General features: G+C 42.3%; 3 protein-coding genes across 6 annotated transcripts in view; 2 read left to right on the forward strand and 1 right to left on the reverse strand.

Moving 5' to 3' along the window:
• Positions 1-1882: 1882 nt before the first annotated feature.
• On the reverse strand, positions 1883-9623 carry PFN4 (profilin family member 4). 3 transcript variants are annotated; one of them, XM_025353805.1, is made up of 6 exons: positions 9263-9606; positions 8900-8981; positions 8569-8697; positions 7294-7431; positions 5766-5871; positions 1883-2413 (listed from the first exon to the last, which is right to left on the reverse strand). In XM_025353805.1, exons 3-6 carry the CDS (start codon positions 8683-8685, stop codon positions 2385-2387), a joined length of 390 nt encoding a protein of 129 aa, XP_025209590.1. In that variant the 5' UTR covers positions 8686-8697; positions 8900-8981; positions 9263-9606; the 3' UTR covers positions 1883-2384. The 3 variants fall into 3 exon arrangements, with proteins under 3 accessions (XP_025209590.1, XP_025209588.1, XP_025209589.1); XM_025353803.1 differs by lacking the exon at positions 8900-8981 and having other exon boundaries at positions 9263-9623; XM_025353804.1 differs by lacking the exon at positions 8900-8981 and having other exon boundaries at positions 9217-9449.
• A 244-nt stretch (positions 9624-9867) lies between these two features.
• Positions 9868-57419, forward strand: FAM228B (family with sequence similarity 228 member B). Its single transcript, XM_025353799.1, is given in 12 exon segments — positions 9868-10060; positions 10476-10607; positions 25931-25999; positions 28739-28930; positions 30244-30324; positions 36719-36806; positions 36901-37057; positions 49357-49464; positions 52002-52116; positions 52118-52149; positions 55411-55467; positions 57140-57419. Coding segments are annotated over 11 exon segments (1035 nt in total). The 5' UTR covers positions 9868-10060; positions 10476-10508; the 3' UTR covers positions 57177-57419.
• A 5354-nt stretch (positions 57420-62773) lies between these two features.
• The window catches only part of FAM228A (family with sequence similarity 228 member A), a 21632-nt gene continuing 13375 nt past the window's right edge, over positions 62774-71030 (forward strand). Inside the window, exons 1-4 of one of the 2 annotated variants that reach the window (XM_025354398.1) lie at positions 62802-62905; positions 63195-63298; positions 65835-65903; positions 67153-67344. In XM_025354398.1, coding sequence (XP_025210183.1) covers positions 63206-63298; positions 65835-65903; positions 67153-67344 — 354 coding nt within the window. In that variant the 5' untranslated portion in view covers positions 62802-62905; positions 63195-63205. Of the gene's footprint in view, positions 62906-63194; positions 63299-65834; positions 65904-67152; positions 67345-71030 lie in introns of both variants that reach the window. The other variant, XM_025354399.1, reaches the window with a different exon arrangement.

Raw genomic sequence — 71030 nt, forward strand, 5'->3', positions numbered from 1 at the left:
ACACTTATTTAACATTCTTATTACAAAGAGTGCTAAATAAGTTAATTTAAACTTTACTGTTACCTCTTATTCAAAAAGAATCAAAGGCCAGATGCACTGTCACACTCTTGTAATCTCAGTACTTTGGGAGGCCAAGGCAGAAGGATTGCTTCAGCCCAGGAGTTCTAGACTAGCCTGTGCAACATGGTGAGACCCCATCTTTACAAAAAATTTAAAAATTAGCTGCACATGGTGGCATGTGCCTGTAGTCCCAGCTACTCGGGAGGCTGAAGTGGAAGCATTGCTTGAGCTTAGGAGGTTGAGGCTGTAGTTAACTGATCACATCGCTGCACTCCAGCCTGAGTTATGGAGGGAGACCCTATTTCAAAACAAAAATAAAAACCAAAAACAGGCCGGGTGCAGTGGCTCATGCCTGTAATCCCACCACTTTGGGAGGCCGAGGCAGGTGGATCACCTGAGGTCATGAGTTCAAGGTCAGCCTGACCAACATGGCAAAACACCATCTCTACTAAAAATACAAAAATTAGCCAGGTGTAGTAGTGGGTGCCTGTAATCCCAGCTACTTGGGAGTCTGAGGCAGGAGATTCACTTCTACCCTGGAGGTGGAGGTTGCAGTGAGCAGAGATCACACCATTGCACTCCAGCCTGGGTGACAAGAGCAAAACTCTGTCTCAGACAACAGCAACAACAAAACCCCCGAAAAGAATCAAACTACTGACTTAATAAATGGATGAATGAACTAGTGGCAAGGTTGACTACCAAAAATAAATAAATAAATAAATAAAAAATTCTGTGGTTCTTGGCATCCAAGCTCAGAAAAGGAATGATGTTGGAAGTAAGCTCTGTGAAAGACTATTATACAGACCTGAAAATGAGATAATGTTGTAAATACCAGCAAAAGACATCCTGCTCTAGATGGCATGTCTTTGGAATTTTGAATTCTGTACCTCACTGCCTGATCATGTCAGGAACTATAAAGGGCCTAAGATTTGATTTTACTTGATTCACAAAGGCTAGTAAGTTAGGGTTTGCCACAAGGAGGTGCTGAATCTGGGGGACAAAAAGAACATGAAAGGGCTCCCCTGTTCCACCATCTCCTGAGATCGAATGTGTTCCCTCTCCAGGTGCTAGGGTCTCTGTGGCCATGCAGTTGGTGTGTCCCATCCAGTAGCCATGTCTACACTTTTCTCCAGTCGTGCCCTACTTGCATCCAGATATCTTGTCTGGAAGGGTCAGATGTAAGAGGGACAGGGGCATTTTTGCAAAATTAAGAGAACCATTATATCCTATCTTGGCCTATGTAGAACCTTGTAGAGGGATCTAGAGAACAGTGTACTAAACTAAGTAGTCATTATCATCATGATATAGGACCATGTTAGTCCAGTCTAACTGAACCAGAATTAAATTTGAATTCCCTAGGCTGTCTTGTGGCAAGTAGTCGAAGGTGTTCTCTCCCCAGGGACATCTGAAGGGTATACTAACCAGGCTGGCCTGAGGATGCTGTTAGGGAAAAAAAGATGCATCATGTTTAGCAATAGTCAGTGTAGAATCTTGGATTTTCAAAATAGGTTCTATAGCTCTCCACCCTTATGGTCCAGATTATCACCTAGGAGACCAAGAGGAGATGAACTCTTTCTGGGGAAGGGTGCATTTAGTGACCATACTGCCTTACTAAGGTGTGCAGTGAGAGTTAGGGTTAGAGTCAGAAATCTTTTTGAGTTGATTTTGAGAAGGCCTTTCCAATGTTCAAAATGATAGCAGATACCTGCAAATGGGAGCGTGAAATGTCCATTGAATACCTTGACTAGTGGTCCATTGCTGAATGGCCTTTGAAATCCCTTCTCCCAAGTCTCACAGGGGTGATGTGAGCCAGATAGATGTCACACATGCAGGGGGTTGTATTACAGGAGGGGAACACTGAGCTCAGGGACTCCACTGCTTTTATAGCAAACAGTAAGCAAGCTTGCTCTTTGTCCTGATGGGAGACATCCCTTCGTGTTTCAAGGTTGCTTGCTGCAACCTAACCCTGAGAAATGTCCTGGATAAAGAGTGGTGAGAGCCTTGCATTCTTGGCATACTTAGCAAGGTGTGTAGGAGTATAAGAGCCTCGCAGAAAGGAGACTCCCAATAGATATGCTCTGTGAAATCATCAGTGCTCTCACATTCCATGCCAATGACCAACACTTATTAAAAAAAAAACAGTTGATCAAGTAATTCCAATGAAAGAAGAGGATCTCTTGAAGTAATAAAAATTGCTCCCTTAATTCATTCTTCTTTTTTAGTGGCTTCTATCTAGTGTTTCTTCAACCATAAAATATTTTTTCTTTAGGCTCTCCAATTTTCTTCTAAAACAATAAAAGTGTCTTTCATGGGCCTCTGATGACTCAACTTCCTTTTTTTCTTAGGTAGTCTCCTGAAAACAAACACAGCATGGTTATTATTTATGAGCTGAAAATGATCACTACAAATGATTCATTCATCCATTTATTATTCCACAAACATTGCGAGGTGACTGCCATGTGCTAGGCACTGTGCTAGGTACTGGAGATATAAGGGTGACTGGATAGTTGAAACACAGTTCCTGCCCTCATGGAGTTCATTGTCTAGTAGGGGATATAGGCACATACAAACATCAATTCTATTTCATGGTAATAAGTGCCATAGTAGAGGTATTTGAGCTGTACTGGAGTATGAATTGGGTTCCCATGCAAAAAAAAAAAAAAAAAAAAAAAAGGATGAATAATGCATATGACTGGGCAAAGGGAATAGGATGAGAGAGGGTTCAAGAGAATAAAAGAAACTGCTGCCCTCCTCTGCTATATGTATTCTATGACCTAGACTTAAAACTGATTACAGCCGGGTGCAGTGGCTCACATCTGTAATCCCAGCACTTTGGGAGGCCAAGGTGGGCAGATCACGAGGTCAGGAGATCGAGACCATCTTGGCTAACATGGTGAAACCCCCGTCTCTACTAAAAATACAAAAAATTAGCTGGGCATGGTGGCACGTACCTGTAGTCCCAGCTACTTGGGAGGCTGAGGCAGGAGAATTGTTTGAACCCGGGAGGCAGAGGTTGCATTGAGCCAAAATCCCACCACTGCACTCCAGTCTGAGTGACAGAGTGAGACTCTGTCTCAAAAACAAAACAAAACAAAACCTGATTACAGTACTTAATGTACTTACTTTTTAATGATGGAGTCTCACTATGTTGCCCACACTGGACTCAAACTCCTGGGCTCAATCAATCCTCCTGCCTCAGCCTCTTGAGTAGCGGGGGCTACAGATGCACTCCACCATGCCAGGTAGCACTTCATTATTTTTGAGACGGAGTCTTGCAGAGTAAGTCACAATATATGCTTAAGATTCTTTTTTTAAACTGAGGACCTGGCTGGGTGCAGTGGCTCATGCCTATAAGCCCAGCACTTTGGGAGGCTTATAAGCCCAGTACTTTGGGAGGCACAAACCTGATTAATTTGTGTGACAGAAGTCCCATAGCATCCTTTTCCTAATTATTGTTTAAAGGTTTTCTTTAATTAATAGTCATGCTCCTAGAATCCTTCATAATACAATTTTTAAATGGTCATAATTCTCTTTTTTTTTTTTTTTTTTTGAGACACGGTCTCACTGTGACGTCCAGGCTGGAGTGCAATGGTGCTATTTTGGCTCACTGCAACCTCCACCTCCTGGGTTCAGGTGATTCTCCTGCCTCAGCCTCCCGAGCAGCTGGAATTACAGGTGCCCACCACCACACTTGGCTAATTTTTGTGTTTTTAGTAAAGACAGGGTTTTGCCATGTTGGCCAGGCTGGTCTTGAACTCCTGACCTCAAGTGATCTGTCTGCCTTGGCCTCCCAAAGTGCTGAGATTATAGGTGTGAGCCACCCCATTCGACCTGTAATTCTTTACTTCCCAAATTTTCTACAGTGATCACATATAATTTTTTAGATAGAGAAAAATATAATTTTTTAAAAAAGGAGTGAAGGAAATAAAAGACAGTCATAAGACAACTTGCTCCTGAGTGGATATCAGCCTTGTCCATCCCTCCTGATCATTCAACCATTTCCAAGATAGCTGTCCCTTCCCAGAGCAGTGGGATATTAATGGCATGATGCCAGCAGTGCACTTCTAACCAGGGCACATTCTTTGGAGTCTGTGGAGTTTTTGTGGCCCTAAGCAAGAATACTAACCTTTAGTGCCAGCCACATAATCTACATTACAGTAGTCAGGCAATTTTTCTGGTCTCCTCTGGGGAATCAGCCCTGAGCCCTAGCTGACAGGTTAAGAGCCTGGCTTCCTGACAGCCAAATTGCCCATCTTTCTAATCTGATATTTTGGTTATTTTAATTAGATAATTAACCTGGCTCTCTATGTCTCTGTTCTGCTGTCTGCTCCTGCCCTACAATTCTGAAAGGGAGCCTCCTTCAAATCCTGACATCTGTTCAGGAAAGGTCCAATAATGCAAAATGTGATAAAATGAGGCATATCTGAAGGGTCCAATAGTGCAAAATGTGATAAAATGAGGCATGTCTGTATGTGGGTAGATAGTTTCTGTGATGGTGCTTAATTTCTCAACTGGCCCTTTAAGATTCAGCTCTCTGGAGCCTTCCCTGACTCTGCTAGGCCAAAGTAATTCATTTATTTGTTCATCAAACATGTACCAATTGCCTACCCAACATTAGATACCGTGTTAGGTAATGGAGAAGGAGAATGATTAAGACAAGATTCTTGCCTTCCAGAGGTTCACAATCTAGAAAAACAAAGAACTGTAATGGGGGTAATCATTAAGGTATGCATAAAATACATACACAAGTGGATAGAAGCCCAAGATCTGACTTGGGGTCTTTAACGATGATTAGGAATTTGCCGAATAGATGTGAGGGACAGGAAGGAAACTGGAAAATATTTTAGGCAGATAGGACAGCATGTACAGAGGCATGGAAGGCAGAGGCTATATCTTAACCAGCTCTGCTTCCCTAATTTATGTAGGACAGTGCAGGGCACATGGTAAACACCTCTGAATATTTGTTGAAAGAATGAATGAATGGCTGCTTTTGTTACTAGAGGCTTCTATTTCAAAGGAGTGTTGACACAACTCCAGTAAACTTTTTAAAATTTAAATTTAGATTAAAAAAATCTAAAAACAAACACAATTTACCATTTATTAAGCTCAACTCTCACCGATATAATACCCAAGCTAGTTCTCTATGAGATCTTTATTCAAAAATGTATAGACACAGAGGGGGAATACACTATACACCAACAAAGTGGCTGCCTGACTCACAGTAATTCCTTTTCCTGTAAAATGTCTCTTTACATAGGGTCGACTCCCAGCAGCCACATCTCTGTCTTTTTACCCTGCTGTATCCCTCCTCCCCTATCCTGCCCCACCTACATAGCTGACCAATACAGGGGTAAACCATATGACCTGAAACTTGCCAAATCAGGGTCCTAAGATAAATTAAGGGGTATTATGGGAGGCTTGGCCATGATATCAGCCAGGAAAGGAAACGGTTTGCTATGAGACAGAACAAAGCTGACTCATTTAGAAGTCAAGACAGAATCCTAGCAGTGTTCCAGTCCTTGAATCTACCTTCCCCATGGCTCAGCTGCACCCTGTCCTTTCAGTGGCTATGTAAATAACCTCAGCATCCTTCCAATAAATTCCTCCTTTCTGCCCTAGCTGGTTTGAGTTGGATCTCTGTGACTTGTAGTCAGAAGACCCAACTAACACAGGGAATGAAGACAGGAACTAGGAGGCCAACTTACCCAGGCTCTCTGTGGCTTCCACACAGACACTAGGATACATGCCCTCAGTGTAAGTTGCCACCAGAAGATACAGATGGGTCTTCACGACAACCACACCAGCGTTCTCCTGGATAAAGAATAAAAGAGAATATTCTGCTCTTGGTTCTAATTACAGGACCAGTAGTCATGCTCCAGCTACGTTTTTCACCATTTCCTGATTTCCGTATTCCATATATTTATATGTCTGCTTTTGGACTGTCCACTCTTTTCCACCAATTTTGTTGCCTTTCCTCAAAAAGTTTCAGACTGTTATAATAATGGTAGATGGATTCTGAAAAGTTCTGCAATTGATTATCACATACCTCATCCCAATTAGAACAACTGATGTAGGCCGGGTGCGGTGGCTCCCGCCTGTAATCCCAGCACTTTGGGAGGCCAAGGCGGGAAGATCACCTGAGGTCAGAAGTTTGAGACCAGCCTCGCCAACATCATGAAACCCTGTCTCTACTAAAAGTACAAAAATTAACCAGGCGTGGTGGCAGGTGCCTGTAATCCCAGCTACTCAGGAAGCTGAGGCAGGAGAATCTCTTGAACCCAGGAGGTGGAGGTTGCAGTGAGCCGAGACCATGCCATTGCACTCCACCTTGGGCGACAAAAGTGAAACTCATCTCAAAAAACAAAAACAAAATCAAACAAACAAAAAGCAAAACTGATGTAATGGAAAGGTCGTACATTTTGGAATTGGACAGCCCAGGGCTTGAATACTAGTGCCTCCATTTTCTGCTGCATGTGTAAGCAGTGTCCTCATCTTTAAAATGAGATTATAGATTATTTATAATGTGGATGAAGCAGCATGCCTAACCCATAATATAGGGCATCCAATGAATGATTTTCATCTCCTTCATTCCTTACAAGCAACATAGAGCTGAATTTTTTTTTTTTTTTTTTTTTTTGAGATGGAGTTTCGCTCTTGTTGCCCAAGCTGGAGTGCAATGGCATGATCTCAGCTCACTGCAACCTCTGCCTTCTGGGTTCAAGCAGTTCTCCTGCCTCGGCCTCCTGAGTAGCTGGGATTACAAGTGTGCACCACCACACCTGGCTAATTTTATTTTTGGTAGAAACAGGGTTTCACCATGTTAGCTAGGCTGGTCTTGAACTCCTGACCTCAGGCGATCCACCCACCTCAGCCTCCCAAAGTGCTGGGATTACAGGCGTGAGCCACCGTGCCTGGCCACTGAGAGATGTTTTAAGCGCATAAATGATTATCTTTCTTTTGAAGGAGGATGTAGAGTATGAAGGCTGGACTGTATTGGAAAGAGTTCAGGCAAGGCTCAGTTAATAGATTCTGGAATGAACATTTCTCAAAACCAGGCTCTTAATAGGACTTTCTTTCACATATGTCTTCCTGGCACTAGACTGCTATCTCAAGACAGTGGCTCAAGACATTAATGGATTTAATCTGTTTTACAGAGAGGATCAGGCAGGGCAAGGAAAATTGGAGGCAAATTCTTTTCTTTTACTCAGCTCTCTTCAAATCTTGAGCGCTCACATTTTTGGCATAAAGAGAATATTCATCTGCCCGGACACATCTATAATCCTTTTCCTTGAAATACAATCCTTCTCTTCGGGTTTGCAAAGGGTTCTTGGCAAATCCATTCACCAGTGTTCGGACATCACTGGGCATTACCTGGAGAGGTTACATAGTTAGAACAGGAGTCAGCCAACTATGGCTGGTGGCCAGCCAAATTTAGCCCACTGTCTGTTTTTTATGGCCTGCAAGCTAAGAATGGTTTTCATGTTTTTAAACGGTTGGGGAAAAAAAATCAAAAGAATAACACTTCGTGACACAAATTATATGAAATTTGAACTTCAGTATCCATAAATATAAAATTTTATGGGAACACAGTCACATTCATTCTTCTATGTATGGCTGTTTTTCCTTTACAATTGCAGAGTTGAGTGGTTGTGACAGAGACTCTATGGCCCTGTGCTGTAGTTTGAATCTCATGTTGAAATCTGATCCCCAACATTTTGGGTGGGGCCTAATGGGAGGTATTTGGATCATGGGGGCAGATCCCTCATGAATAGACTGATGCCTTCCCTGCGAGGTGGGGGAAGCTGTCAGTGAGTTTTCACTGTATTTGTTCCAGGAGAGCTGGCTGTTAGAAAGAGCCTGGCACCTCTCCACTTGCTCTCTCTTGCTTCCTCTCCCCCACTGTGATCTCTGCACATGCTGGCTCCCCTTCACCTCTGCCATGAGTGGAAGCAGCCTGAGGCTTTCACAGATGACTAATCTTCCAGGCAGTAGACCTGTGAGCCAAATAAACCTATTTTCTTTATAAATTACCCAGCTTCAGGTATTCCTTTATCTCAACAGTAAAAAGACTAAGCCTAGAAACCTAAAATATTTATGTAGCTCTTTACAGAAAAAGTTCATTTAAAAGTCATGTCTGGGCTGGGCACGCTGGCTCCTGCCTGTAATCCCAGTACTTTAGGAGGCCGAGGCAGGTGGATCACCTGAGGTCAGGAGTTCGAGACTAGCCTGACCAACATGGTAAAACACCATCTCTACTAAAAATACAAAAATTAGCCGGGCCTAGTGGTGCACTCCTGTAATCCCAGCTACTTGGGAGGCTGAGGCACAAGAATCGCTTGAGAGGCGGAGGTTGCAGTGAGCTGAGATCGCGCCACTGCATTCCAGACTAAGCAACAAGAGTGAAATTCCATCTCAAAAAAAAAAAAAAAAAGTCATGTCTGCTTCATGTTTGGAAGAATAGAAATAATAAGTAAACCAAGTCTTATGTCCAAACTTGTTTTTTCTTACATTAAAACCTGGTGATGCTGCACACAGGCTCCGCTCCTGGATTTTGATGAGGGCTGCACTGTCCACATGCTTGGTTCCCAAGAGGGTGTCTAACAATAAGCTCTGCAAATGGCTCATGTTCCCTCAACTCTGAAAGGGAAAGTGCAGTTGAAGCCATTGACTCTGGCTAGCTTTTAAAAGGCATGTGAATACAAATGTCCTTAGGACACTTCAGACAGTTCTAAGATCAGCAAGTGTACTTTGAAAAGACACAGTGAAAACGGTGGTCCATCATTCAGGGCCCACCAATACCCAAAGAGAAAAACAGAATCGTAGAAAAATCACAGCTCACACAGAGTAGGTTATGAAGCTGAGTTTGGAAAATCACAGCCTCATGATTTTCTGGCTATGTCAATGGTTTACATCAGGATCATCTGGGATTTAAAAACAAACATTGTACACTGAGAAAAACCCTGTAAAATAAAAAAATAAAAACAAAAAACAAAACCCAGGATGGAGCGCTACTCCGCTAAGTTAAACACGACTAAAAGAGATATGCGTGGCCATAAACCCACACATTCCCTTCTCGGTGACCTGCATCAGCGCCCACTATGAACGCTGATCAACATCCCAACGGACTAAAAACACCTTGAAGGCACTTAAACCCACATTTCCCGAACAAGTCCCCAAGCCTTGGACCCCCCCTCCTCAGGACCTCCGGCACAGGCGCCCCTTTCCCGCCACTGCCTTCCAGTGGTTTGGTCCCCGAGCAGGACCGAAGGCGGGGCAGGGGGTGGTGAGCGGTGAAGTCCCCGGCACCGAGGACTTGAGGGAGCGGACGCCACCCCGCTCTCTGGTGCTCCGCAAGGGGCCGGCGACCAAGGACCCGCCCGTCAACCGACGCGGTTGCGGGTGGGTGGCGGTGGCGGGATTGGCCGGGCCTCGCGCCGGTCACCAAGAAGCAAGGACTCCAGCCCCTTCCGCAAACCAAGACCCGCCAGCTAGAGCCGCCGCCCAATCCCCTTTGGGCCTGAAGCAGTCCTCCGCCGCCCTGGCGCCTCTCGCGCGGACTCGCTGTGGAACCCGCGGCGGAGGGGGCGGACGGTCTGCGCGGCGCTGCGTCCGGGAGACAGTGGGCGCCAACATTCGCGCGTTCCGCGCACGCGGGCGGGCTCCCTTTCAGCCGCAGGCGGACGACTCCGGGGTCGTCGGGCCGGGCCCGAGTGTGGAGCAGGACGGCCGCGGGCTTGCTGGCCTTGGGAGGGCAGAGAGGTCCTGTTGCGGCCGGCGACCTCCCTGCCAGGCTGGGCGGTCCCCGCTCACAACGCGCCTGCGCGGGAGGCCCGCGGCCCGGGGTCTGGCGTGGAGGCCGCAGGCGCCCGGCCTAGCGGGTGGGAGGAAGGGCCGGGAGTGGGCGCGGTGGGCGAGAGCGGGTGCGGACGCTGACGACATCCCCGTCTCACCCGGGCCTCGGGGAGGACTTCGGGCCGCGCAGAGCTCGAAGACTTGCACAGTATGACCAAAAGCCCCTCCCTGCCTTCCCTAAGTAGCTCAGCCTGTGTGTCTCTGGCCGGAAAGTTACAGTTCTCCCCACTCGAGGCCACCAAAGTCAGAAAAGTGCTGCAAATGGGACTCCCAGAGGCCAGGCTGAAGCTGCCACACTGGCTGGAATGGGCCACCTTGGAGGGGGACGTGGGAATTCATTCCAAGGGACGGGGGTTTCTTTCAAAGAGCATGTTGCCTGCTTACAAAGGAGGCTGGCTCTGAAGCCGTCATCTGGAGTCTGTAGTGAAGGCCTTTTGTTAGGGAAACTGGATGGTTGGTGTTCAAAATCCATTTTGCGTGTGTGCAAGGATACAGGTGGTATTAAACAGAAGAGAAAATCAGATGACTGTGAAATTTTCAATACTAAATAAGATGATTTTTAGTTTTTCTAGGGGCACTATTTATTTGTGACCACAATGAAAAATGTAGACAGTGATGATCTGGTAACTGGCGCACTTCCCAAGCTCAAGAGCTCAAAAGAATGGTTGGAGCCCAAGCCTCTATGTTTTATGGAGGTATATAACAAATAGTGTGGGATTTGGAGATTTTTTTACTTGGGTCGTTGCAGTGGGAAGCGGCTTGTGCTAAATATATTGTTTTTTCTATTGTTTGTTTTTATTTCATTCTGTTTATTATTCCCTTCACTTTACTAACTTTGTATATTCACTTTGCTGTTTTTTCCCTAACATTTTAAGGTGGAATCATAGGTCATTGATTATATACCTTTTTAAATGTAGCATAGCTGTAAGTTTCTCTTGAGGTACTGCCTTAACTGCATCACCCAAATTTTGATATGATGTATGTATGTATGTATTTATTTATATTTGAGGTAGGGTCTTGCTATGTTGCCTAAGCTGGAGTGCAATGGCACGATCATGACTCACTGCAATCCCCGCCTCCTGGAATCAAGCCATCCTTCCACTTCCTAGTAGCTGAAACTATAGTCGCACACCACCATATCTGGCTAATTTTTATATTTCCTGTAGAGATGGGATCCCACTGTGTTGCCTAGACTGATCTCCAACTCCTGAGCTGAAGCAATCCGCCTACCTTGGTGTTCTAAAATGCTGGGATTATAGCTGTGAGCCCTTGTGCCCAGCGAGTTATATTGTTTTTAGATTGTAGTTTCTTTTTTCTAAACAGCTTTAGTAAGATATAATTGATATACAGTAAACTGCCTATATTTAAAGTGTGCTGTCTGGTACTGTGGCTCATGCCTGTAATCCCAGCACGTTGAGAGGCTGGGGTGGGAGGATCGCTTGAGCCCAGGAGTCCTGGACCAGGCAAAGCAATATACTGAGACCCTGTCTCCACAAACGAACAAACAATAATAGCCAGGTGTGGTAGCATACACCTATAGTCCCAGCTGCTTGAGAGGCTGAGGCAGGAGGAGCGCTTGACCCCAGGAGTTTGAGGCTGCAGTCAGCTGTGATTGTGCCACTGCATCCCCGCCTGGGTGACAGAATAAGACCCTGTCTCAAATAAAGTATACAAACTTGGTAAGTTTTGACATGTATACACACGAAAACATCACCACAATCAAGATGGTGAACATACTCAGTACTCCCAAAGCTTCCTGACTATGCTGTTGTAATTCCTCCCTCTCTCACATCTCCCCACCACTGCTTTTCTTTCTTTCTTTTTCTCTTTCTCTTTCTCTCTTTCATTCTTTTTCTCTTTTTCCTTTTCTTTTCTTTCTTTTGCCCTGTCACTCAGCCAGGAATGCACTGGCGTGATCTCGGCTCAGTGCAACCTCCACCTCCCAGGTTCAAACGATCCTCCTACCTCAGCCTCCCGAGTAGCTAGGATTACAGGCCTGTGCCAGCACACCTGGCTAATTTTTTTGGATTTTTAGTAGAGATGGGGTTTCACCATGTTGGCCAGGCTGGTCTCAAACTCCTGACCTCAAGTGATCTGCCCTCCGCGGCCTCCCAAAGTGCTGAGATTATAGGTGTGAGCCACCGTGCCCAGCCTGCTTTGCTTTCTGTCACTGTAGTTTAGTTTGCGTTTAAAAAATTATATACAAATGGAATCTTCCAGTATATATTTCTTTTCCTTCTGTTTGGTTTCTTTCACTCATCACAATTATTTTGCCCCTCACCCATGTTGTATGTATCAATATTTCATTCCTTTTTTGGTTGAATGCTATTCCCTTATATGGATATATCCCAATTTGTTCATCCTGTTTATGGACATTTGGGTTGTTTCCAGTTTGGGGCTATTACAAATAAAGCTGTTATGAACATTCATGTGTGTGTCTTTGATGGACATATGATTTCATTTCTCTTGGGTAGATATTTAGTTGTGGAATGACTGGGTCATATGGTAAATGAATTTTAACTTTTTATGAAGCTGCCAAACTAGTTTCCAAAGTCATTGAATTATTTTGCATAACCACTAGTAGTGTGTGAGAGTTCCAGTTGTTTCATAATCTAGCCAACATTTGGAATAGTTTTATTTACTTATTTATTGTATGGCCTTTTAAACTCAAGACATTTTCAAAAGATGTATAGTGACATCTCATTGTGGTTTTAATTTGCATTTCCTTAATGACTAATGATGAGCATCTTTTCAAGTCTTACTTGCCATTTATCTGTCTTCTTCTTAGGCGAAGTGTTTGTTCAAATCTTTCGCCCACTTTAAAATTGGCAATTTTAGGTTGGGTGGTTTGTATTCTTACTGTTGGACTCTTCTTACTGAGATATAGTTTATATGCCATAAGATTCACTACTTTTTTTTTTTTTTTTTTGAGGCGGAGTCTTGCTCTGTCACCTAGACTGGAGTGCAGTGGTATGATCTCGGCTCACTGCAAGCTCCACTTTCCGGGTTCACGCCATTCTCCCGCCTCAGCCTCCCAAGTAGCTGGGATGACAGGAGCCCACCACCAAGCCCAGCTAATTTTTGTTTTTGTATTTTTACAAAAAAAGGTAGAGAGGGGGTTTCACTGTGTTAGCCAGGATGGTCTCTATCTCCTGACTTAGTGATCTGCCTGCCTCAGCCTCCCCAAGTGCTGGGAATACAGGCATAAGCCACGTGCCTGGCCAAGATTCACTAAAGTGTACAATTCAGTGTTTTTTATTTTTTAAAAATTCAGAATTTTTATTTTCAGTGTTTTTTAGTATATTCCCCAATATGTGCAACTGTCACCACTATCTAATTCCAGAACATTTAATCACTCCCAAAAAGAAACCTCACACCTTTTAGCAGTCACTCCCCATTCCCCTCCCTCTCTGGCTGCTGGCAACACTCATCTACTTCCTGTCTAAACAGATTTGTCTACTCTGGACATTTTATACAAATGGAATCATGACTGCTTTCACTTAGTATAATGTTTTCAAGGTTCCTCCATGTCATAGCATAAGCAGTACTTTATTCCTTTTGATGGCCAAATAATATTCCATTGTCTGAGTATCACATTTTGTTTATCCCTTCATCAGTGGATGGACATTTGAGTTGTTTCTGTTTTTTGCTATTATGAATAATGTGGCTATGAACATTTGTGTGTAACTTTTTAGGTAACATATGATTGCAGTTCTCTTGGGTATGTAACCTAGGAGTGGAATTGTTGGGTCATATGGTAACTATGTTTAACTTTTTGAGGAACTGCTGAACTGTTTCCCACAGCAGTGATACCGTTTTAAATTTTTATAGCAATGTGTGAAAGTTACAATTTCTCCACTGCCCAGAGTTTGTTGAACTTCTTGTATCTGTGGGTTTATAGTTTCTGATAAATCTGTACATTTTTCAGCCATTCTTTCTTTTTTTTTTTTTTCAAGTGAGTCTCACTCTGTCACCCAGGTTGGAGTGCAGTGGCATGATCTCAGCTCACTCCAACCTCCGCCTCCTGGGTTCAAGCGATTCTTGTGCCTAAGCCTCCTGAGTAGCTAGGATTACAGATGTGCACCACCATGCCTGGCTAATTTTTGTATTTTTAGAAGAGACGAGGTTTCACCATGTTGGCCAGGCTGGTCTTGAACTCCTGACCTCAAGTGATCCACCTGCCTTGGCCTCCCAAAGTGATGGAATTACGGGCATGAGCCACCATGCCTGGCCTATTTCTTAAAATATTTTTTCTATTCCATCTACTCCATCTTTTGGGAAATACATTTTTTCTACTCCATCTTTTGGGAAATACAACTGTATGTACAATAACCTGCTTGAAGTCCTGTAGCTCACTTATATTCTGGTTATTTTCTTCAGTTTTTCCCCCGTGCATTTCATTTTGGAAAGCTTCTGTTGCTATGCTTTTAAGTTCACTAACTTTCTGTAATGTCTAATCTGCTAATAAACCTACCTAGCATATTTTTCATCTCAAGTATTATAATTTTCATCCATAGAAGGTTTATCTGGATCCTTTTGTTGCTGTCTTTTGTTTGTTTGTTGCTGCTGCTGTTGTTGAGACAGGATCTTGCTATATAGCCCAGTCTGGTCTTGAATTCCTAGCCTCAAGTGAGCCTCCTACCTTGGCCTTCCAAAGCACTGGGATTACAGGTGTGAGCCATCATACCTGGCACTTAGTTCTTTTTCAAACATTTTCTTCTGTCTCAACATGTCTATTCTTCCTCTAGCTTCCTTAACTTATGAACTACAAGAATAATAATGATTTTGGCCGGGCGCGGTGGCTCAAGCCTGTAATCCCAGCACTTTGGGAGGCCGAGATGGGCGGATCACGAGGTCAGGAGATCGAGACCATCCTGGCGAACACAGTGAAACCCCGTCTCTACTAAGAAATACAAAAAATAGCCGGGCGAGATGGCGGGCGCCTGTAGTCCCAGCTACTCGGGAGGCTGAGGCCGGAGAATGGCGTGAACCCGGGAGGCGGAGCTTGCAGTGAGCAGAGATCCGGCCACTGCACTCCAGCCTGGGCTACAGAGCGAGACTCCGTCTCAAAAAAAAAAAAAAAAAAAGAATAATAATGATTTTAATGTCCTGGTATAATAATTATAGTGTCTTTGTCATTTTGGGGACAGTTTTGGTTAATTTTCCTTATTATTATTGGTTAAATTTTCCTATTTCTTTGTATACCTGGTGATTATTGGTTAAATTTTCCTATTTCTTTGTATGCCTGGTGATTTTTGATTGAATGCAAGACTGAATTTTAACCATGTTGAGTGCCAGATATTTTTGGTTTGCCATAAATATTCTTTTTTTTTTTAAAATACAAGTGCACAGATTTCCCATAAATATTCTTCATTTTTCCCCTCGGATTCAGTTAAGTTATTTGGACACAGCAGGATTCTTTCAGGTCTTGCCTCCGAAGTTTTGCTAGGCAAGACCACAGCGGTGTCTGCCATAGGGCCAATTTTGTTTCAGTACTGATACAAAACCTTTCCAAATACTCTACTCTATGCACTTCGAACTATGGGATTTTTTTTCCTCTGGCTGATGCTAAAGGGAATGAATACTCCTGGGACTGTGTGACCTCTAGGGATTGATTCCTTAATTCTTGCAGGTGTTTCTTTGCCCATTGTTCCTTTGGGTATTTTTCTCACAGGCATATAGTGTTTACCATCAGCTGAAGACTCAAGGGGACCTCTGCGGACTTGACCCTGCAGATCTCCAGAGCTCCGTTCTTGTAGCCTTCCTCCCTCTAGTACTCTAACCTATGAACTCCAACTGCTCTGGCCTCTCCAGACTCCCATCCCTACTCCTCAATTCAGGCAGACAGCTGGGCTGTTTGTTTTCTGTTTCTCAGGGGCCAGGGGCCACTGTTCTTCTTTGCCTGATGTTCGATATCTTGGAAACTGTTGTTTCATCTATTTTATCTTTTTTTTAAAGTTGTTTCAGGTGGGAGAGTAAGTCTGTTTCCTGTTACTCTGTCTTGTCCAAAAGTGAAAGTTCTCATCCAGACATTATTTTTTCAAACAGTTGTTTTCTGTTCCATTCTTTTACTCCTCATTTCTGCAACTCTGATTATCCATTTGTTGAATCTTTTGATATTATCTCATATGTCACTATGACTCTGTTCATTATTTTCTAATATTTCTTCTTCCTTTTTTTCAGATTGGGTAATTTCTAATGATCTGTCCTCAAGTTCACAATTTTTATGTCATCTCTGATCTGCTGCTAACCCATTGAGGTTTGTTTATTTCTCAAATTTAAGAATTGTATTTTCCACTTGGTTTTTTATCATTTCTATTCTGTGCTAAGATTTTCTATTCATTAATTATGAGCATATTTTTAAGCATAGCTATCATAACTGTCCTGAAATCCTTGTCTTCTTTTTTTTTCAGATTTTCATGTCAATATAATTTTCTTTTTTTTTTTTTTCTTATTTTACTTTAAGTTCTGGAATACAAGTGCAGGATGTGCAGGTTTGTTGCATGTGCCGTGGTGGTTTGCTGCACCTATCAACCCATCATCTAGGTTTTAAGCCCTGCGTGCATTAGCTGTTTGTCCTAATGCGCTCTCTCCCCTCGCTCCCCAGCCCCCAATTGGCCCTGATGTGTGTTGTTCCCCTCCCTGGGTTCATGTGTTCTCATCGTTCAACTCCCACTTATGAGTGATAACATGCGGTGTTTGATTTTCTGGTTCCTGTGTTAGTTTGCTGAGTATGATGGCTTCCAGCTTCATCTATGTCCCTGCAAAGGACATGGTCTCATTCCCTTTTATGGCTGCATAGTATTCCATGGTGTATATATACATTTTCTTTAACCAGTCTATCATTGATGGGTGTTTGTGTTGGTTACATACCTTTGCTATTGTAAATAGTGCTGCAGTAAACATACATGTGCAGGTGTCTTTATAGTAGAATGATTTATATTCCTTTAGGTACATACCCAGAAATGGGATTGCTGGGTCAAATGGTATTTTTGGTTCTAATATCCTTGAGGAATCGCCACACTGTCTTTCACAATGGTTGAACTAATTTACATTCCCATCAACAGTGTAAAAGTGCTCCTGTTTCTCCACAGCCTTACCAGCATTTATTGTTTTGTGACTTTAATAATCGCCATTCTGACTGGCATGAGATGGTATCTCATTATGGTTTTCATTTGTATTTCTCTAATGATCAGTGATGTTGAGCTTTTTTTCATGTGTTTGTTGGCCATGTAAATGTCTTCTTTTGAGAAGTGTCTGTTCATATCCTTTGCCCACTTTTTGATTTTTTTTTTTCTTGTAAACTTGTTTGTTTTTTGTAGATTCTGGATATTAGACCTTTGTCAGATGGGTAGATTGCAAACATTTTCTCCCATTCTGTAGGTTTCCTGTTCAGTCCAGTGATAGTTTCTTTTGCTGTATAGAAGCTCTTTAGTTTAATTAGATCCCATTTGCCAATTTTGGCTTTTGTTGCAATTGCTTTTGGCATTTTTGTCATGAAATCTTTGCCCATGCCCTGAATGTTATTGCCTAGGTTTTCTTCTAGGGTTTTTATGGTTTTGGGTTTTACATTTAAGTCTTTAATCCATCTTGAGTTAATGTTTGTATACACTGTAAGGAAAGGGTCCAGTTTCAGTTTTCTGCATATGGCTAGCTAGTTTTCCCAGCACCATTTATTAAATAGGGAATCCTTTTATTAAAGGAATTCTTTATTAAAGGGGAATCCTATCCCCATTGCTTGATTTTGTCTGGTTTGTCAAAGATCAGATGGTTGTAGATGTGTGGTGTTATTTCTGAGGTCTCCATTCTGTTCCATTGGTCAATATGTCTGTTTTGGTACCAGTACCATGCTGTTTTGGTTACCGTAGCCTTGTAGTATAGTTTAAAGTTAGGTAGTGTGATGCCTCCAGCTTTGTTCTTTTTGCTTAGGATTGTCTGGGCTATATGGGCTTTTTTTTGGTTTCATGTAAAATTTAAAGTAGTTTTCTCTAATTCTGTGAAGAATGTCAATGGTAGATTGATGGGAATAGCATTGAATCTATAAATTACTTTGGGTAGTATGGCCATTTTCATGATACCGATTCTTCCTATCCATGAGCATGGAATGTTTTTCCATTTGTTTCTGTCCTCTCTTATTTCCTTGAGCAGTGGTTGTAGTTCTCCTGAAAGAGGTCCTTCACATCCCTTGTTAGCTGTATTCCTAGGTATTTTATTTTCTTTGTAGCAACTGTGAATGGGAGTTTATTAATGATTTGGCTCTCTGCTTGTCTATTGTTGGTGTATAGGAATGCTCGTGATTTTTGCACATCAAATTTGTATTTGGAGGCTTTGCTGAAGTTGTTTTTCAGCTTCAGGAGTCTTTGGCCTGAGATGATGGGGTTTTCTAAATATAGAATCATGTCATCTGCAAACAGAGACAATTTTACTTCCTCTCTTCCTATTTGAATACCCTTTATTTCTTTCTCTTGCCTGATTGCCTTGGCCAGAACTTCCAGTAATACGTTGAATAGGAATTGTGAGAGAGGGCATCCTTGTCTTGTGCTGGTTTTCAAAGGGAATGCTTCCAGCTTTTGCCCATTCAGTATGATATTGGCTGTGAGTTTGTCATAAATAGCTCATATTATTTTGAGATATGTTCCATCAATACCTAGTTTATTGAAAGTTTTTAACATGAAGGGATGTTGAATTTTATTGAAAGCCTTTTCTGCATCTATTGAGATGATCATGTGGTTTTTATCATTGGTTCTATTTATGTGATGGATTATGTTTATTGATTTGCATATGTTGAACCAGCCTTGCACTGCAGGGATGAAGCCGACTTGATCGTGGTGGATAAGCTTTTTGATGTGCTGCTGGATTCGGTTTGCCAGTATTTTATTGACAATTTTGCATCGTAGTTCAACAGGAATATTGGCCTGAAGTTTCCTTTTTTTGTTGTGTCTCTGCCAGGTTTTGGTATCAGGATGATGGTGGCCTCATAAAATGAGTGAGGGAGGAGTCCCTCTTTTTCAGTTGTTTGAAATAGTTTCAGAAGGAATGGTATGAGCTCTTCTTTGTATTTCTAGTAGAATTCAGCTATGAATCCCTCTGGTCCTGGGCCTTTTGTTGTTTTTTGTTTTTGGTAGGCTATTAATTACTGCCTCAATTTCAGAACTTGTTATTAGTCTATTCAGGGATTCGACTTCTTCCTCGTTTATTCTTGGGAGGTGTATGTGTCCAGGAATTTATCCATTTCTTCTAGATTTTCTAGTTTATTTGCATGGAGGTGTTTATGGTATTCTCTGATGGTAGTTTGTATTTCTGTGGGGTCAGTGATGAAAATATCCCTTTTATAATTTTTTATTGTATCTGTTTGATTCTTCTCTGTTTTCTACTTTATTAGTCTAGCTAGCGGTCTATTTATTTTCTTAATTTTTTAAAAAAACCCAGCTCCTGGATTCATGGATTTTTTTGAAGGGTTTTTTCGTCTCTATATCTCCTTCATTCTGCTCTTAGTTATTTCTTGTCTTCTGCTAGATTTTGGATTTGTTTGCCTTTGCTTCTCTAGCTCTTCTAATTGTGATGTTAGGGTGTCGATTTGAGATCTTTCTAGCTTTCTTATGTGGGCAATTAGTGCTATAAATTTCCCTCTTATCACTGCTTTAGCTGTGTCCCAGAGATTCTTGTACACTGTCTTTTTGTTTTCATTGGTGTCAAAGAACTTCTTTATTTCTGCCTTAATTTCATTATTTACCCAGAAGTCATTGTCATTCAGGAGCATGTTCAATTTCCATGTAGTTGTGTGATTTGAGTGAGTTTCTTTTTTCTTTATCTTTCCTTCCTCCCTCCCTCCCTCCCTCCCTCCCTCCCTCCCTCCCTTCTTTCTTTCTTTCTTTCTTTCTTTCTTTCTTTCTTTCTTTCTTTCTTTCTTTCTTTTTCTTTCTTTCTTTCTTTCTTTCTCTCTCTCTCTCTCTCTCTCTCTCTTTCTTTCTTTCTTTTTCTTTCTTTCTTTCTCTTTCTTTGCTTTCTTGTTAGAGTCTCACCCTGTTGCCCAGGCTGGAGGGCAGTGGCACAATCTCAGCTCACTGCAACCTCTGCCCCTAGGTTCAAGCAGTTCTCCTGCCTCAGCCTCCCAAGTAGCTAGGATTACAGGCATGCACCACCGTGCCTGGCTAATTTTTATATTTTTAGTAGAGATGGGTTTTTACCATCTTGGCCAGGCTGGTCTTGAACTCCTGACCTTGTGATCCACCTGCCTCGTGCTCCCAAAGTGCTGGAATTATAGGCATGAGCCACCGCACCTGGCCTTGAGTGAGTTTCTTAATCCTGAGTTCTAATTTGATTGCACTGTGGTCTGAAAGACTGTTTGTTATGATTTCAGTTCTTTTGCATTTGCTAAGGAGTGTTTTACTTCCAAGCATGTGATTGATTTTAGAATAAGTACCATGTGGCACTGAGAAGAATGTATATTCTGTTGATTTGGGGTGGAGAGTTCTGTAGATGTCTATTAGGTCCGCTTGATCCAGAGCTGAGTTCAAGTCCTGAATATCCTTGTTAATTTTCTGTCTCATTGATCTGTCAAATATTTACAGTGGAGTGTTTGTAAATATTTTATAGTTTGTAAATATTTGATCTGTCAAATATTTACAGTGTAAAGTCTCCCACTATTATTGTTTGGGAGTCTCAGTCTCTTTGTAAGTCTCTAAGAACTTGTTTTATCAATTTGGGTGCTCCTGTATTGGGTACATATATATTTAGGATAATTAGCTTTTCTTGTTGAATTAATCCCTTTACCATTATGTAATGCCCTTTTTGTCTTTTTTGGTCTTTGTTCATTTAAAGTCTGCTTTGTTAGAGACTAGGATTGCAACCTTTGCTTTTTTTTGCTTTCCATTTGCTTGGTAAATTTTCCTACTTTCCTTTATTTTGAGCCTATGTGTGTCTTTTCATGTGAGATGGGTCTCCTGAATAGAGCACATGGATGGGTCTTGACTCTATCCAATTTGCTAGTCTGTGTCTTTTAATTGGGTCATTTAGCCTATTTACATTTAAGGTTAATATTATATGTGAATTTGATCCTGTCATCCTGATGCTATCTGGTTATTTTGCACATTAGTTGATGCAGTTTCTTCATAGTGTCATGGTCTTTATATTTTGGTGTGTTTTTGCAGTGGTTGCTAGTGGTTTTTTCCTCTCCATATTTAGTGCTTCCTTCAGGAGCTCTTGCAAGGCACGCCTGGTGGTGATGAAATCACTCAGCATTTGGTTGTCTGGAAAGGATTTTATTTCTCTTTCACTAGTTTGGCTAGATATGAATTTCTGGGTTGAAAATTCTTTCCTTTAAGAACGTTGAATATTGGCCCCCACTCTTTCCTGGATTGTAGGGTTTTTGCTGAGAGGTCTGCTGTTAATCTAATGGGCTTCCCTTTGTAGGTGACCTGGCCTTTCTCTCTGGCTGCCCTTAACATTTTTTCCTACATTTGAACCTTGGAGAATCTGATAATTATGTGTCTTGGGGTTGATCTTCTCATGGAGTATCTTAGTGGTGTTCTCTGTATTTCCTGAATTTGAATGTTGGCCTGTCTTACTAGGTTGGGGAAGTTCTCCTGGATAATATCCTGAAGTGTGTTTTCCAACTTGGTTCCATTCTCCCCGCCTGTTTCAGGTACTCCAATCAATCTTAGGTTTGGTCTTTTTACATAGTCCTATATTTCTTGGAGGTTTTGTTTGTCCCCTTTCATTCCTTTTTTCTCTTATCTTGTCTGCATGCCTTATATCAACAAGATGGTCTTCAAACTCTGATATCCTTCCTTCCATTTGGTCTATTTGGCTATTGATAACTTGCGTATGCTTCACGAAGTTCTCTTGCTGTGTTTTTCAGCTTCACCAGGTCATTTATGTTCCTCTCTAAACTGGTTATTCTAGTTAGCAGCTTCTGTAACCTTTTACCAAGGTTCTTAGCTTCTTTGCATTGGGTTAGAACATGCTCCTTCAGCTCAGTGGAGTTTGTTATTGCCCACCTTCTGTAGCCTACTTCTGTCAATTTGTCCATTTCATCCTCCGTCCAGTTCTGTGCCTTTGCTGGAGAGGCGTTGCAATCATTTGGAGGAGAAGAGGCACTCTGGCCTTTTGGGTTTGCAGCATTTTTTGATTGATTCTTTGTCATCTTCATGAATTTGTCTAGTATTGATCTTTGAGGCTGCTGACCCTTGGATGGGTTTTTCTGGGAACTTTTTTTTGTGTTGATGCTGTTATTGTTGCTTTCTGTTTTTCTTGCAATGGTCAGGTCTCTCTTCTGTGGAGATGCTGCAGTTTGCTGGGGGTTCACTTCAGGCCCTATTAATCTGGTTCACTCCTGCACCTGGAGATGTCACTTGAGGAGGCTGGAGAACAGCAAAGATAGATGCCTTCTCCTTCTTCTGGGATCCCTAACCTCTAGGGTACCAACCTGATGCCAGTAGGAATGCTCCTGTATAGGGTGTCTGACAACCGCTGTTGGAGGGTCTTACCCAGTTGGCTGGCGCAGGGAGCAGGATTTGTTTAATGAAGCATTTTGACTGTCCATTGGTGAAGGGGGTGTGCCTCACTGGGGGAAACCCACTTGTCTGGGCTGCCTGGATTCCTCAGAACTAGCAGGAGCAAAGACTAAGTCTGCTGGTCTGTGGAGGCTGCGGCCACCCCTATCCCTAGGGGCTCAGGCCCAGGGAGATCAGCGTTCTGTCCCTGAGCCCCTGGCTGGAGTTGTTGGAGTTCCTGCAGGGAGGCCCTACCCAGTGAGGAGGGATGGGTCAAGGTCAGGCCTGAAGAGGCACTCTGTCTGCCGTCTGCCACAGCCGGTGTGTTGGGCTGGTGGATGATACCTCTTGGGACCAAGCTGTCTAGCCTCCCTGGCTGCAGCGGGGGAAAAGTGGGGCCTGGAGCTATGAAGATGGCTCCCTTCCCTGACCCCGGGAGCTTAGTGTGTTAGGTGGCTATCAGTCCCAATGTTGGCTGTACCCCTCCCACAAGGAGCTCAAATGGCTTAGACAGCAGGCAGCCTCAGCTGTGGTGCTGGTCGTCCCTCCCCACAGGAACTCAGCAAGCTTAAGCAGATTCTAGCTTAGAAGCTGTTGAGAACCTGCACCGCTCTGCGGTTGGGATCCTAGGCCCTGGTGGCGTGGGCTCATGAATGGGATCTGCTGATCCGTGGGTTGCACAGTCCCATGGAAAAAGCATGTTTTCCCAGGCTGGGTAGCACGCTCACTCACTGCCTCCCTTGGCTGGGGGGTGGGGGCTCCTCTGCCCTGTGTGGCTCTCAGGTGGCCACCACACCACACTGTTCTTCCTTCCTCTCTGTGGGTCATGCCAGCCACCTAGTCAGTTCTGATGACAGAACCTGGGTACTTTGGTTGCTGGTACAGGATTCACATGCTGTTATGGTTCTTTTCGATGGGAACCTCTGATCACACTGCTTCTAGTCGGCTATCTCAGCCCTGCCCCCAAAATCCTTGTTGTCTAATTCCAACATTTGGGTCATTTCAGAGTTGGTCTCCACTGATTGCCTTTTTCTTAAGTATGGGTCACATTTCTCTGTTTCTTTATGTGTCTAGTAATTCTAGTTTACATTTTGAACATTATGAATGATACATTGTGGAGGGTCTGGATTCTGTTATATGCCTCTGAAGAATATTGAGTTTTTGTTTTAGGAAGCAGTTATCTTGGCTGAACTCAAACTCCAAACTTGTCTTTCCTGAAGTTGGCAGCAGATGAAGTCACTGTTTAGTCTTTTTTTATCTTTAGCTGGGCTACATGGAGTCTGCCTTATGCATGTACAGTTTAAGAGTTTGCCAGATATTTGGTCAGAGTTCATTTGCAGAATTTGTGGCATCCCTTTTTTGGCTCCTTCCTTTCCAATATTTTTCCTTTCACCTTCCAGCTCTCATGATTACCCCAAACTCTGTCTTCTAATTTCTGAACCAGTTAGGCCGCATGTTTCTATCTGAGTTTTAGCCACCTGCTTTAGCTCAGACTAAGGCCCTTCCTCAGGCAAGTTAATAAAAAACTGGAAATTCATCTAGTGCTGTTTTTTTGTTTGTTTGTTTTTGTTTTTTCCTAGTGCTGAATAGCATTCAGTAACTCCCTGCTTTTTGATAACTCTCCAGTGTCTTCAGTTTGTTGTTTTTTATATATATATATTTTTATCTGGAATGTTAATTCACTACCCCCTATCTGGGTACAGACTTACCAGGAAGGGCAACTCTATGAGGCAAAAATAACAAAGAAAACAAACTAGAGTAGACTCATTTGAGTTTTCTATGCTTCTAGTTGTTGCTTAGCTCCCATGAGCCTTGGCTTCTTTGGATGTTAATGGGGAAGGACAGTTCTTAGATGAGATTTTACTCATCTGTTCTGGAAATAAAAGCAGTGGGACCAAAGATAACTACTTCCACTGACAGTTAACTTGAGAATGTTTTATTTTTTTGTAATCACAAGAGGATCTCAAAGGCAATTCTGTGCTAGAAATCAACCTCTTCCATTTTCTGGCAGGTATTTAATAATTGTGGAAATTTGTTATAAAAATGGAACAATTAATGCTGTCATAATTTTGTCACTAATATCACTATTCCCTAAAGATTGTGTTATTTCAAAATCTGAAAATGTGACTTGTATATAAAAACAGTATTTGGCTGGGTATGGTGGTGGCTCATGCTTGTAATGCTAGCACTTTGAGAGGCTGAGGCAGAAGCATTGCTTGAGCTCAGGAATTTGAGGGTACAGTGAGCTATGATCAGACCACTGCACTCTAGCTTAAGTGACAGAGCAAGACTCTGTCTCCAAAATAAGTACATAAAAATAAAATTTATTATTAATATTTATTTGATAGCCATATTCGCTAATGATAAATAAATTTATTACAATTATATTTATGTCAATACTGTCTAAGAAATTTGTTTCAGTCTTGGGTTATTTGTCAGTGGTCATGGAAAAATTAATTAAATGAATATGTTTCCTTTTATTTTAATAAGAGCTTTCTTTCATTTTGAGAAGATCCAATTGTTTAATTATAATTTTACATTTTATATACAGTTATAAGTTAATGAATAAAAATATAACTCATTTCCTTGATTTATTATATCCGTAGGCTTATGTTTCAGTAATTTTCAAAAACAAAATTAGTGGGTGAATTCATTATGGAAGAACACAAAGAAGAGCAGGAGATTGAATAGAAAGTCTTTCTAAGACCTTGTGTTATTGTTCACTAGTGACATTTATTCTATGTATAGGGTTTGCCTTAGGTGGCACTAAGCTTTTAGTGAAACTGTTGACATATTCTTAGCTAGTTCTGTAAGAATCAACGCTGGAAGATCAGTATGTCTTACACAGTCAGAGAGCCTCAAATAAAGGCCTAATTTAATCTATTTTAACCCAGAAAAGTAAAAGCATTTTATAAGATGTGAAAAAAGATGGATTCTATCTACCATGTGACTCCGGGAAAGACATTTGACCATTTTGGGACTCAAAATATCTGTGAGCTGAGTTAACATTTTGCTGTAGCCGAGAACAGACAGGTAGAAATACTGTTTAAAAAGTACTTGATGGGCTGGGCATGGTGGCTTAGGCCTGTCATCCCAGCACTTTGGGAGGCTGAGGCAGGCAGATCACTTGAGGCCAGGAGTTCGAGACCAGCCTGGCCAACATGGTAAAACCCTGTCTCTACTAAAAAAACAAAAATTAGCCAGGCATGTGTTGCACACCTGTAATCCCAGCTACTTGGGAGGCTGAGGCACGAGAATCGCTTGAACCCACTGGAGGTTGCAGTGAGCTGAGATGGTGCTGCTGCACTCCAGCAGCCTAAGCAACAGAACAAGACTCTGTCTCCAAAAAATATATAAATAAAAAAATAAAAGCACTCAATGATATGATTTGGAGAAGACAAACTGCAAACTGCATGCATAGAGAACTTTCCAGGGATATGTCTGTCATGCTAAATATAATGATTCCAGATAGCACTAATAGTTTTTAAAGACTTTCTTTTCAAAGTTTAATTCTGTCCTTTCAGGTCTTAGCTAAAGAAGATACTGAGGCAGCTATTCAATCAATATTATACAGAGAAAATTATATAATTAAGGTAAGAACTGGCTACAAAATGCATCTCAGTTAAAAATTGAATGTAGTTTTTCCTTTTTATATGTAGCATATCATATAAAAACTATTTAGAAAATATGGAAAAAAGAATTAAAAGAATACTCCCTTGCACCTGGAATTAACCTTAAGGGATGTCTGAGATTGCTTTAATGGACTTCCTCCCTTCCTATACTTCGTGGGAATTCCTTCACAGAGAGGCACAGGAATTTCCCTCTACTCACTTGTTTCTTTGTCCTAGTGGGTTTCAGCAGTCACTACAAATGAGCTAATCCTTAAGAGCTGTTAGCAGAACACACTGAGTAATTATTACTCAAATATACATAGAACAGGGCTACACTGAGCCAGGATGGGCTTAATGTGACAAGAAGAACATCCATGTGAAGTGTACTAAACACCGGGGACACTGGAGTGGGTAACCTGTTTTTATTTTTAAGAAATTTCTTTAGAGTTCTTTAAAAAGAAAAGGAACTAACATTGGGAATGGCTGAAGTGTGCTATGGCCAGAGGTTAGGGAGGGACTTGGCCTAGCAGACCTCTCAGGGTTCTTAATATTTTATTTTTTTCGTTTTGAAGTTCACACTCATCCTAGTAGTCACAAGACTTTATTTGCTATATGAAAGCTGGATAAGAAGGTTTGGTGAGAATGAATTAATTTGTAGCCTAATCAAGCACCTTCTTTGCAGGCTACTCTCCACTTGGATTAGGTTGTGCTACACTTCTGCCTCTTTACTCTTGCCCTTTTTTTTTTTTTTTTTAATCTGAAGGTCAGTTGTACTGAAGGTTTTTTTCCTTTTTTCTTTTTTCATAGAATGTTTTTCTTCCTCTTTTTCCACCATCCCTTCTCTTCCTGGATAAGTATTCTTTTTTTTTTTTGTTTTGAGACAGGGTCTCACTCTGTCACCCAGGCTAGAGTGCAATGGCACAATTACAGCTCTCTGCAGCCTTGGCCTCCTGGGCTCAAGTGATTCTCCTGCCTCAGCCTCCCGAGTAGTTGGGGTTACAGGTGTGAGCCATGAAGCCCAGCTAAGTTTTAATTTTTTTTTTTTTTTTTTTTTGAAATGGAGTCTCACTTCTTTGCCCAGGCTGAAGTGCAATGGCGCTATCTTGGCTTACTGCAACCTCCACCTCCTGGGTTCAAGCAGTTCTGCCTCAGCCTCCCAAGTAGCTGGGATTACAGGCACATGCCAGCATGCCCAGCTAACTTTTGTATTTTTAGTAGAGAGAGATGTGGTTTCACCATGTTGGCCAGGCTGGTCTCGCACTCCTGACTTCAAGTGTTCTGCCCACCTTGGCTTCCCAAAGTGCTGGGATTACAGGTGTGGGATTACCACCACTCCTGGCCAAGTTTTAACTTTTTTGTAGAGACAGAGTCTGACTCTTTTCCCCAGGCTGGTATTGAATTCCTGGGCTCATGTGATCCTCCTGCTTTGGCCTCCCGAAATGCTAGGATTACCAGCGTGAGCTATCGCACGTAGCCTAAATCCTCATTCTTAAAGGCCCAGCCCAAATGTCTCCCACTTTGGGAGTCTTGGCTTTGGAAAAAAATTAATCATTTTTTTCAACATATACAATATAAAAGTAAATATACACAATATAAAATTTGCCATTTTAACCATTTTTAAGTGTACCATTCAGTGTCATTGATTAGATTCATAATGTTGTGCAACCATCACCACTATTTCCAAAACTTTTTCATTACTCCAAACTGAAAGTTTGTATTCAGTAAGCAGTGGCTCGTCATTTCTCCCTCCCCCAGGCACTTGGTAACCTCTAATCTACTCTCTGTCTCTAGGAATTTTGGCTATTCTAGATAGTTTATATATGTGGAATCCTATACTATTTGTCCATTTGTGTCTGACTTATTTCACTTTGGCATACTATTTTCAAAGTTCATCCACATTGTAGCATATATCAGAACTTCATTCCTTTTTATGGCTAAATAATATTCCATATTACACATGTAAATAAATGTGGTTTGTATATACCACATTTTATCTGTTCATCTGTTGATGGATACTTGGATCATTTCCACCTTTTGGCTATTGTGAATAATGCTGGAATGAACACTGGTATACAAGTATTTCTTTGAGTCCTGAATTTTCATTCATTTGGTTAGGAGGGGAATTGTTGGGTCTTATGGTAGGTCTGTTTAAATTTCTGAGGCCCACCAAACTGGGAATCTTTTAAGAATCTAGGAAACAGTTTTTCTCTCCTCTGTTTTCAGTTATTTTATTTATAGTATGCCGTATATATATGCATCATATATAAATATACATCTTGTTATATTCCCCCTCCCACTGTTTGTGAATTTGTTTGTTTCTTAGGGATGAGTTTTCACTATGTTGCCCAGGCTAGAGTGCAGTGTCCCAGTCATAGTGTACTGCAGCCTTGAAGTCCTGGGCTCAAGCGATTCTCTAGCTTCAGCCTCCCAGGTAGCTAGAAATATAGGCAGGTGCCACCTTGCCTTGCTTTTGATTTGTTCTTTAGTCTTTCTCCCCAGGGAGAGCACGCATGTTGCCCCAAATACCTGTGTTTTCCTTATTTGCAGCAGAGTGTATGTCACACAGTAGAAGTTAAAGCCAAAGAAATGATTGAATTAATGAATGTCTTTGAGGGTTATTCTTAGGAGTAATTTAAACCTACGAAGTTTTAAGTTTTAGAAAATTTTAGAACAAGAAAGCTTTAGGATAATGTATTTGTCTTTTCTACCACTGTTTATTAGGAACTAAATAAGTATTTACAACATCATGCCTTCTTAAATGCAAGAAGAAAGGAGATGTTATATAAAAGATGGGTTGACCATGTGGCAGATCCTCTTCAGAAGAAAATTATAGAAAAAGTTTGCTCACATAAGAAGATTAAAAAAAGGAGGCAAGAGGAATTAGATGGCTTTTTAAAACATGTAAATAAAAAGGTACTAAGAGATCATTTGTTGCTTTTTTCAGTTGATTTAAAGCCTCATGTCATCTTTGTTCATTTATAATCATCCAGTCAGTCTGTCCCTGTCCCCTCTACATATGTATAATCTATACCCTGTTATATAATAGCATAAAGTATTCTTAAACCCAGGGCATTTGGAAAGGACAGAAAAAGAAGATTAGGTTTAATTGTGTACATTAGAACCATTTTTTCTGTGTTTTCCCCATGTAATTATTAATATTATTATTATCATTATTATTATTTGAGACGGAGTTTTGATCGTCGCCCAGGCTGGAGTACAATGGCGCAATCTCGGTTCACTGCAAACCCCTGCCTCCCGGCTTCAAGCAATTCTCCTGCCTCAGCCTCCCAAGTAGCTGGAATTACAGGCATGTGCCACCACACTGGCTAATTTTGTATTTTTAGTAGAGATGGGGTTTCTCCATGTTGGTCAGGCTGGTCTCAAACTCCCGACTTCAGGTAATCCACCCGCCTCGGCCTCCCAGACTGGTGGGATTACGGGTGTGAGCCACTGCGCCCAGGCCTCCTCATGTAATTGCTAATTTGAATTATCAAGTTAAAAAGTTTGGGCTGGGTACGTGGCTCACACCTGTAATCCCAGCACTTTGTGAGGCCGAAGCAGGTGGATCACCTGAAGTCAGGAGTTAGAGACCAGCCTGGCCAACATGGTGATACCCTGTCTCTCCTAAAAATATAAAAATTAGCCGGGCATGGTGGTGGGCACCTGTAATCCCAGCTACTTGGGAGGCTGAGGCAGGAGAATCGCTTGAACCTGCGAGGTGGAGATTGCAGTGAGCCGAGATCACACCACTGTACTCCAGCCTGGGTGATGGAGCAAGACTCTGTCTCAAAAAAAAAAAAAAAAAAAAATTAAAATTACAAAATAAATAAATAAATAATTTGGACTCTGGTTTCAGGACATATTTTTCTTTTGTTCTGGAACTTGATTATTTGCAAAGCTCTAAAATATAGCTGTTCTTCTAGCATTTTTTAAAAATCTGAGATGTTTGACTAGTAACCATTTAAAAGCAAATTCCCAAATCTTTTAGTGTTCCAAAATTCTTTATTAAAATCTTACAGATTTCAAGTAGATTCCTTCCTTCACTGTACCTTATTGGTTGAATAAATTAAATTTCAAATGTAGCCTTCTCTTTCTTTTTGCATTTATCACTGATGCCGCTTTCAAGCATAAGAATGATACTGTGTGTTTGACTCTCAAGTCCTGATATACTCAAAATTAACTGTGCACCTCTTGTTCTTGTGTGTGGTTTTATTTCCTTGCTATAGGGAAATGCATTTATAGAACATTATGATCCAAAAGAGTATGATCCCTTTTATATGAGCAAGAAGGACCCCAATTTTCTGAAGGTAGGGTAGATTTCTTTTTTAACTTTGGTATTATGTGTTTGGTTGTTTTGAGCAGCCCTAATACATGAGCAGTCCTAAAGTGACTCCCTAGAAGTGCAGTAACATTTTAAGCATAGTTTCCCATCGCCTGATCTTAGAAAGGAACAAAAAGCCAAAGGCCAAAGTAAATTAAATCTCCACAAAAGTGGAAAATACTGGATAATGATTGGGTAATAGGTAGCGTTTAAAAATTCCATAGACTTTTAAATTTGTTACAAAAGTAACACATTTTCATGATAGGTAAATAAGAAAATTGATTTTCAAATTAAGAAAATAAAAAACCAAAATTCCATTACCCAGAATTAATTCATTATAATGTTAACTCATTAACAGTTTTCTGTATATTTATCTAGATTTCTTTCTATATATGTGTATATATTCACATTTTTATTTTATAAGAATGGAGTTACATTTGGTTTTATAATGGGCTTCCCCTCCCTCAATAGTTTATTATTTTCTTCTTTGTCAAAATATAAATATATAATTTTCTTCATTGCATGGTATTCTGTTACTAATAGCAGAATTAATTAACCTTACACTGAAGGATTAACCAAGTCTTAGGGTTTTTTTCACATTTATTTCATCTTCACTGCGTACTGCATGAGGTAAGTCACAGATGAGACAAGTGAGGCTCAGGTCACTTGTCAAAGTCACCCAGCTGTAAATAGCAGAGCACAGATGTGGTGTTTTGTTTTGTTTTGTTTTGTTTTCAGACAGAGTCTCACTCTGTCACCCAGGCTGGAGTGCAGTGGCGCGATCTCTGCTCATTGCAACCTCCGCCTCCCGGGTTCAAGAGATTCTCCCACCTCAGCCTCCTGAGTAACTGTGATTATAGGCATGTGCCATCACGCCCGGATAATTTTTGTATTTTTAGTAGAGACTAGGTTTCACCATGGTGGCCTGGCTGGTCTCAAATTCCTGACCTCAAGCGATTTGTCCTCCTTGGCCTCCCAAAGTGCTGTGATTATAGGCTTGAGCCACTGCGCCTGGCCTTATCTTGTATAAAATGTTGTTTTGAAATATGTGTACATTGTGGAATGACTAAACCAATGAACATACATTGCCTCACAAACACCGGCTTTTTTCTAAGTGAGAACACATAAAATCTACTCTCTTTGCAATTTTCAAGAATACAATACCTTGTTATTAACTATAGCCATCATGTTGTACAATAGATCTCTAGAAAAATTTTATGGCAGCTGGGCGTGGTGGCTCATGCCTGTAATCCCAGCACTTTGGGAGGCTGAGGTGGGTCGATCACCTGAGGTCAGGAGTTCAAGACCAGCCTGACCAACATGGTGAAATCCTGTCTCTACTAAAAGTACAAAAATTAGCTGGGTGTGGTGGCATGCACCTATAGTCTGAGCTACTCAGGAGGCTGAGGCAGGAGAATCACATGAACCTGGGAGGTGGAGGCTGCAGTAAGTCAAGATTGAGTGCCACTGCACTCCAGCCTGGGCAACAGAGTGAGTAAGACGCTGTCTGGGGAAAAAAAAAAAAGAAAAATTTTATGGCTGAAAAAATATAATTGCATTGCATTCAAGTTAATTTAGTGACACAAATTATTTTAAAAGGTTTATTGCACGTATGAAATAGATACCCTTTTTTTTCTTTTTTTTTTAGATGGAGTCTCACTCTGTTGCCCAGGCTGGAGTGCAATGGTGCGATCTCAGCTCCTGCAACCTCCGCCTCCCGGGTTCAAGCGATTCTCCTGCCTCAGCCTCCCGAGTAACTGGGATTACAGGCTCACACCACCAGGCCTGGTTAATTTTTGTATTTTTAGTAGAGACGGGGTTTCACCATGTTGGTCAGGCTGGTCTTGAACTCCTGACCTCGGGATCCGCCCACGTCGCCTCCCAAAGTGCTGGGATTACAGGTGTGAGCCACTGTGCCCGGCCTAGATACCATTTTTTAAAATGGTGTTCAGGGGATAATTTTTACCCTTTTTAGAGAGGTTTTATTAGAACTGGTATTGGCCCTGACGTGTGCAAATCAGTGAGAAGTCCAATATTAATTGTTTTTGGAGACATTCAACCTTGAGTTGTACCATCATGCTGTGGGTTTGTGTCATCCTACAAAATGGTCCTGCAGCCTCCCAGTTCTTGGTGGGGCACATCTCTGGTCCCAGGTCCAGGTTGTACTATGGTTGTTATTCCTTATGGTCACATGCTGTAGCTCAGGTGCTGGCCCCATTTGTAGACCCAGCATTGCTGTTCCATGTCTTTAGATCTAGGTCCTTACCCATGTCTGGCAGAGACTCCACCTGAGAGTGTCTCGGGTAGGCTCCACAGGCTGGGCTCCTGGTGTCCTGCTCTGTACTCTTTATGGACCTGGCACCTCCCAGACCCTGCTTCTGAGCTGCTGCAGAGTCTGTAAGCTTGTCCTTATTCTCAATTCTGGGTTATCAAGTGGAGATACCCAACATTATCTCCTTTCCCCCTTTCAATTTCCCCAGTACAGAAAAGGTTCATCCTGCCTCTTCTTTCAACAGTAGGGCTTGAGATGGCCCAGAACACCTGACTTCAGACCAACCCAAATGACCCTGTCTCTCTTCCTTTCCTGGGAGTGGGACAGATTTGACTTTAGGAACATAGAGGCTTGATTCCTTCCCTTCAGATGGATCTTCAGCATTTCTTTGCATGTGCTTCGTGCAGCTCTACTTAAAAATTATTAACTTAGTACTAAGTCTTGCTCCTTCAGTACGCATCTTTTAGATATTCTTTGTGATGAAATAGGAATATGTGAAGAGCACTTCTGCTGCATACTGAAATATGGAGGATTGCTTGAATTGTGAGCTGAACTGGCTGCTTTTTAAAATTTCTTTCGTGAAACACCATGTTTACTTGAAAGAATGACTTGCAAACTATGGTTAGTAAGTCTTGGGTATTTGGCAGATATTTTCTGGAAAATGAATGAAGTCAGCTTGTCACTTTGAGAAAAACTACTGGCAATATTTGTTGCCAGTGATAAAAGGTGAGCTTTCAAGCAAAACATTTGGAATTTTGGAACACTCATATTCACCATCAGAAGTGTGACAGTGTCCTAATACTCAAAAGACTTTACTGATGAAATTGGTAATGATATTAATGAATGTGGTTCTTTGATATTAAGTAATGAAATGTACAAACATTTGGAAGATCTTGCCTAACTCCATGATCCAATTTCCCCCCAAATGTTACAAAATTATGCGTTGGAAAAAGATTCATTTGAAGTGCAAAATAGACTAATGGACTTAGTAGAAGAGTATGAAAAATTCATGGATATGGTTTCAAATTCCACATCGTAACTAACCTTTAAGAAACTATCTCTTACTGAGTTTGGGTATAGTATCAAAAACAAATATCCACAATGATGTTAAAAGGCTGTTAAAATACTCCTACCTTTTTCAACTACGTATCTCTATATGGATTTTCTTCATATACAACAACTAAACAAATCTCAACAGATTGCTTGCAGAAGCAGATATGAGAATCCGCTTGTCTTCTATTAAGCAAGACATAAAGAAGTTTACAAAAATGTAAAACAATGTTACTCTTCTCATTTTTTGTTTTATTTTGGGAAATAGAGTTATTTTTTGTAGAAAGATATGTTAAACAATAGGCATATTATTATTTTAAAATTAATAAGCAATTTAAAATTTCCTGTTTTATTTTCTAATATAGTAAATTTCAATAGATCTAAGCCATATACACAAACGTTATTTGGATATAACAACAACGTTTTGAAATAGAATAGTTCCGGCCGGGCGCAGTGGCTCACGCCTATAATCCCAGCTACTTGGGAGGCTGAGGCAGGAGAATCACTTGAACCCAGGAGGTGGAGGTTGCAGTGAGCCAAGATCACGCCACTGCACTCTAGCCTGGCAGCAGAGTGAGACTCTGTCTCAAAAAAAAAAAAAGTTTCAGAACCACTGGGTTATAATACCTCCATTTATGATGTACAAGTGCTGTCAGTAGAGATAGGAGTCTCCGGATTTATAATTGTTGGTAAAACTTTAGATTTTTCTTTATTTCTATCTTCAATTTAAAACTTCAAATTTGTTCCAGGCACGGTGGCTCATGCCTGTAATCCCACCACCACTTCCACCACTTTAGAGGCTGAGGTGGGAGCATGGCTTGAACCCAGCAGTTCAAGACCAGCCTGGGCAACATAGGTAGATCCTGTCTCTACAAAAAATTTTAAAAATTAGCTGGACATGGTGGCGCACACCTGTGGTCCCAGCTACTTGGGAGGTGGAGGTGGGAGGATGGCCTGAGCCTAGGAGGTCGAAGCTGCAGTGAGCTACTGCACTCTAGCCTGGGCGACAGAGCAAGACCCTGTCGGAGAGCTTCAAGATAACTGGCTTGAGGCATCTGACACTCGCCTCCTCCACAGAAGAGCCAAAATGGCGAGTAGAAAATTGTACTTGGAACACGTCATCTGAGAGGAACACTGGAATTCCACAGAGAAGTGACAAGGAAACATCTAAGGTGAGGAAGGAGAGGGAGGTGAGGCAGCCTGCTCGGCCCTGAGACTAACATGGGGGATGCCTGCAGATGGAGAGGGCTGAGGTGTGAGCAGCTGGCAGCAACCTTGCTGACTTCAGCACGGGGGCCACGTCTCACTTTCTTGTGCCCAGAGGACAGGCCCCACCTGCAGCATCACCTAGGCTGAAACATACACTCCCTAACTGCCTGCCTATGCCAGCTGCCACTGAAAGCAACCCCACCCTCCACAGCAGCAGGGCCACAGCACAGCCACCAGCACCCCTACCCAAGTACTCTGCAGGGGGCTGGGGGATCGCTCTGCCCCATCCACCACCGTTGGCGAGAGCCCACCAGCCTGCTGCTACCACCACAGCTGGCACCCTCCTGCACATGCCAACTGCGGGTCTGGAGACTGGCCCACCCAGCCTGTTGCAGCCACTGCCAACACCCATGTAGACCACTTGGGAGACAGAGGGTTGTCTCATCATTGCTACTGCCATTGTCCATGCCATGAGTGCTGCCCAGGGGTTCAAGAACCTGCTCATCCACCTGGCCCACCACGGCCACTGCATGCACCCAAGCAAGCCACCTGGAGACCCAAGAACTGGCCCACCTGAACCTGTAACACCGGTACCAGTGTATACTGCTCTGAAGACCAAGGACAGGCACCCTCAGCCTGCCACTGCTTCCACTGAGGCTGGGGACTGGCCTGCCTAATGTCCCCATCCCCAGCAAAGCCTTACCACATCCTCCAATAACTGTACCCTAAGCCACCGAGGAAAACACAGACACCACTGATGCTGTTTGCACCCAAAGAAATCATGGAGACTACACTGTTACACGTACCCAGGATCAAGGCCAAAGTGTCCTACCCATCCAACACCATAGACACATCTCCAGGAAAAAGTCCTTCCCTGTGGACGCAAATCCAAAAAGCAGGAAGAAGCCTCCATTACCCCAGATGCACAGATGTCAATGTAAGGACACAAGAAACATCAAAAAGCAAGGCTCTGACACCTCCAGAGCAGCACAGTAACTCTCCAGCAGCAGAGTCCGGTGTCATTTAAAATTTGATTTGCTCTTCATATGTGAATACGTCACATACAAATACCTGAAAATGATAGCACCTTTTTTTTGTTCCTTTTTACAGCAAGTTAATATTTTCTTAATATTTTATGAGTAGCACTCTTCATAACTTCTGTAGAAGCAAACTTATACTGGGCAGTCTGATCACCGTTTATTTTAACTCTAATAGTCATGATGTGTATTATAACTACCCCTGAAAAACTAGCCTGATGAGCATGAGAAAAATACATGAGTGACCTTTTAAGCTTGTGGTAGAATTTCCCTGACTAGGCCTAAATGATGAATGTTGTTGTTCGTGAATCCTGTTTTCCTATGTAGAACTGTCATTTTGATATTGATAATTATGGCCATTAACATAGATTTAGTGCTTCCATACTTTGGCTCACAAATGATCTATATTTTGAATAACTTGGTTAAGTTTTCAGTAATGTTAGTTATGTTGTTGATTATCAATGTTAGGGATTAAGATGAATATATGGATATATTTTTTCTTTTGTGCATGGGAAAGGAATTTTTTAAATTTGGGAACATATGATAACAAAATAATTTTTGAAGATTGAACCCACACTGAAACAAGAGCTAACTTTGTCTCTTTGACTGGAGGGCCTTAAGAGAGGTATTGATATACCCCCATCTCTTTGTAGTATATTAAACAAATATAATGGTAAGCCAGCTATTTGTAAATACCATATTATTTACCCTTCCAGCATAAGAGCCATCCGTATGTGGATGCTTCGAATAGAGTGAAAATGTTTACTACTCAGCGTTGCAACTCAGACCTTACACAAGTGCCTCTCTTGTAGGTTACCATCCCACCATTTCGTGACCCTTTGAAAAAAGCACAATATGACAAGGATAATGAAAAAAGAACTCTTCTTCAGTGTGAGACTGGTACTTAGTTCCTGATTGTTATATGATTTCATAGCCCAAGAGCAATGGCAGTTGCATGTAAGGATGTTAATTTAGATTTTTATTCTTCCTGCAGGCAAAATATATTCAATAAAAGAATTCAAAGAAGTTGAGAAGGCTCAGCTGCATTCCAGATTCCCACAAATTTCTAATTCAAGGCACTTTATGACTCCAAATGAGTGGCTGAAACTGCCTACACGATACATAGAAAGTGAATTTTGTAAAAGGAGAAGGTAATGGTTAATATACTAGAAATTATAGAACCTTTTGGACTTTGAAAATTCTTGAGACTGTTATAAAATTTTTCATAGTTATGATTTTTTAAAATTTTCATTTTTTAAAAAATCTGTAATTCTTATCTTCATTTCTCCATATGTGATGTTTCGTTTTTCTTGGGTACTTTCAAGATTTTCTCTTTCTCTTTGGTTTTCCTTAGCTAGATTATGATCTGTCTATATATTTTTTGTCTTTCTATCTTAATGTTCTCTGAGGTTCTCGTATGTGTGGTTTTATATCTTTTATTATTTTGGGGAAATTCTAGACCATTATCACTTCAAATATTTCTTATTTCCCATTCTCTCTGCTTTTTTTCTTCCTTCTGAGACTTCAATTATATGTATATTAGATCACTTGATGATGTCTCACAGTGCCATAGCTCTTACTCTGTTCTGTTTTTGCACTCTTTTTTTCCTTATTTGTTTTTCAGTTGGATGATTTCTGACTTGTTTTTGAGTTCACTGTTCTTCCTTAGCTGTGTCCTGTCTGCTGAAGAGCCCTTCAAAGGAACTCTTCATCTTTGATATCATGATTTTCAAATTTCTAGCATTACCATTTCAATTTTTAGACAGTTTTTATTTATTCTGAAATTCTTCATCTGTTCATGCATATTGTCCACCTTTTCCACTAGATTCTTTACCATATTAATTATTTAAAACTCCCTATCTGGTAATTCCAACATTATGAATCTAGTTCTCTTGATTGCTTTATCTCTTGACAGTGGCTTGTTTTCCCTTGCTTTTTGTGCATGTCTTGTAATTTTTTATTGAGTGCCAGATATTTGATGTAGAAGAACAGTGTACATGGAGTATTTATGTCTAGAAATGGATATGCCTTTTCTTCTGTCAAGTATTAGTGTGGAGGATTAGCCTTATCTAGTTGGAGTTGAGTTGGATTTGGGTATTGTTATTGCTATTGTTACCTTTAGTGCACCACAGGCTTGAATACCTCTAGTGGCCGGGCTGCTTTTCCTTGTGCTTAGTGGGGGTGGGGTGCCAGAGGGATTTTCTCAAGTGTTTCTGCTCCTTCCTCAGTTTTCAGCTATCCATGCAAGCTGGCATCATAGAAGTGGAGGGGTGTTCTCCCCATGCTCTTGCCTCTCCCACGGGAGTACACCGCTGTTGCATGTTGCTTATTGCAGGGCTCCTGGTGGAGGCAGAGGAATATCCTATGTTTTTCTCATGGAGCTTCAGTTTTAGGCAAGCTCTGTGTGCTTAGGCCTCAGGAGCAGGGCTTTCCTGTGGTTCCTTTTCCTTATCCTTGTGGCAGCCGAACTTGACCTTGTATCTGTGGTTGTTCTTGGATGGCAGTTTCCTGTCTGTCTTCCAATGACAGCAGATTTCTGCTTAGTATAGGAATAGGAGTCTTGATATCTTTTTTTAAAAAATTTTAGTGTTTGTAGGTACATAGTAGGTGTATATATTTATGAGGTCCATGAGATGTTTTGATACAGGCATGCAATTCATAATAATCACATAATGTAAATGAGGTATCCATCCCCTCAATGATTTATTCTTCATGTTACAAAGAATCCAGTTTTACCCTTTCAGTTATTTTAAAATGTACGTTAAAGTATTACTGACTATAGTCTCCTCGTTGTGCTATCATATACGAGGTCTTACTCATTCTTGCTATTTTTTTGTCCCTATTAGCCCCATCCCTACTTACCCTTTACCCTCCCAATATAGTTTCCAGCCTCTGGTAACCATCCTTCTGCTCTCCATCTCCATGAGTTCAATTGTTTTGATTTTTAGATCCCACAAATAAGTGATAACATGTGATATTTGTCTTTCTGTGCATGGTTTATTTCACTTAGCACGATAACCTCCAGTTCCATCCATATTGTTGCTAATAACAGGATCTTATTCTTTTTTATGGGTGAATATTGGTCAAATTCACACACACTCCATTGTGTGTGAATACATTTTCTTTATCCATTCATCTGTCGGTGGACACTTAGGTTGCTTCCAAATCTTGACCAATGTAAACAGTGCTGCAACAAACATGGGAGTGCAGATATCTCTTCAATATACTGATTTCCTTTCTTTTGAGTATGTATGCAACAGTGGGATTGCTGGATTATGTGGTAGGTCTGTTTTTAGTTTTTTGAGACTCCTCCAAACTGTTCTCCATAGTAGTTGTACCCATTTACATTCCCACCAACAGAGTACAAGCATTCCCTTTTCTCTACATCCTTGCCAGCATTTGTTATTGCCTGACTTTTGGATATAAGCCATTTTAACTGGGATGAGATGATGTCTCATTGTAGTTTTTTTTTTTTTTTCTTTTTCTTTTTTTGAGACAGAGTCTTGCTTTATCGCCCAGGTCAGAGTGCAGTGGCCTCTGCCTCCCGGGTTCAAGCAATTCTCCTGTCTCAGCCTCTTGAGTAGCTGTGACTACAGGCACATGCCACCCCACCCAGCTGATTTTTGTATTTTTAGTAGAGACAGGGTTTCACCATATTGGTCAGGCTGGTCTCAAACTCCTGACCTCAGGTGATCCACCCACTTTGGCCGCCCAAAGTGTGGGATTACAGGTGTGAGCCATTGCGCCCAGCTTGTTGGTTGATTTGTAATAAGGCTTTTCTTCTCTCAAAAATCTAATGCCATAGTATTGGTTTCTGTGTGCACTGGGAGTGTGAGCCACCGCGCCTGGCCTGCTTTCTTTCTTTTTATTTTTTGTAAGTCTGTTGTTAGTTTTTTGATTTGTGGTTACCATGAGGCTTGTAAATGCTATCTTGTAACCCATTATTTTTAACTGATGACAACTTAAGACTGATTGCATATACAAACACACAAAGAGAAAACTAGTGAAAACTTTACACTTTAACTTTGTCTCCCTGCTTTTTAACTTGTTGTTGTTCCTCTTTATGTCTTACTGTACTATTTTTTGAAAAGTTGTTGTAATTATTTTTGATTGGTTCATCATTTAGTCTTTCTATTTAAGATAAGAGTAGTTTACACACCACCGTTGCAGTGTTATATTATTCTGTGCTTTTCTGTGTGCTTACTATTACCAGTGAGTTTTGTATTTTGAGATGATTTCTTCTTGCTCATTAACATCCCTTTCTTTCAGATTAAAGAACTCCCTTTAGCATTTCATATAGGATAGGTTTGGTGTTGATGAAATCCCTCAGCTTTTGTTTGTCTGGGAAGGTCTTTGTTTCCCCTTCATGCTTGAAGGATTTTTTTTTTTTTTTTCTGGATAATACTATTCTAGGATAAAAGTTTCAGTCAGCACTTTCTTTCTTTTCTTTTCTTTTGTATTTTATTTTAGAGACAGAGTCTCACTGTGTCACCCAGGCTGGAGTGCAGTGGCATAATCTCAGCTGACTGCAACCTCTGCCTCCCAGGTTCCAGTGATTCTTGTGCCTCAGCCTCCCGAGTAGCTGGGATTACAGCTGTGCACCACCATACCCGGCTAATTTTTGTATTTTTAATAGTGATGGAGTTTCTCCACATTGGCCAGGCTGGTCTTGAACTCCTGACCTCAAGTGATCCACCTGCTTCAGCCTCTCCAAATCTTCAGATTACAGGCGTGAGCCACCATGTCTGGCCATGTTAGCACTTTAACTATGTCCTGCCACTCTCTACTGGCCTGTAACGTTTCCACTGAAAAGTCTGCCACCAGACATAGTGGAGCTCTATTGTATGTTATTTGTTTCTTTCCTCTTGATGCTTTTAGGATCTTTTCTTTATTCTTGATCTTTAGGAGTTTGATTATTAAATGCCTAGAGGTAGTCTTCTTTTGGTTAAATCTGCTTGGTGTTCTATAACTTTCTTCTACTTGAATGTTGATATCTTTCTCTAGGCTGGGCACTTTCCCTCTGGCTAAGGCTGGTCCAAATATTTGCTTCCTGTGTGGGTGCTGGCTGAGCCCAGCATGGCTTTATTCTCTCTTGTGACAGGGCAGAACCAAGTTCAACATAAGTCCCCTAGTCACTGGGCTCACCCACTCCAAATGCACAAACTCTCTGTACACACGACTGTGACTGAGGAATAGGAGAGGGGTGGCATCAGTGATTCAAGACTGTCCCTCCTGCCCTCCTCAGTGCCTCTTTGAGTGATGTGAAGTTAAAACAAGCTACTGTGATTGCTCACCTCATTTTTGGTTTTTGTGATGGTGCTTTTCTGTGTGCAGATAGATGGTCAAATTTGTTGTTCCAGTGTGGGGAATAAAGGGTGTGGGCTTCTATTCCACCATCTTGCTCTACCTCCAGCATCTTTTCATATGCTTCTTTGCCATAGACTATTTTCACATGTTTATTTGCCATCTGTGTATCTTCTTTGGTGAGGTTTCTGTTGTTCACATCATGTGATCATTTTTAAATGGGTTGTTTGTTTTCTTATTGTTGAGTGTTAAGAATTCTTCGTATATTTTGAATGTAAGTCCCTTATCAGGTATATATTTTGCAAATAATTTCTCCCAGTTTAAGGCTTATCTTTTCATTCTCTTAACAGTGTCTTTTGCAGAGCACACATTTTAAATTTTAGTAAAGTCCAGCTAATCATCAATTTTTTTCTTTTTTTATCTGAGCATGAGAGCATGAGAGGAAAAAGAGAGGAAGCCACCCTTTCCTCTCATGTTCTACCAAAGGCGAAGTAGGTTTTTTGTCCTGCTTCTTGTGGGAGGTACTTGTCTTTGGAATTCAGTTTACTTCTTTGCCTTGAGATCTGATGGGCTCAATAAAAGTTGTTTTTGTAGATTATCTGGCCTTTTTTGACCTTGGGGTGAGAGCACCATTATTTCTAGAACATCATTATTTCTATTTTAGGATGCTTTCTACATCCTAAATGGAAGCAGAACTAAAATAATTTCATTTGTTATTTTTAAAAAATAGCCACAAATGGCATTGTGAATGTTACATAAGACAGAAATCAACCTTAAGACAGAATTCTGAAAAAAATGGCTGTTACTTTTTTTTCTTTGTCTACTTTGAGCATCATAATCCTAGCTCTAGTAATTAAATAGGTTCCACCCAAACCAGGAGTCTATTTATAATAGGTTTAATTAACTCTGATCATGTATTAAGATGATATTTAGAATATTGATTTTATAGTGAGCAATTAATGAGCATACAGTGAGTTCCAGTCACACTGTTTTCACCCTTACTAAGGTGCTGGTGGTGACTAATGTGGTAAAGAAAATGTCCTTTTTAGATGATTGTCACATTATCTTCTGTGACCTCATACTTCTCTAGCCTTATGGGGGCTGGCATGTTTGGGGGTGACTGGCTTCTTATATGAGCCCTTTTACTGAATCTTAGTCTTTACACACTAAGCAAGTGTGTGCCAGAAGTCATTGAAGACCATGCTCATATATATATATATTGTTTGTTTGTTTGAGATGGGTTTTCGCTTTTGTTGTTCAAGTTGGATTGCAGTGGCCCGATTTTGGCTCACTACAACCTCCGCCTCTCGGGTTCAAGCAATTCTTCTGCCTCAGCCTCCCGAGGAGCTGGGATTACAGGCATCTGCCACCACGCCCGGCTAATTTTTTGTATTTTTGGTAGAGACAGGGTTTCACCATGTTGGCCAGGCTGGTCTCGGACTCCTGACCTCAGGTGATTGGCCCGCCTTGGCCTCCCAGAGTGCTGGGATTACAGGTGTGAGCCACTGCACCTGGCCACCATGCTCATATTTTTATTTCTTATAGAGGAATTTCCTGTATTTCCTATAGAGGAACAGCTTCTCTCCAATATATTTTTCAAATTTTGAAGATAATTGTGGTGCCGCTTTTCGGTCTCTAGTCTGACCACTTGGGGTCCACATCCCATACTGTTATGCAGAAGGTGCTGATGGGGCCAGGAGTCTGAGAGTGGGAAGAGGCTCAAGTGCTTAACCACTAAGACAGTTCTGGAATGTCTTCATGAGACAGAGAAGACTATAGCAAGATGAGTGTGCCTTCTGTGTTCCAGTCACAAATATTCAATTGTCTGTTTTCCACACATAAGTCAAATTCAACCTATCCAAAAGTGCTTGTCACCTTATGCATCTAACTTGCTTTTTTTTTGTGTTCCTGGTTATAGGAAATATCAGGGTTCTTCTTTATCACTCATTATCCCTTTACTTAATCCAGCACTGGGCTCTGTCATATCCATTCCTAAATCTCCTTCTAATTTGCCCCTTCTGGCCAGGCGTGGTGGCTCACACCTATAATCCTAGCACTTTGAGAGGCTGAAGCAGGTGGATCACCTGAGGTCAGGAGTTCGAGATCAACCTGGCCAACATGGTGAAACCCCATCTCTACTAAAAATACAAAAAATCAGCCAGGCATGGTGGCACAAACCAGTGATCCCAGCTACTCTGGAGGCTGAGGCAGGAGAATCGCTTGAAGCCTGGAGGCAGAGGTTGCAGTGAGCCAAGATCGTGCCATTGCACTCCAGCCTGGGCAACAAGAGCAAAACTCCATCTCAATAATAACAACAAAAACAACAATAATAATGATAATAATAATGGCCGGGCGCAGTGGCTCAAACCTGTAATCCCAGCACTTTGGGAGGTCGAGGCGGGTGGATCGTGAGGTCAGGAGATCGAGACCATCCTGGCTAACACGGTGAAACCCCGTCTCTATTAAAAATACAAAAAATTAGCCGGGCGTGGGGGTGGGCGCCTGTAGTCCCAGCTACTTGGGAGGCTGAGGCAGGAGAATGGCGTGAACACGGGAGGCGGAGCTTGCAGTGAGCAGAGATCACGCCACTGCACTCCAGCTTGGGCGACAGAGCGAGACTCTGCCTCAAAAAACAACAACAAAAAATAATAATAATTTGCCCCTTCCTAAACATTCCCGTAAACCAAATTCCCATGATCATATCCAATCTATAACATTTATTATTTACTGAGCTCCTATGTACCAGACACTGTTACACATTCCTTTTTTCCCCCAGCTTTTTGTTTCATTTATCTTTTGTGTTTTTTTGTTTGTTTGTTTGTTTCAATTTCATTTAGTTCTGCTCTGATCTCGTTATTTCTCTTCTGCTGGGTTTAGGTTTGGATGGTTCTTGTTTCTCAGGTTCTGTAAGGTGTGGCCTTAGACTGTCTGTTTGTGCTCTTTCAGACTTTGTGATGTAGGCTTTCCTTTTAGCACGACTTTTGCTGTACCCCAGAGGTTATGATAGGTTGTGTCACTATTATCCTTCAGCTCGAAGACTTTTTAAATTTCCGCCTTGATTTCATTGTTGACCCAATGATTGCTCAGGATCAGGTTATTTAATTTCCATGTATTTGCATGGTTTTGAGGGTTCCTTTTGGAGTTGATTTCCAATTTTATTCCACTGTGGTCAGAGAGAGTACTTGATATAATTTTGATATTCTTAAATTTTCTGACACTTGTTTTGTGGCCTATTATATGGTCTATCTGGGAGGACATTTTAAAGTGCTGATGAATAGAATGAGTTGTACACTTCTTAACGTGCTAATTTTGTTTCATCTTCATAGAAACTTTATTTGGTAGGTACTATTACACAGATGACTTAAGGACCTTGTCAATTTTATAGCAGGATTTTTCAGCTTTGGCTTTATATCAGAATATCATGAAAAATTAAAAAAAAAAATTCCGGCCAGGCATGGTGGCTCACGTCTGTAATCCCAGCACTCTGGGAGGCTGAGGCGGGTGGGTCACCTGAGGTCAGGAGTTCGAGACCAGCCTGGCAAACATGGTGAATACCTGGTCTCTACTAAAAATACAAAAAATAGCCGGGCGTGGTGGTGCATGCCTGTAATCCCAGCTACTCAGGTGTCTGGGGCAGGAGAATTGCTTGAACCTGGGAGGCGGAAGTTGCAGTGAGCCGAGATCACACCACTGCACTCTAGCCTGGGCAACAGAGTGAGACTCTGTCTCAAAAAAACAAAAAAAAAATTTTTCAATATCCAAGCCATGCCCTGGACAAATGAAGTCAGAATCTCTGAGGGTGGGACCTAGACATTAGTCTTTTTTCAAGATCTTCAGATGATTCCAACACATACCAGATTGAAAACCACTTATTTATAGCCATAAGGCAGTAGATTCAGAAACTGAACTAAGGTCTCTGACTCCACAGTCTACATTCTAAAACACAGTGCCATGCTTTCCCTTATGTTGCATGGTGCTACCAGGGTGAAATGTGGCATGTCATGTTACTGCCTGACTTAATCTCTTTAGTGATTCCTGTGTCCTTCAGTTAAAATGTGATCTCTTTGGTATGACATACAAGACTGGGCTGATTTTTCCCTCCCTTCTACTCTGTACTCCAACAATACCAGGTCTTCTACAAGTACCTGAATAAATGCTATTCTTCACACATGCTGGGCTTTCTCTCTGAACCATCTTTTTTTTTGAAAACATTTTTTCCAAGACTCTGTTAAAATGCCATTTTATTTTATTTTTATTTTTATTTTTATTTATTTTTTTTTTTTTGAGACGGAGTCTCGCTCTGTCGCCCAGGCTGGAATGCAGTGGCTGGATCTCAGCTCACTGCAAGCTCCGCCTCCCGGGTTTACGCCATTCTCCTGCCTCAGCCTCCCGAGTAGCTGGGACTACAGGCGCCCGCCACCTTGCCCGGCTAGTTTTTTTTGTATTTTTTAGTAGAGACGGGGTTTCACCCCAGGATGGTCTCGATCTGCTGACCTCGTGATCCGCCCGTCTCGGCCTCCCAAAGTGCTGGGATTACAGGCTTGAGCCACCGCGCCCGGCCTAAAATGCCATTTTAAAACTTCCTCTCTGAAGTTGTTCCAAACCACTTCCTTACACTAGGCTGTACAGATTAGTCTTTCTTTTGTCCCACCATGTACTTTTTCATCGATCACATGGTTTGCACCTGTTTACTTGTCTGTGTAATGAATGAATGGATGACCAGTCACTGATTAAGTCTGTGAATCTAGATTGTAGCCATTTTGCAAAGAACCTTCAATACTAGCTAAAGAGTTGGGAGTTTATCATGTAGGGAATGGGGAGTCAGTGAGGATAGCTGAGGAGGGGGTGAGATGCTGGAGATGGTGCTTTTAGAAACTGTAATCTGACGTGTGAGGTATGTGACAGTTTGGATATAGGATAGGACTAGAGGTTGGAGATCACTGAAGAGTTTTTTCTTCAAAAATAAGAATCCGCATTTTTGGTAATAAGAGCCTCAGTCACGATTGTGACAAGAGGAGTGAAACAGAGATCGATAGGATGACACAAGGGAATTCTAGATTTTGGTGACTACATTTGGAGGGCCAGGGAGAACTAAGAGTCAGAGAGGAGCTCGAAGTTTTGAGAATTGTTGTTGTATGTATTAGTTTCCTGGGCTTGCCGTAACAAAACACTGCAGACTGAGCACTTGCAATGACAGGAATCTATTCTCCACAGTCCTGGAGGCTGGAAGGCTAACATCAAGGTACTGGCAGGGCCACTCTTTTGAAGGCTCCTTGTCTCTTTCCTAGCTACTGATGGTTGTAGCAATCCTTGGTGTTCCTCGGTTTATAAAAATAAGAATCCACATTTTTGGTAATAAGAGCCTCAGTCACGATTGTGGCAAGAGGAGTGAAACAGAAGTGAAACGCTTCAGTTATAGCCTTATTTCTGCAGTGACTGTCTCCGTCTTCACATGGTCTTCTCTCTGTGTCTGTGTCCAAATTTCCCTCTTCTGACAAGGACACCTGTCAGTGGGTTAGGGTCCACCACCCTAATTCAGTATTACCTCATTTTAACCTGATAACATCTGTAAAGACCCTATTTCCAAATAAGGTGAAATTCACAGATGCCAGGGATTAGGATTTGAAGATATTTTTTTGGGTGCATGCAATTCATCGTATAACATTAATTCATTCCATCAAAGAATCATGTATTGAGTTGTAATTGCCTTTAAAGCATTCACAGCCTAATAGAGAAGACAGATATTTAAGCAGATCATTCTATTACAATGTTATATGCACATATTATTATGGACACACAAAGAAGGGTCATTTAACCTAGCCTAATAGAAAGCAGACAAAGGTAGAAACTTGGATAAAAATAGAAAAAGAGGAACAACAGTTTCTTGGGATTTAAATCACTCAATGCTTTGTTTTATAATTTTATTAATTTAATAAATGACCTCTAGTTTGGGTACATCCATGAGGAAACATCCCATCTGAAGTTACCAATAGGGGTTCGGTACAGTTCTGTAGCAGATATAGGTATGGGAGACAGCTACAAAGAGAAAGGAATCCATATGCATCCCGTCCCTCTTTCCTTTTTTTTTTTTTTTTTTTTTGAGACGGAGTTTCGCTCTTTTTGCCCAAGCTGGAGTGCAATGGTACGATCTTGGCTCACTGCAACCTCCACCTCCCGGGTTCAAGCGATTCTCCTGCCTCAGCCTCCCGAGTAGCTGGTATTACAGGCATGCGCCACCATGCCTGGCTAATTTTGTATTTTTAGTAGAGATGGGGTTTCTCCATGTTGGTCAGGCTGGTCTTGAACTCCTGACCTCACATGATCCACCTGCCTCGGCCTCCCACAGTGCTGGGATTACAGGCGTGAGCCACCGCGCCCGGCCCCTCTTTCCATTTTATACCAAATTTCTGGGATCATTTTCCTTTGTTCTAAAGTTTGGCCTTTACAATTCAGTGTTTGTTTACTTTTGAAGATAATTTGCCAAGCACACGATTCTAGGTTGACATTTATTTCGCTTAAAGTTTTAAAGACATAGTTCTCTTGTGTTTTGGCTTCTATTGTTTTTGAGAAGTCTGCTGTCATTCTGATTTTTTTGTCCTTTTTCTGTGGCTGCTGTTAAGATCTTCTCTTTGTCTTTAGGTGTTCTGCATTCTCACTGCTGGTGTCTGCGTATGGGTTTCTTTTTCTTTTTTCTTTTTTTTGAGACAGGGTCTCATTTTGTCACCCAGACTGGAGTGCAGTGGTGCAATCTTGGCTCACTGCAGCCTTGACCTCCGGGGCTCAAGCGATCCCCCGTCCTCAGCTCCCCAAGTAGATGGGACTACAGGCATGCGCCACCACACCTGGCTAATTTTTGTATTTTTAGTAGAGATGAGGTTTCACCATGTTGACCAGGCTGGTCTCGAACTCCTGGATTCAAGGGGTTTATCCATCTCAGCCTCCCAAAGTGCTAGGATCGCAAGCGTGAGCCACTGCACCCAGCTGGATTTCTTTTTATTTAACCTACTGGTATATGTTGTGCTTCCTGGATCTCTGTATTCATGTTTATCATCAGTTCAGGAAAATATACAGCAATTATTTTAAATATTGCTTTTACTTAGTTCTTTGCATTCTGCTTCTGGGCTCAGATTAGATATATATTAGGCCTTCTTATTATCTTAATATCTTTTAATAGGTCCTTTATATTTTTCATTTTCCTAGGCAATTTCTTTGTATATATTTTCCAGCTTGCTAATTCTTTCTTCACTGTGTTGGATATTAAGATTTTAATTTCTTAAATTTCCTTTTTTTCCCCAATATGCTTGTTCATTCCCAATAGGCTCTTATTGCTTTCTTATCTTGGTGATTGCTTCCTTTTCTTCTTGAAGCATTTCACACATTGCTATACTACATTCTATGTCTTCTCTGTGCCAGCAAAATGTATGTTCTGTGCAGGGCCAATATCACCGTTCCAGTCAACCCTTGCGTGGGTGCAAGATTGGAGGACTCTAAGGTACCTGTCTGCCACCCCATGGCAAAGGACTGGGAAGTGGAATGTTTGGATTCTCTCTAGGGAAAAACATTTTACATAATGCTTATAAATGACACAGTTTCTGTGGCTTGTTTTTACTTCGGAGTTTAAGCTCTTAGTGGATAGGGAGTACTTTAAACTTTGCTTACCTGATCCTTGGTTCTCAGTGAGTAGTAAATCAATCTCCATCATAGTTTCAGAAACTCTAAAACAACTAATTTCATCCAAGAATGTATACCAGTTTGGAGTAATGATGTTTTTGTCTCTATATTTAGTAGTCAGTGTATAATAATATTTACTACATAAATGTAAGCTAATATTGTTTTCAGAACATTCTCATACCGCCAGGCGTGGAGGCTCATGCCTATTATCTCAGCACTTTGGGAGGCCGAGGCAGGAAGATCGCGTGAGGCCAGGAGTTTGAGACGAGCCTGGGGAACATGTTGATACCCCATCTCTACAAAAAATAAAAAATCCCTTGGCGTGGTGGTGCATGCCTGTAGTTCCAGCTACTTTGGAGGGTGGCTGAAGTGGGAGGGATCCCTTGAGCCCAGGAGGTTGAGGCTGGACCGTGTCTCAAAAAACAATATTGAAAAAGAACAAAAAAACCTTCTCACACTTGTTATCTTGTTAAAGGTTAAAAGTGAAAGTGAATTTTAACGACTGTAGTTTTGATTTGAAACCCTTGGCAAGAGCTCCTTATCTTTTGGAATCCCAGGAAGAAGAAAAAACAGTTATTTACAAGTAAGTCTGTTCTTCCATAGCTTTGCTTTTCTTTTGCTAAGATGCTAGACTGTGCTGTCATCCCCTGCCATCCTGTCATGTTGCTGAGACAGTGCTGAGGCACACACCAGGCTCCATTGTGGGAGGACACCGGGCATCTCCCACCACTGTGTCTGGTGAGGTGGCAACACTTCCCAGGCTTTTCTGGTCTTAAAGAGCAAGTAGGCTGGGTGCGGTGGCTCATGCCTGTAATCCCAGCAATTTGGAAGGCCGAGGCAGGTGGATCACCTGAGGTTAGGAGTTTGAGACCAGCCTGGCCAACATGGTGAAACCCTGTCTCTACTAAAAATACAAAAATTAGCCAGGCGTGGTGGTGGGCACCTATAATCTTAGCTACTTGGGAGGCTGAGGCAGGAGAATTGTTTGAACCCAGGAGGCAGAAGTTGCAGTGAGCCAAGATTGTGCCACTGCACTCCAGCTTGGGCGACAGAGCAAGACTGTCTCAAAAACAAACAAACAAAAAACAACAACAACAAAAACAAGTCACTAATACAGAAATAACAAACACAGAAATGGAAAAAAAATTAACAACTTGTACTAAAGCTAAAAGGTTAGGAGATTTAAAATTGAATTGGAGTAGTGTAAATGGAGTTTGGGACTGGTTTGGGTGGGTAGTAGCTGTTACAATATCTTACCCAGAGTGATAGATGTTATAATCAGAGAAGTGGTACATACTATCAAATACTATGTATATAATGTGAGGAATCATCTCAGCTAACAGTTGTAGAATTAAGAGATTTCTCTACATAATTATGTAACTTGTAACTATCTGGTTAAAAGTCATGCTGTCCCTCAGATATTGCTGGAGGGAATGTAAAATGGTGCAGCAACTTTGGAAGGCAGCTTGGCAGTTTCTCAAGATGTTAAACATTAAATTATTATGTGACCCAGCAATTCTGCTCCTAGGTTTCTACTCAGGAGTAATGAAACATATATCCACATAGAGGCTAGGATGTGGGTGTTCATAGCAGCATTATTCACAACAGCCAAAAAAGTGGAAACAACCCAAATGTCTATCAGCTGATGAATGGATAAAGAAGATGTGGTATATCCATACAATGGAATAGTGATACATGCTGCAACATAGACAAACTTCAAAACCATTGTACTCAGTGAAGGAAGCCAATAACAAAAGGCTACATATAGTATGTTTTTAAATACAAAATGTTCAGAAAAGGCAAATCTGTAAAGACAGAAGGCAGATAGTAGTTGCTTAGGTCTGGGGATAGGAGTGGAGAGTGACTTAATGAGCATGGAGCCTTGGGGTTGATGAAAATGTTCTAAAATAAGATTGTAGTGGTGTTGCAAAACTCTGTAACTATACTAAAAACCATTGACTTGTACACTTAAAATGGGTGAATTTAATGTCATATAAATTATACCTTATTAAAATTGTTGATAACAATAAAAAAAAAACTAGCAAGGTGGAAGAAAAGTGAGCTTATGTGACTTTCTAGGAGATGAGCTTACAATTCTCTGTTCCTAAAAAGTGCCCAAAGTAAGCTGCAGTGGTTTCTTTTCCTGAACAGGCTCAGAATTTGTTGAATAAATACAGTGTGGCAGAAGCTGGAGGGCTTTTAGAGATGCTGGTATGACCAGCAGAGAGAACGACTGATTGTCTCCCGAGGACCTTAGTGATATAAAGTAGAAACAGATGACAGCTGGGGAGGGCGCTGGCCAACATGGGCTTACTGTCCTTGAGGTGTGGTTTAACCATTTGCTGGGTTGCCTTTTGAATAGGAGCCACAATTGAGGGGAAAAAGGAAGTGTCCAAACTAAGCCCTATTTGCTTGGTAGCTGAAGGCCTTAAAAGATACAATGATTGATTGAAAAGATAGAATTGAGAATCACTCTTGCATATTAGGGTCCAAAAGAGTAAGTTCCTCTGCAATCCCTAATTGCCAGAGTCTCAAATAGACCTGTTTGGGTAAGACTTTAGGATAAATGGCATCTTAATTCTATTTAATTTTGATAAATGATATAAAAGGAGAGATTTTGTTCTCAAATACATCTTCTAGCAGAGCAAGACCCACACGTGAAGGAGGATATTGCGTTGCTGGAGTAGTGGGGTCCTATATTTTAGACTAGAGGCTTAAGTCTAGGCTCACTCTAGAAGGCGGAGGAAGACTGGATTCTCTTCCATGAAAAGGGAAGCATCCCAGTTCCGGCAGCAGGGGTGGAGAAGGCACATTTGTCTTTGGCAGAGTTAGACCCTCTCAGGGAGGGCAAACTGGACAGCTCTGTGAGGGATCCTTCCCGCCAAAGGACCCAAAGCTGTCTGATGAAGCAGCACAGAGATTACAGATGAAACGGTGACTAGAGCAAGGCAATACTATTTATTTGGATTTATTTTCACACAAAAAAACATGTAAATACATTTATTTTCACAAAAATACATAAATTCACATAGAACTCATCACCTTCAAATTTAAATAAAAATATTAAGTGCTACAGTTGAGAGTTAAGAGAATCCCTTCCTTTCTGGTTCCTTCGTGCAGAAACAAAGGGTCATCCTTTCTAGAAAGAGAACCGCTGTGTTATCGAGACGGAAAGAATCCAAGTGCCAAAGAGGCCAACTCTGAAGGGTATTTTTCTTCCTTGAGCCTCAGCCAGGAAGGAGGCAGAACGGGAGGAAGACCAGAATGGGTAAGAACTGGAGCTGTCCCATTTCATCATACATAAGGCGGCAACCGCTGATACCAAAATCTGAGCACCTGGGAACTTTCTTTGTATGGCAGGCTTCCAGGAAGAGAGGAGGCAGTGGGGAATAGGTTAGAAGCAGCTGAGGGGCAGGTGTCCTTTATTCAGAGGGAATGGAGAGAGCCACCTGCTCCCTGGTGGAGCCACACGATGAGGGTGCCCCTGGTGGGTGGGCCACGCTGTCCAGGATTTCCCTAGCCCCTCTCTCGTTCTGCCATCTCTACCCTGTCTCTACCGTCTACCACTTAGCATAGCCAAGCCAGGGCCCTCATTTTGTTAACCTTAAGGCAGTCAAGATAGGTAGAAAATTTTCAAAAGGACCAATACTAAATTAAAGTAGTAAAATTTGGGAAGTGAAAGCCCCCATATTGAGAGATTGCCGGCAGCAGAGAGGAGCACCCGTGCTTTCTCACTCGGCACCTCGTGACTCCTGGATTGCATTAGGGCCGAGCGAGGGCTTGTTCTCTGTGGACCCTGGAGTAGGCCCTGTGACTAGTGAAAAGGATCCCGGGAGAAAACTCATGAATAAGGGAGAAAGTGAGACTTCAGACTGAAATTACTAGAAATGCTTGGAAGTAAAGGAGGAAAATGAAACTGAGGAACCAGACCAGTTAATTAAAACCTGGAGTAACCAGGAGATCCAGAGTTTCCTAAAAGAATGGGAATTTCTTGCATTTGAAGAGTTGAGAAGAAGAATCATGAATTATTGAGAGGAATTGCCTAGTGTCTCAAGCAGGGGGGCATAAAGAAGAGCTGGCGCCGATATCTCCAGTTGACAAGCCTGCAGGGCTCATACTGGACTCCTCATGAGGCCAACTCAAGGCCAGGGAGCAAACCTGGCCCTGTCGTTACAGAGAGGCCCTACACAGGATTCTGGGATACAGATAAAAGGACAATGCCTTTTCAGGTCCTCTGTGCAGATGTGATCGTCCCTCCAACTCCTAGTGCTAGCCCCTGTCTGCTCTGAGGCTCTGCTATTAGTCCCCTATGTGATCTCCAAGAAGGATCTTCAGGTCCCAGATGGGGGCCCTCCACGGTCAGCTCCATGCCTGTCGTCTGCTGTTGTCCCTGCAGCCCCCAGCCCCTAGCAGCAGCTGTCAACCTCTTCTGACCCTGATCTCAATTTTGAACTTAAAGACATTTAGAACCTGGATTCTTGATTCTGTGTGAATGACCATGGAAGAGCACAATTTTATACCCTGGTGCATGACTCCTTCCTCTCCCAGAATGTGCAATAAATGAAGAAAAAAGCCCCAACATTTAAAATGTAAAGTTTATGGAAATACTAGGTGTTGGGCCATGTGCGGTGGCTCACGCCTGCAATCCCAGCACTTTGGGAGGCCGAGGTGGGCAGATCACCTGAGGTTGGGAGTTTGAGACCAGCCTGACCAATATCAAGAAACCCTGTCTCTACTAAAAATACAAAGTTAGCCGGGCGTGGTGGAGGGCGCCTGTAATCCCAGCTACTCAGGAGGCTGAGGTAGGAGAATCGGTTGAACCCAGGAGGTGGAGATTGCGGTGAGCTGAGATCATGCCATTGCACTCCAGCTCAGGCAACAAGAGCAAAACTCCCATCTCAAAAAAAAAAATCTCTCTATATATAGATATATATTTAACATATATATTTACATATGTATAGATATACATACCTATATTTACACATCTATCTATCTATCTGTCTATTTATAGGTGTTTACAGAGCATAGATTTCTCATCCTAAGGTGTTTACACAGCATAGATTAACTATCCTAATGATAGTTAAACTTAGTGGCCATTTGACTGAGCTAGCTCAACCTACCATTTCTGGGTCTAGGTGGAGCTTCTCCCTCCAGTTCTCCTGTCCAGAGTCAGCTTCTTAGGAGTGTATGCGAGAAGTCATGGCCTTCCTCCCCACGTGAATGGCCTGTCTTCTGAGTATCCTTCAATCTTGCCATCTTCCTTTCTGACTGTCTCTCTATTTCCCCACTCCTATCCCTAAAGGACAGGGGCGCTACTCTTTTACTCATTCATGAAAATTTACTAACCTTTTCTTTTGTGTGTTTAAGCTCCTTTTACTGCCATGTTTTGGTATCCTCTCATGTGCTTGCTTGCTTCCTCAAAATTTTAACAAGCGCCAACCCTGAGCCAGGCAGTGTTTGAGGGGCTGGAGACACAGTGGGAAACAAAACAGAGACGGCTCCTATTTCCTGGAGCTTACATTTTGGTGGGGAAATAGACAATAGTCAACCAAGTAAACACATAACATCATGTGAGTTAGTAATAAGGAAAACAAAGCAGGTAGAGGGGTGGGGTGGGAGGGTGGGGGATGAACGAAGAGGACTGTTTTAGGTGGAGAAGTCTGAGGAGGCTTCTCCTCTGAGATGACGTTTGTGCAGCAGCCTGAGGAACCCAGGGAGTGAGGCGTGGAGAGATCTGGGGGAAGAGTGTTGCGCAGATGGATGGGCCCAGGCAAAAGCCTGAGATGGGAGTGAAGCTTGTGTGTTCAGGAAACAGCAAGAAAAAGTGGGGAGGCTGAAGACAGTGGGTGCTGAGAGAGGGCGGGAGGTGAGGCTGGAGCAGAGGCAGGAGCCAGGCAGATGGGGGTTACAGGCCGGGACAGGGAGTTAGAATAAAATTCAAAGTGTGAGGGGAAGCGGTGCGGAGGTTTGGAGCAGGGGAAATAATATCTAGTCAGCATTTTACAAAGAAGAGCATGGCTGCTGCATGAACAACTGTGGATGCTGGAGCCGAGGCAGGGCCGTCAGGCAGTGAGGGCTCCAGGCCACGTGAGAGCAAGGACTCTAGGCTCCAGTGTGGGTGGAGAGGAGCTGGCAGAGCTTGTTTGTCGGTGTGGAAGTGGGTGAAAGCGAGAAATCAGTGCAGAGGGGCCTGGGTGGATTGTCGTCGTAGTCACTGACCCCTTAGGGAGGTCTAGGGGGAAAGCAGGTTTGCAGGGAGAGAAGTACAGAAGTGAGGAATAATCGTGTTTGGGGCTGATTCCATTGCAATCATTACAATACCGAAGGAGGATTTGTAGGGTGTGATTTTAGAGCAACTGAGCTCTTCCCCTCACTGTCCATTTAAACCTGTTCTGTTGGGGTTGGTTCTTCCCCTGCCCTGGGCATTCTTAGACAGTAAAAAGCCTCTGGTTATGAAGACAGTCTGTTCAGTAACTAACATGGCCAGTCTCGTATAACATAATGACCAACGCTTCAATCTTCATTTAAGGTCTCCCTCCCCCCGTTTGGGGCTGCTGAAGCCGGAGCTGCAAGAAAGAAGAGGGAGGTAGATGTCTTCTCTCTTTCCCTTCTTACTGTCCTATTCCTTACCCCTCTTTCTTGCCACTGTGATTTCTGATATCTGCAGAGTCCACAGTGGGAGGGAGGAAAGAGAAGTAATGAATGGGTGGGCAGGAAAGTTCTTACCTATTAATTTTATGACGATCTATTTTAGTGTAAGGCATTCTCTGGGCTTGGCAGGGGTTTGAAGCTATGGTTTTTCTCATGGGGCACTTCCAAGTAATCTTCAGAGAAAATTCCTCTTGCTCGGAATTTCTTGCTGGATTTCTTTTCTAGCTGTTTGCTTAGGACTGTCTCTGGCTCTGAGTATCTGATGGAACTGCCACTACTTCATTCTTCACTTAGGAACATAGCCTCTATCACCTAAAGAGATGCCGAGAATAAAATTAGATCCATTTCAGTATCTTTGTAGATGCCCATCCTACACCCAGGAGGAGATATACAGTAGGCAGGTGGAGGTACAGGTCTGGAGTTCAGGGGAGACTGGGGGTGGAGATAGGTTTTTGAGAGTCATCTTCATATAGATGCTACGTGAAATCATGCAGTCACCTAGGGGTGAGTGTCAAAGAGAAGAGGGCCGAGGGCTAGTCCTGCGGAATACCAAGATTTAGAGGTTGGGGCAAGGAGGCAGAGCTGGTGAAGGAACATGCGTGGAGTGAGAGGCTGGTATGAAAGGAAGCAAAGCAGAAGTGTGTGCTACTGCAGAGGCCAGTAGAGAAAGAGTTTCAGAAAAGAGGGCACGCTCAGCCACGTGGCAATGCTGCTGAGAGGGAGGTAAAATGAGGACTGGGAGATATAGGCGTAACTGCTGATTTTCATCAGAGAGGTTAAGTGGAGCAGCTGAAATGAAAGCTGATTAGAGTGGGTTCAGGAGAGAATTGGGGTGAGGATGTGGAGACAGAATAAGCAATGCTTTTGTGGGGTTTTGTTATAAAGTGGCTGGAGAAGGTAAGGCAAGGGAATGTTTTCATCAGCGATATTGATATGATAACATGTATGTTTCCTGATGGGAATGCTCCCATAGAGAGGGAGATTTGATGATGCTGGAGAGACAGGCAGCAGAATAGAAGGGCAGAGTCCGTCCACAGGTGAGGAGGTAGCACCCTGGACTCAGGTGGACAGGACACTCTATCCATTGTATGAAGACGGAAGGCCGAGTACATGGATGTAGGTCAAACTAGCTCAGTGGATTTTGCAAAAGAGTATTGTTTCCTTCTATTTACTCATTTTTTCAGTGAAGTGAGATCATCAGCTGATAGGCATAGAATAGAGATTTTTTAGAGGTTTGAAGAGAAAAGGAAAGAAAGGAACCTAGTATTTTCTGAATCACAATAATCCAAGTGGAAATTAGTACTCCAAACATGTTGACATCTGAAAGTTGAGACCACCGGAGTTCCCTCAAATCACGTCACACATCAGTGATCTGCCCATCTATGTGACCACATCCCTGAATCTCAGTGCTTCTGACTCCATACAGTGTGAGGAAAGGCTGAGGCAGGAGGCCCAGGTGGAGACCCTGCCTAAGAGATGAGTCACTGGGCTCTAGCAGGACAGGCTTCTGGGGGATCAGCCCAGCTTAGCTGGGGAACACTTTCTGCTCTTGCAAGCCCCTCATCCCCATACCACACTCAACTCTTCCGTTTTGTCACCTTCAAAAGGTTTCAGCAACCAAGGAGCACACACTCTGATCCTTGATTGGTGAAAGGATACGCAAAATCAGGCTGCTTCAGAGGAAGTCATCTGCTCGCAGGAATCAGGGTGAAGGCCAAGGAAGGCACTCAAGAATTGTCCTGTCTCTAGAAAAAAGCATCTGCCACAAACTTCCTTTAATTTTTGAGTTCAGTGTCTGTGATAATTAAGAAATGGCAATACCATGTATTTTCCCCCGAAGTTAAGAAATATTGCTGAATGAACCAATAAAAAGAATTACAGCTCCCTTACTAAGTGTCCATCTTTGTTTATTTGGTTTGTTCCTAAATTAAGGTATGCTCCCTTTGGTCACGCACCCTTCATGGCCACAGCCACATATCCTCCTGAGGTTTTTTCAACATTAGAAAATTTTAAAATTCATTTGGGGTTGGTGAGGTGAGGTGACTCACACCCATAATCCCAGCACTTTGGGGAGGCTGAGGCATGTTGCCCAGGCTGATCTTGAATTCCTGGGCTCAAGTGATCCACTCGCCTCGGCCTCCATCCGAACACCTGACTTGAGGTCAGGAGTTCAAGACCAACCTGGCCAACATGGCAAAACCCTGTCTCCACTAAAAATACGAAAATTTGCCAGGTGTGATGGCACACACCTGTAATCCCAGCTACTTGGGAGGCTGAGGCATGAGAATTGCTTGAACCCTGGAGGTGGAGGCTGTCGTGAGCCGAGATTGCGCCACTGCACTCCAGCTTGGGTGACAGGGCAAGACTCCATCTCAAAAAAAAAAAAAAAATTAATGTAGGGTATAATTACTTGCTTGCTGATTCTAAACATCGCCTTCTGGCTTTTGTTGAATTTGAATCTTTGTCACAGGAAGACATAGTAGGACACAGAGCATAGGAGTGGAATTCTGTTTTCCGTAGGCAAAGGGACACCATAGTAACCTTTTTAAAAGACTTGGGGGAGTCTGATTTCTTCAGTTCTGTCTGTTCCCCACATACATATAATTCCAAGATCCCCTTCTTTCCTAGTCAATGCCCTAGATTTTGTATAAAAGACTGGCAGCAATGTTAATCCAACTGGAGTTGCAATTCAGCAACCTACAGGATCAATTTATGAACTTGAGGGTCACAGATGGAATAAGATGTATTAAAAATGGTGGCCCTATATTTTAATGCCTTTCACATTCTGGCATCTGAGTTTCATATTGTCTTGCTTTAAATTATCAATTTTTCTCTCATTCCATATTCCTCATCCTCTTTATTCTACCATGACAGTTATCTAGTCTCCCAATGTCTCACCCCCAAACAACATATGGTTCTAAGTGAAACTAGATTTTCTTTCTTTCTTTCTTTCTTTTTGAAACAGGGTCTCGTTCTGTTGCCCAGGCTGGAGTGCAGTGGCATGATCATGGCTCACTGCAGCCTGGACCTCCCAGGCTCAAGCAATTCTCAGCCTTTCAGCCTCCCGAGTAGCTGGGACTACAGGTGCAGACCATCATGCTTGGCTTATTTTTTGTAGAGAAGAGGTTTCACCATGTTGCCCAGGCTGATCTTGAACTCCTAGGCTCAGGCGATCTACCCGCCTCAGCCTCCCAAAGTGCTGGGATTACAAGCGTGAGCCACTACACCTGGCTGAAAACTAGATTTTTAAAAACTTTATACTATCAACAATTTCAGAGAAGTATAGAAAAAATAGTGATAATTGTATAATGAATCCTTATGTATCTGACATCCAGCTTCAATACTGATTACCTCATGGCCAGTCTTGCTTTGTGTATATGCATACCTACTTCTCAACTCTAACTGGATGACTTTGAAGCAAATCCCAGATATAGTATCACAAATATAGTTGCTCATTCCACATGGTGAAGAGAAGACGCTTTTCCTTTCCCTGCACTTTGACATGAATACCAATTCCAAATACCTCACATTTCCTCTGAAGCCTTGTACTATTTCTGTATTATTTGAGATCATTTGTGTTGTAAGTAACAAGCTAACCAGAGCTAACATAAGCACAAATGGAATCCATTGGTCCCTGGTGGTCTAGTGGCTGGGATTAAAAAGAAAAAGAAAAAAAAAAAAAAAGAATTCGTTGGAAGAGTGCCAAAGCATCTTACAGAACCGAGAAAAAACTGAATTCCACAGGAAGGGCAGGAACCTTGATAGCACTGGCCCCTGAGCAGCAGTCATCTCAGACCCTTCTAGGCTGTTGTCATGAACGTGACTCACACACCTTTCCAAGTCTCTGTTTTGGTTAGAAGTCTGTAATCCTAGAAGCAAGCCAGGAGAATCTGATCCTAGACTTGGGTCAGGTGTGCACTCCTTGACCAATTAGTCACAGAGAAGAACAGGAAGGTGCTCCATCGAGCCAGGTGAAGTGGCTTACGCCTGTAATCCCAGCACTTCGGGAGGCCGAGGCGGGTGGATCACCTGAGGTTAGAAGTTCAAGACCAGCCTGACCAAAATGGCGAAACCCCATCTCTACTAAAAGTACAAAAATTAGCTGGGCATGGTAGGGGGGCACCTGTAATCCCAGCTACTCAGAAAAGCTGAGGCGGGAGAATCGCTTGAACCCAGGAGGGGGAGGTTGCAGTGAGCCAAGACTGCACCACTGCACTCCAGCCTGGGCAGTAGAGCAAGAGACTCCGTCTCAAAAGCAAACAAACAAAACTCTACCTCTGTGAGTGGAATCAGGGATTTGCCAGAGAGATGGGACCACGCAGGCATTTCTAATCCACCATGTGGAGCAAGGAGGCCAGGAATCACTGAAGAAAGCTGAGCCCGAAAAGGCAGACAGGAATCTTACACGTCATGCTAAAGGGTTTGGAATTTATGGGGAGACCCTGAAGGATTTTATAATACTCTATAGTTTTTGGCATTCTTTCCCTTTTATATTACCTCATCAGTCAAAACAGACTTCTAGAAATCACACCAGCATTAAAGGGATATTGTTACTTCACCTTGACTTTATATAGAAGGAGAAAAGTTTCGGTAAATCAATTCTGTTCCATGAATCAGTCATTAATGCCTTCTCCATAGCCATTCCTCTGTTCAAGTGAGTAAGTTTAGAAATTCTCTTAAGTTTTCTTTATAAAAGGCAGCCTAAATCTATTTCACACTTTTAAAATAAAAATCTAGGTGCAAGTTTGTTCTTATGGTTAAGATTAACATGTACACCTCACAAACATTGGGACTTTTGTTTTCTGAGACAAGGTCTTGTTCTGTCTCCCAGCTGGAGTGGAGTAATACAAGCACGGCTCACCTCATCCTCAACCCAGACTCAAATAATCCTCCCTCCTCAGCTTTCTGAGTAGCTGGCACTACAGGTGCCCGCCACCATGCCCAACTAATTTTTAAACATTCTGTAGAGACAAGGTCCCATTGTGTTGCCCAGGCTGGTCTTGAACACCTGGTCTCAAGCAATCCTCCTACCTTGGCCTCCCAAAGGGCTGGGATTACATGCATGAGCCACCATGATTGGCCTAGACTTTTTGATTTAAAGAGACTCTTTGGATAGAAATGCTTTTCTCTGGTACAGTTATAAATGACTAAAAACACTAGCCATGCCAAAATGGCAACCAGAAGCCAACTGCAAAGCTTCAAAAGGTTTGATGCTCTCCTGGTAGACAAGTCTTCAGTCTCTTAAATGTTTTTTTAATATGTTGGCATTGAAATTTCATTTTGTGTAGATGTCGGGATTATGTTTCATTCATTCATTTATTCATCATTCACTTAGTAAGTATCTAAGTGCCTGTTTTTCTCAGGTGCCCTGCCCGGTTCTGGGGATATAAGGATGAGCCAACATAGGCCCTCTGTCTTAAAGTTAGTAGGAGAAACAGTGACAAAAGATTTTAATACTATGAGATTAACTAACTTAGTTGTGGTATGTAGAAAGAGACTCAGAGCCTGCAGCAAGAGCCTAGGTGAAGACTCAGTGAAGCACTACCTATTGAAAGGAGAATCTTTCAAATCCTTAACAGTTATTTCCACCATGTAAAAAAGGTGACATTGCCAGGGAACATCAAGTAAAGAGACAAATGCTCAGGTAAGCTTTTAAATCATATGAGATTGAAATAATTTGATTCAGTAAATCAGGGAAACTTTTATTTTCAAATGAAGTAAGGAAGAAGCTAGGTAGAAATTAAAAATCCTATTTTGAATCACCTTTTGCTTATACTTAATGTAGTTTAAGCCATCAGTGTATTATACTTTTCTGCGTATGTCTACTCAACAGGAATTTTCTGTTTGCCTGCTATTTGGGTCAGTCATAGATGGTCCCATGTTATGAGAAAGATGTAAAGATGAGATAGATTCAGCTCCTTTTCTCAACAAGATTATACCATATAAGGAACTAATTTGCTGAATGGTCCCTCAGTTAGCCTGACTAGAATCTCTAAATCATGGTCTACACAGCAGTAAACGAGGAATTTTGGCCCCTCAAGTATCAATGAATGCTAACTGGGGCACCTGGATTCCTATCTCCACCTGGCGGTAATGAGGTGGTAACCTCATTAACCCTATTCGATTGGTGTTGGAGAAAGCCAACTAAAACAAAGTTTAAAATCCAGAGTCTCATAATATAAACTGAAAATGTTCAGACTTCAATAAAAAATAGTCATACCAAGAACCAGAAAGATATTTAATTGAATGGAAAAGACAATCAATAGAGACCAACACTGAGATGACAACGATGTTAGAATAAGCCCAAAAAGACTTTTAAGGTTGCTATGAGAAAAATGCTTCAATGAGCAAATATGAATACACTTGAAGCAAATGAAAAAATAAAAATCCTGAGCAAACAGGAGATATAAAGAACCAAATGAAAATTGTAGACCTGAAAATTACAATAGCCAAAATAAAAAGCTCAGCAGGTAAGCTCAACAGTAGAATGGAGAAGATGGAGGAAAGAATCAGTGAGCTGGAAGATAGAACAATAAAAATTACCAAATCTGAAAAAATGAGAAAATAGACTGGGGGTGGAGGAAAGAACAGAGGCTTAAGGGCTGTCGGGGCTATAATAATATTCATATCATCAGAATCCCAGGACGAGAGACACAGGCAGGACTAAAAAAAATACTTGAAGAAACATTGGCTGAAAACAGTAATCCTTGTTAATATCCTGTATCTTGATGTAGCTATGTCAAATCTTGGTTGTGATAATGTACCATACCTTAAACTATTAACAATAATTCCTAGATATCATTAAATATGTAGTCAGAGTTTTGGTATTTTCCTGATTGGCCCAAGTGTTTTGAAGTCGGTTTCTTCACATCAGAATCCAAACCAGGCCCACCTGTGGCACCTTCACCCTTCAGTGAGAAGCCGGACGCGTCACTTAAGACCATTCCTCTTACGCTGTCGCCCTCAATCTTACAGGTAAATGGCAAATTCTCTTTCGTATTAATGTACAGGCCTCGATAAAAGTCCAGAAGGGCGGCGGGGGCCTCGGCGGTCGAAGGCCCGCGTGCCCGCCGGGGCCGCGAGGGAAGGGCGCCCCCGAGACAGCCGTGGAGGGAGGGCGAGGGCCAGGCGCTGGGCTGCATCACTGCGTTTCCGTTTGCTGTGAAATCAAATGGCGCCCTTCCCTTTCCCGGGACGTCGGCGTCCCCTTCCAGCTGGCGTCGGGGCAGCGCTCCGGGGCTGGCGTGGCGCTTGCGCCCCGACGCGCGGGCTCACGGGCTCCTTTCTCCGTTGCCGTTCCAGGACGCGGCCGCGGGGGAGCCCCACCGGCACGGAGCCGCGGGGCCTGCGACCACCCCCGGGGCTGGCCTGAGGTGGGGCCCCGGGAGGCCTGCGGGCCTGGGGGTCTCAGAGCCCAGGGAGGGCGGTGGCAGGGCCAGGGCGGCGCGGCCCGGCGGAAGGGCCCGCTTCGGCCCAAGGACGACACGGGAGCGGGTAGCTGGGCCTGTTGAAGCGCCCAGGGCGCCGAGGATCCCGGTTTGTTGGGTGACTGGGCCCAGCTAGAATGGGGCCAAGCGGGATTCGAACACTCCCTCAGCCCACAGGCCCAACTCTCAACGGTAACCGTTGTCCTCAGCCTCAGTTTACCTTTTCTTCCCTCAGGGATTCTGGCCATGGCTGCCACCAAAACTTGGATTTACGATGAACATTTCAGGCCAGAAAAGTTAAGAGAATGGCCGGAGCCCGAGTCCGTTTCTTTAATGGAGGTGAGAGAACGTGGCGTTTTGAGACGTCATTTTGGCGGTGGGTCCCCTCGAGTCTGGGAACTGTTTATCTTAATCTCGCTTCTGTTCTCAGGATTGGGACAGTGCCTGGTTTAAAGCAGGCGTTGAAGGGGAGTGTTCCGGGCTCAGATTTGGCCGAGAGTGTGGCCAAGAGTGTTCCCAGTCGCCAGCCTGGGGACTGGTGCACCGACGGGGGCAGGCGGGTGGGTGAAGGCAGCAACCCCAGCTCCCCGGCAGGAGAAGCCAGGTCTGGGCTTGCCAGTCAGTTATGCTTTAGGATCTGGTAATGATTTTCTCATAAAGTTTCATTGTTTTGTATCATCCTATGATTTGCCTCGCCGTAAAAAACTCTTGGAAATTTCCCCTTTTGCCCTGGTGGCAGTCGGAGTAGTGAGACGCTTAATTTTTCTGTGTGTGTGCGCGCAGAAAGCCGTGGATTTCAGAAGTGCTGCTGCAAATCATGACCTTTTTCCTTATATTTCCTGACAAAATCACAAAGAAGAGCCATCAAAGACAGAAACTCTTTAATTTCTTTAAACAGAAAAAGATTATTTGACAATCTAACTCAAGAGTGTACATAACATTTGCTAACAGTCTTACTAGGATGTTCTTTAAGAAGGTGACTTCCCAAGATGCTTGTCAACGTGTTTCTGCTTCTCCAAATAAATGAATAGATTGATTCTAAATTTATATTGTAGTGTCAGGATACATGTTTAATTGTTTTACATACTTTTTCAGTTACCATCTTCTTTTTAATTAAAAAAATATTTTAGAGACAGGTTCTTGCTCTGTAGCCCAGGCTGGGGTGCAGTGGCCCAATCATAGCTCACTGTAACCTCAAACTTCTGAACTCAAGTAATCCTCCTGCCTGGGCCTTCGAAGCACTAGGATTACAGACGTGAGCCACCCTGCCTGGCCTGTCATCTTAAAATAAGTCTGAGAAGGCTTTAAAGCAAGATCCTCTTCATATTACAAAGAGCTTTATTTTAGAGAAGACCTGGGTAGCTGTTTGAATGTCATTTTAGATCTCATGTGAAGCTATTAAATATATGGGTAAAAACAACTTTCCTTTTTGAGATTTCTCTTATTCACAGATTTGGTGTTTGAGTTTGGGGTTTAGTTTGTTGTGATGCATTCAGTGTGGCAGAACAGAAAGAAGAGTCAAATTGAATAACAGTTCTAAGAACCTTTATCATTTTTCATCAATAATTTTTAATGTAATAGTTTATCTCTTCCAGATACTGGATTTTTATTGCCTTTTCATTTGTTCACACTTAGTCCTATAAGGATAAAAGCTAGAGATTAGTTTATAGTGATCCAACTGAAAAAGCCCTAAAGTGGGGATTAAAATGCATCGGCTTTACCCAAACTCATAATGGAAACAGCAAGTCCCTAGATGTGGATGATATTGGTTGGAGGCCACGAGCTCCCACTAATTAGCTCTGAGACTCTGGACTAGTTGAACTAAAGGGAATTTTCTGTGGTTTTTGACTTATGAAGAGATCTAGCAAAAGGCAGAAAACTTCAAGGGCCCTTTAAAACACACCTACTGGCTGGATGGGGTGGCTCACACCTATAATCTCAGTACTTTGGGAGGCCAAAGTGGGTGGATCACTTGAGGTCAGGAGTTCGAGAGCAACCTGGCCAACATGGTGAAACTCCGTCTCTACTAAAAAATACAAAAATTAGCCAAGTGTGGTGTCACGTGCCTGTAATCCCAGCTACTTGGGAGGCTGAGGCAGGAGAATCACTTGAACCCGGAGGGCTGAAGTTGTAGTGAGCCAAGATTGTACCACTGCCCTCCAGCCTGGGTGACAGAGCCAGACTTTGTCTCAAAAAGCAAACAAAAAACACCTACTGAATGCCTGAAAAGAGGATTCCTTTAGTAAGCTTTTTAGTGCTTTAAAACATAATTTAATAATATACTATCAGGGATTTGTTTTAAAATAGTCTGGGTGGGGGGGTGCTGAATAATAAGATTTATTAGATGACATAAGATTGACTCAGAATTAATCACTCTTGAACCTGGTTGATGGGTTCATGGAGAATGGGTTTAGAAATTTTCCATATATTTGGCTGGGCGCGGTGGCTCAAGCCTGTAATCCTAGCACTTTGGGAGGCCGAGACGGGCGGATCACGAGGTCAGGAGATCGAGACCATCCTGGCTAATACGGTGAAACCCCGTCTCTACTAAAAAATACAAAAAAAAAAAACTAGCCGGGCGAGGTGGCGAGCGCCTGTAGTCCCCGCTACTCGGGAGGCTGAGCCAGGAGAATGGCCTAAAACCCGGGAGGCGGAGCTTGCAGTGAGCAGAGATCCGGCCACTGCACTCCAGCCTGGGTGACAGAGCGAGACTCCGTCTCAAAAAAAAAAAAAAAAAAGAAATTTTCCATATATTTATGTTACATAATAAGCCTCAAGATTTACGCTGAAACTATTGGGTAAAGTACACTGAGTTTCGTCATTGTCTTTTGTTGCTTCAGGATTTACAGCCTAATATCCAATTCTGTAATTTTAGGTATTAGCTAGAGAAGACATTGATGAAGCAGTACGTGCAATATTATTTAGAGAAAATTCTGTTGTGAAGGTAAGAGTTGGCTCCATACTGCATTCTAAGTGTGTTCTAGGGGAGCAAGAATGTGCAGAACGACATGGCCAAGAGTCATGTCACCATGATCCAAGAGACTCAATTTGCAGGGGGAATGAGGATCCTGTAATTTACTTGTTTGTACTACATGGATCTGAGGTCATGCCCCCTTCTTGCAGGATCACTAAGAGGTCCCTAATCCCACTTGAATCTGTCCTGAAGGGATCTGAGAAATTGTCCTAATTGCTCCTTCTCTTCGTCCTGGTACTGAATAGAAACTCTTTCCTATTCACACTTGCCTCTTTCTCATGTGTTTCCACTTGCAGTGGGGATATAGAAAATCACTAGAAACAAAATAAACTTTTAAGGATTATGACCAATCAGTAACTGATAGTCACTATGAAATTAGCTTAAGGGACATTTGATTTCAATGAGAGAGATGGAGTTATAATACTTTGGGAGGCTGAAGCAAGAACATTGCTTGAAACCAGGAGTTTGAGAGTTTGAGACCAGCCTGGGCAACATAGTGAGGCCCCGTCACTACAAAAAATTTAAAAATTAGCCAGGCATGGTGGCACGCACCTGTAGTCCCAGCTACTCAGGAGGCTGAGGCAGGAGGATCGCTTGAGCCCAGGAGGTTGGGGCTGTAGTGAGCTGTGACCATGCCACTATACTCTAGCCTGGGCGACAGAGTGAGACCTTGTCTTTTAAACAGACAAAAAAAGAATAAAGCTTTGACATTTGAATTGCGATTTACAATTTATAAAGAAAGTGCACATAAATTCCCATTTAAGCATCCGAAGAGATAGATGGGATTACCTCTCTTTCACAGGCCAGAGAGAGGTATCACAGTCTGATGTGCTTTCTACTCTACCAATTTTGTCACAGACTTTCCTGATGGTGAAGGCTGGACACAGGATGGGTGACCAGGGAATGCTTGGAAGTCCTGAAAAAGAAACAAGAGTTTCATGTGTTAGAAATAGCTTAATCTGATTCATGAGTTAGATGTGGTTTAATCTGAAGGCACAGTTGTGGTTTAGAAGTTTATATGAGTTCTTCTGCTCTGTGTTCCCAGCTTCTCTTACTGTACTTTATTCTGTGCTTCAGTTATCTTATACGGGGACTTTGCAACCCAAATGTGGCTGAGAGTTTAGTAGTGGGAACAGATGTTTTTTTCCCCCTTACTCAAATGACAATAAGTGAAACATTTCTTTATAATTTATTTTCCTTGTTTGTATCACTTCACTAGAGATTGGATACGTATTTTCAGCATCTGGATACTTTTAAGGAAAGAAGAAAAGAGATGTTACATAAAAAATGGGTTGAAAACGTTGCGGAGCCTCTTCAGCAGAGAATTATGGAAAAAGTAATTTCATATAAAGGGCTTAAAAAAATGAAACAAGAGAATGTTGACTATTATTTACAGCACAGACATAAAATGGTACTGATGTTTTATTTTTCAAATAAAGTATAATTTGAAGAGTTAGTCTAACAATTTCACTGGTTATACAAATAGCCTCCAGCTTATTTTTGTATTTAAGATGAGTTCATTGAATTGTAATACACGTACTGCATTCTTAAGCCTGAGGTTGGAGGGGATAGGAGTGTTGACTTGGAACTAGATTTGTCAGGAATGATTTTATGTAGATGTTAATGAAGTTACTGTGGCTTAAATCATAAGGGCATTTATCATTTACTTCACAAGAAATTGAGAGGTAGGTGGTTTCGTGGTGGGTTCTGACAGCATAACAATGTCATATTTTTTCCTATTCTATTCTGCTATCCTTAGTATTTTCAGTTTATCCCCATCATTCTCACATTTGCCGGATGGTTGCTTATAGCTCCAGACGTTAGGTCTTCCTTCAGGGCAGGAAGAAGAAGGGGTAAGGAATGGTGCCAGGGGCCTCTTCTCTTACACTACTCCTTTGCAGGAAGCAAAAAGAGTCCCCAGAGGCCCCTAGTCAGCTTTCCCTTAGGTCTCTTTGGCCAGGACTGGGTCATGAGGCAAGTCCTAGCCATAAGCAGGGCCTGGAAAGCCACTGTGGCTTTCTCATCTCTCTAGTAGGAAGTGGGCAAAGGAGAATGCTATTGCATGGCTGAGTTAGCCAACCAGTAGGTGTTAGGACTAACAGTTTTTGTACTCTGTTCTACAGTTTGGCTTTACAAAACAACAAAATTTGGTTTCTTAATTTGAAGATTTTTTTGATTTTGAGGTCAGGACTCTCTTTCAGAATTTAGGTCTATCTATTTGCAGTACCAAATGCAAATCTGTTAACTTCAGGTGTGCACTACTGGATCTTTTTTTCTTACCTCCATATATCTAGTAGATATCTAGAGTAGTGGCTGGGTGCAGTGGGTCACCCCTGTAATCCCAGCACTTTGAGAGGCTGAGGTGGATGGATTGCTTGAGTCCAGGAGTTTTGAGTCCAGCCTGGGCAACATGACAAAAACCCGTTTGTACAAAAAAAAAAAAAAAAAAAAAACAGTGTGGTTCTGTGCACTTGTAGTCCCAGCTACTTGGGAGGTTGAGGTGGAAGGATCACTTGAGCCTGGGAGGCAGAGGTTGCAGTGAACCATGATCGTGGCACTGCACTCCAGCCTGGGTGACGGAGTGAGACCCTAGAGTAGGTTAGCTGAAATATTAGAGCATTTAAGTATATTTACTGAGCACAGTTTCTGAATATTTACCTTAAATACTTTTTCCTACACACTCTTAAGGGACAGAGCTCAAGATTAAATCCAGATCTCCAAAGTGCAGAGTCTTATATTTGTGTCCAGAAATGTGATTTCATGGGTATAGGGAGGAAGATCTTAGAAATGGCATGTGTCGAAGTCCAAGTGATTTTAAATGTCAGTAAAGTCATTGTGAATCAACCATATGAGCTGGATTCCCAGAAAACATACAGCTCTCAGGCAAGAGAGGCTGTGCTTAGAGTGGATAGCATCAGAGTCTTAGTCCATCCTGTCCTCATCCTGTCATTCCTGATGTCGCACTGTTGAAGGGACACTCATCAGTTGCAAAACCTTTAGAAAAGAGTTGAGTCTTGACACCACTTTATAGGAAGAAAACTGGAAAGAGGTGGGGTATTTGGCCCAAGGAAAAGACGACACAAGGGGGAATGAACCTTTTAAGTATTTTAAAGGCAGACGTTAGCCGATGAATTAGATGTATAGAACTAGTGTGTGAACCTGCAAGTTACAAGGCAGATTTAAACTCAACCTAAGGGCAGACTTTCTTGAGGTTAAAATTACCAAAAAAAGTACCTGCCTCATGGAGCAGAAAGTTCTCAAAGGCCCATGGATGACTTCAGACCAAAGCTAGATGATTACTTCTCCCAGAAGGTGGTGGAGTCTCATTGCAGTCTAAATTACTTCAGCAGTTTCTTCCAACCCTTTGAAGCTATGCTTTTATATAAAAATGAAATACAGTATTTGACTTTTATAATATGAATCTTGCAAAACAGTTTGTATCTAGTGATTTTTCCCTTAAGTATATTTTGTATCTGAAGGAAATTATATGTGAAGACCATTATAATCCTGAAGTATACAATCCCTTTTTAAATTTTTTAAATTTTTCTTTGAGACGGAGTTTCGCTCTTGTTGCCCAGGCTGGAGTACAGTGGTGCAATCTTGGCTCACTGCAACTTCCGCCTCCAGGGTTCAGGCAGTTCTCCTGCCTTAGCCTGCCAAGTAGCTGGGATTACAGGCATGTGCCATCACGCCTGGCTAATTGTTTGTATTTTTAGTAGAGAAGGGGTTTCGTCATGTTGGTCAGGCTGGTCTTGAGCTCCTGACCTCAAGTGATCCACCTGCTTTGGCTTCCCAAAGTGCTGGGATCATAGGTGTGAGCCCCTGTGCCCGGCCTACGATCCTTTTATATGAAGAAAAACCAAATTATAAAAGGGTAGAGCAGGTTTCTTTGGTTTTTTATTCTTAGGAGCTCTGGAGTTGGGGAAAACCTAGTCATTTTAGAAGTCTTGTAGTTATTCTCTATTTTAAAAAGTCTACAAAAGCATTTCCTTTGAGTTTTAGAGTAGGAACTCAAAGTAATTTAGACTCCTGTGGAATTTACACTGTGCACAAGGCAGGGATACGTGTGATCACTTGTTCATTCATTTACTCACATTCAGCAAACCTGAAGCACAAGAAGGAGAGAGAGAGGTGTGGCAGCTTGTGCAGTGGAGTGCGGCGAGTGTCACAGAAGTCAGCACAGGGATTGTGGGACTTGGGAGGGAATACTCCTTTCCAGCGGAGATACAGGAGGAATTTCAGCATAGGCTGCCCGTGAGAGCTCATACTTGAGGTTGTAATGAGCCTTCAGATTTTTAAACCGCCAATACAGGGTTAAAATTGAGAAATGTAGGTTTCAGTTTTTCGCTCCCATGCAGCAGAAGTAGCTACCTGATATGACTATTACTTTTTTAAAAGATATGTATGGCTCTGAAGGTGGAAGCGATTTCTTTTGCTTCTCCCAGAGAACCAAGCCAGGTCGGTCATATGAAGATGAACAGATTATTTTGGTTCTGGGTAGAATGTCATCATCTGGGGTGCTGGAGGCAGTACATGTTATGCTGCCTGGTTTATTCAGTGATTGTTTACCTAGCACTTCAGTCCAGCACTGCGATGAGTGCTGTGGGGGAAATGGAGGGGAAAAATAGTCCCTCTGTTTAAGGCTTATCAGGAGCGAGGAGAAAAAATACTTCTGTATGTCCCTACCCTTTGACATAAACTCATAGCTCTGGTCACCTGACCCTCTGTTCTCACAGGCCTTTACAGACCAGTCGTCAGCTTCCCCAGGAGACATGCATCCTCCCAGTCTGGGTTAGGAGCACTGCCCCTGCTCCTACAGGATCCTGAGCTGGCCCCTCTCAGGACTAGATTGTCACTGTGGATGACTAGGCTGTTCTAGACTAGGAGATCCTTGAAGACAGGATCTAGCCTGGATGTGGCACACAATGGCAACACAAATATTTACTGGCTGATGCAATGACACAGTAGAGCACTTAACAGAAGTGCGTCTCTTCTCTCTGGGCGGCCCTCCCTCCCTCCCTCAGTTCAGCCATTTAAGGCTCTGTGCGACATCCTCATCTGAGGTGATGCCCTTCCACTGATGTGTAGATTGGCACA

The sequence above is a fragment of the Theropithecus gelada genome, chromosome 13 (genome assembly GCF_003255815.1).
Source record: "Theropithecus gelada isolate Dixy chromosome 13, Tgel_1.0, whole genome shotgun sequence".
NCBI lineage: Eukaryota > Metazoa > Chordata > Mammalia > Primates > Cercopithecidae > Theropithecus > Theropithecus gelada.

Excerpts from the sequence above, each read along its gene's own strand:
- PFN4 (XM_025353803.1), bottom strand. The coding sequence starts at position 8,685 with ATGAGCCATTTGCAGAGCTTATTGTTAGACACCCTCTTGGGAACCAAG. Across the intron at positions 5,872-7,293 it reads ATTCTCTTTATGCCAAAAAT|GAGAACGCTGGTGTGGTTGT; the intron begins GTGAGCGCTCAA and ends TTCTTTATCCAG. Across the intron at positions 2,414-5,765 it reads GGAAGCCACAGAGAGCCTGG|GAGACTACCTAAGAAAAAAA; the intron begins GTAAGTTGGCCT and ends GTTTGTTTTCAG.